At 35.5% G+C, this 72,089-nt stretch overlaps 2 long non-coding RNA genes across 3 annotated transcripts; one reads left to right on the forward strand and one right to left on the reverse strand.

Annotated features, from left to right (window-relative positions):
* Positions 1-15,429: 15,429 nt before the first annotated feature.
* On the reverse strand, positions 15,430-33,452 carry LOC120219780. Its single transcript, XR_005525391.1, has 4 exons — positions 33,380-33,452; positions 30,395-30,497; positions 17,094-17,254; positions 15,430-15,971 (listed from the first exon to the last, which is right to left on the reverse strand). It is a non-coding gene; the product is annotated as an uncharacterized LOC120219780 (long non-coding RNA).
* A 163-nt stretch (positions 33,453-33,615) lies between these two features.
* Positions 33,616-38,612, forward strand: LOC120219779. Of its 2 annotated transcripts, none has more exons than XR_005525389.1 (5): positions 33,616-33,815; positions 33,948-34,036; positions 35,100-35,463; positions 36,764-36,901; positions 38,402-38,612. It is a non-coding gene; the product is annotated as an uncharacterized LOC120219779 (long non-coding RNA). The 2 variants fall into 2 exon arrangements; XR_005525390.1 differs by having other exon boundaries at positions 35,146-35,463.
* Positions 38,613-72,089: the final 33,477 nt, after the last annotated feature.

Below are 72,089 nucleotides of genomic sequence, written 5' to 3' on the forward strand. Positions count from 1 at the left end.
CCTTCCATGCCTCAGCAACTCCTTTTTCCTAGTGTATGCTTAGTCTGTAGAAGAGTCTTTCAAAAAATTCAAGTCAGATGGAGATAGCCCTCTCTTAAAGATCTAGGATGGTGCGCTATGCGTTCAGATCAAGCTCCAACATCTCAACACGGTTAACTGGTTATGTGGTTATTCAAGACATCTCTCAGTTTAGTCTGTCTGGGGTCATCTCTCACCTTATAGATGCTCAACACACCTTCACCTGTCCTTCTTCCATTTGCCTTTGTTAAAAACCGGAATCTCTATATACATCAGCTCATGCAAATAAACACTGTAGTAGGGGGTGTGGAGAGGATAGTTCTGTGTTCAACTAAGTTAAACTGCACTTTGGACTTAGCTAGAACATGCACTGCAAACCCAAAACAAATTAAATGCACAAATACCTTCCTACACACACACACAGACAAGCATACATATTATTAAAGAAAGAAAAGTAAGTATATATGTTGTGTTCACACAGACTGGCTACTGTATGGGCAGAGACCTGTCTCTATTCACTCACCTTAGTAAAATGCCTGATCACAGAGGCCCTCAGTGAAAATTTGTTGAATGAGTGAATATCTAAAATTAATGCCAAAAATTGTAGCTCAGTATATGATTCTATGACTTACATTTAGGTATGTCAACATACTCCTCAATGTATTGTGAAAAGTCCGCCTTACTATTAATTTTCCTTCTCTCAGTTGGGTTGATTTTACACATTTCTGAGCAGCAAAATGTAAACATTAAAAATACAGAAAACTGCCAACTAACAGTTGGTGTACTAGTTATTTTTCTCAATTTCAGAGTATTCTATTCTTGTCAAAAATGTGGTTGAAAATGACAATGAAGAGAGTGCATTTAATACACCAAATATGAAATTATTACTTGCATGGGAATTGATTTGTGAAAAGCATGCTAAATATTTGATATGAAATTGTATCCTACAAATATATACCATTTCAAAGCCACAAAGTATTCTGAACCCCCTTGTCTTACATATTTGCAATCATATGAAATCCACTTTGTACAAGCTCCTTTGTTCGTGATGGGAAAAGGCACCATTTATTTATTAGATTCAAAGTTTTTGCCATTCATTTTAGCCTAGAGAGGAGGTCCAGAAAAATCCAGTAATAAAATATTCTTTTTGATTATGACTTTTGTATGCAGTATGTTAAATCACAATATTTCACATATATTTAAGTGTGCATTTTTCTTGATGTGATTCAACCCTTTCATTGTGAGCATGCTGGCTTTTTTTGGAGGTGTCCCATCACCATGCCCAGTACCTGTATATCCCTGTTAAGTCTATCAGGAGAACTGAATGATCTTACTCAAACCATGAACTTTTAGGAGAACAGTTCACGTATCCAATTCCTAAGGCCCTTGACCAAATATCTCATTTTTTTAAATTAGCAGAACAGATGTTCGACACATATGTGTTAAATATATTTTATGAATGAGGGCAAATGATGATGGTAAAGAGCCTGGGGTGAGATAGATCAGCGGCTGAAAACAAACTTAAAACATTCTAGCTGTGTGCCCTTAAAATTGCTCTCATCTTAAAATGCATAAAACTTACTGAGTCATATGAGCATTGTAAAAGATAATGGGTGGGGCATACAGTTTCGAATGTCCCCTCTTTGTAAAGAGAACTTATCTACTAGCCTTCCTTTCTAACTTTATATTCTAATAAACTTTTGCCTGCTGTTCAAAAAAAAAAAAAAGGGGGGGGCAAAATCCATAGGTTGTCTTATTATTAAAGCACAGAGGCGCTTGAGTGGCTCAGTCCATTAAGCTTCCGACTTCAGCTCAGGTCATGATCTCATGGTTTGTGAGTTCGAGCCCTGTGTCGGGCTCTGTGCTGGCATCTCAGAGCCTGGAGCCTGCTTTAGATTCTGTGTCTCCTTCTCTCTCTGCCCCTCACTTGCTCATTCTCTCTCTCTCTCTCTCTCAAAAACAAACATTTAAAAAATAAAAAAATAAAGGACATAATATATGAAGATGCATTCAGAACATTGGTACATAGTAGGTTTCATAAATGTTTACTATTGTTAATAGGAGTGTTATCCATCTTAATGTATATATTCAAACCAGTTCTTAGGCAACTTTTTCAGTTTTATTTTCCAAGTCATTTACAATGCAAATGATTTGGAAAAGACATGGGATTGTTGAGACCAATAAGACCTTTCAGGTCATAGCACATGAACAGGCATAGACTAGCATTGAACCAAAATGGCTTTGGCTTCAAAGCATTGTTGCGATTTCTGCTTTGTCCGAACTCCTTGATCATGTCCTGAGCTAAGGACCACAGCTTCTGGGCGTCTCACTGAGCTCCATTTCGTATCGTCATTGATCCAAAACCATTTTAGAACCTTTTTGTCCATAGTCTAAGATATTAAGGCTAGGCCTTTCTCATCAATGGTAGACATAGAAATCAGGTGCTCATGGGAAACTTAGACAGGAGTAAACTACAACCTGAGTATGAAGACCAGTTTAGCAGACTAGCTTATCTGACAAATTTAGTAGCCACAAGAAGAAATGGAGTCTTAACTGTGGCCTAGGAAGAAGTACCTGATGTTTTCTGTTAAGTCTTGGAGATACTATGTAACATTTCTTAGCTTCATTTTTTCATCGGAAAGGGTGTGTATTTCCTTAAAGCTCTAAACTATTTTTCCCAATTATAACATTCCATAAAATCAACCCTCAAATCCCACATAGATGATACAAAAGAAATCATGCAGAAATATGAAGGAAACAAACAAAAAGCCTTGTAATGTGCTCATACAATAATGTTCACACTGGATAGGTACAAGATACTTTGAAATGGGAGAAGATTGTGGGAAGAGAAAAGCTGTGGAGAAAAACCTTTTGGCTGGTGAAACAGGAAAGGATCAGATATGAATGTGTCAAAATGCTTTTAACTGTTTCCCTTTAAACAGCACCTCTGGCCTTATTTCTTTGAAATCACCAGAAAGAGAAACTATTCTCTCAAGTTGATCGCAATGCCGGAGGGAAAGTTGGAGACAGATCTAAAATCTTGCCCATGAGCCCCAAGGAATATACATTTTTAATCAAGGGTGAGGTGTTGGTAATGTTACTGCTACTTGAATGCCAAGGTATTTAAGTTTTAAAGCAAAAAGTCCCTGGAGACCCGCTGACAGCATCCAGCCCTGATGCTCATCACCTACATGGTTTGTGACTAAGGCTTTTTATCCATAAACAGAGCCTAGAGTACATCCTGGGGGGAGACACCAGCAATAGTCGCCTGTGATTTATTGGCTACAAAATGTCACTCTCCCCACAGTTTTTAAATATAGGGGAAAAACATTCTTTCAAGAAGGAAAGCTCTCCTAAAGGGAAACATTGCACAGAGGGAGGTTTGCTTGTTTAATTGCCACATCCCTGATGATCTGGTTTCTCTGCTTTAGCTGAAAAATTAAAAGGAGCCACAGGTCTGTTTGTTAAAATATTCTTATGCAACCTTGTTTGAAGCTAAGTAATATGGAAAATTTTGTTTTTCCCTGACAGTGTTCTCTACTTTTGTTTCAGTCAGGAAAGTAGTGAATACTAGGTCAGTAGCACCTGAATTCTTAAGGGGGAAGAATTAACTATATATTTTGGTATATTTTTATTCTCTCTCTCTCTCTCTCACACACACACATATACATATATATATACATATATATATATGTATATATATATATGCACACATACATACACACACACACACACATACATTTTTTGGAGGCATCCAAAAATTACCTACATGACTTAATGATAAGCTTGATATTAAAATTCACTTTACAGATGTATTCAGAGACACTATATTTCTAAGAGGTATACATTTTGAACCTTCTATTTTCAAATGAAGAGTAAGGAAATAAATCCAAGGTAGCATTATGTCTGCCATATAAAATCATCAATAAAATATCATTCTACTCTATTCAGATTCTTTAAGTAAATTTTAGATTTCCTTTTAATTTGATGTATTAATGAAAACATTTTAGAACAAGTTAAGATAACAGTTTATTATTGGTATCACTTGTCTTTGCTCATGAACAGCAGATTTCATAAAAGGCTACCTCCCAGTTTAAGGCTGTTGATGTGGCTGAAGGATCGTTGTTTCTAACAGGATTATTTGGCTTGGGGCACCTCGGTGACTCAGTCGGTTAAGTATCCAACTTTGGCTTTGACTCAGGTCATGATCTCACGGTTTGTGGGTTTGAGTCCCGCATGGGGCTCTGTGCTGACAGCTAGCTCAGAGCCTGGAGACTGCTTCGGATTATGTATTTCCCTCTCTCTCTGACCTTCTCCTGCTTACACTGTGTCTCTCTCTCTCAGAAATAAAACATTTAAAAAAATTTTTTTAAAGGATTATCTGGCTTAAAGTGTTAGATTATTTTCATAGTACTTGTTGTCCTGTTGTGCTTGTGAATTTTATACGTTTATTTTTAAATCTAGATTCTGTCCAACACTCTGCCTAAATAATCAGATAAACTAGTCCTACAAGAAGGTGACATTGGAAATGGAGAAGATAAGTTGAAAAATATTTGTGAAATACTATATAAACAGACGAAGGTTTTTTCCAACTCAGGGAAATACCTTAAATCCTCTAATCCTATTTTCCTCTCTATAACATAGGGATATTAACACCAGTATCACAGGGTTACTATTAGGAAATTCATGAAATTGTGTACCATATTTGAGGTGACAAGCATAATCCCTATCACAAGTAGTCTTTCACATACAAACGGCAGTTGCCATTATCATTATTGAATTAGAATTGTCTTTCTCTCCTCCTTGTCCTTCTCTATTTCCTTTTTTAAAATTAATTAATTAATTTATTTATTTATTTAGTTTTCTCTTCTCCCTTCTCCTCCTCCTGTGGGTTCTCTTCTTCTCAGGAATGTTCTTGATTATGAATATACAAGGACACAGGGGGTAAAAGTGATGTTACTATCAGCAAAATGTTTACTCACACCCTGAAACAGGGCATGTCTATGGTAAAAAACAAAAAACAAAACAAAACAAACAAACAGAAAAAATAGGGCTGGCACATTTGGTGTGAGTAAAACTTACATTTGCAGATATAAAATGTAAGAGAAAGAAATTACATAAACAAAATAGAGAATTGCAAATAATAACCTCACCTACGATGAGATGAAATGAATGGTCTCATGATCCAGAGTTCCCATATGTATAGTTAACTAAGATAGAAATTATAGCTCATTTTCCCATAAATTTACACTTTAAGGATATTAAAAGCGTGGTATGTAAATGGTGTGTCTCTATATCAGATGTTGGACCCCAAATGTGGGGTGATGGGTGGAAGCTGGAAAGAAGAAGTGAAATGATTCACTTCAGGCAGAAGGAAGGAGGTCGAAGTTTATCAAATATGCCTCAGGGGGCCTGTGGGCAAGATGAGGAGAGGCTGTCTGCAACTAAGCAGTGGTTGAGGGCTCCTTTTAAAGGGGGAAGATGAGGAGGTATGGTGACTTAAAGAATTCACTCCTTTTTGGCAACAGTACCTGGTTGTAAGTAGCCCATTGGTCAGTTAGGGCCTGTGGATACTTTGAGTTGAGTTGTCTGATGGGCCAGTGTTCAGCCAGGAGGCTCTATGGGGGCCTGTTTGTCTAAAAGCAGCCTCTCCAAAAATATAACAGTTTTTATGATAATGAAGAGATGTTTTCACAGTCTCCATTTTAGAGACTTAAACAAACAAACATAGGCCCAAAATGGGGTCACTTGAGCCAGGCCAAGTCACCAAACCAAGATTTAATTGCAGTTTCACCCTTCCCCAGAAATGTAGTCTTAAACAGGTCAGCTAGGAACTTTCTGATTTGCGTCAGTAAAGCAATCTGTCCTGTGGGCCTTCTCTATCACACACAGAAAGATGAGATAATCCACATAATATAAGACCCCCTGCCCTTCCTCTGAAGTAAGGTGATTTTGCCTAAATTACAGTCCTTCCTTTCGCTAGTAATATTTTTGCCCCATCCTCCTTCCTATAAAAACTTTGTTTTGTGCAACTCGTCTTCTCTCTGCTTGCTAGATGGGGTGCTGCTGATTCGTGAATTGTTTATTAGATCTTCAACTTCAAAGTTACTCGGTTGAATTGTGTTTTTAACAGACTGAAACACAAAATAATTTTTTTTAAAACTTGCTCTAAATCGTCAATAGCACACTTATTAATCTTAAAAGGTACACATATTTTCAAACTAATTATTTCTCAATATAGTATACCTTTTTAAAATGGATTTTTCATAATTTCCCACTGTTTTATGATAAAATGGTCTAATTCTGTCACTTAAATGTGATTTCTCATAGTTAAATTTGGCTAAATAATTGACTATAAACTAGTTCAGCACCATGTGCTTGAAATTAACCAGACTTGGTATTGCTTCAGGATCTAGAAAACCCTTGCATGTAAATCCATTCTAATCTCTAAGAGAAGTCTTCAGTAAATAAACTGCATGTTTGATCAGTATATGAATGCTTGTGTTTTCTACATAAAAGTAGTTTTATATACATCGGAAATTTTCGTTTTTTGCCGTGATTTTGCTTAATATGTAGTTTTCTTCCTTGGGATTATGCTCCTGAAAAGCAAAGTTTATATTATATCTACATTTAAAACAAATACCTTCATTGTAGACCAAATTAAAAATAACAGTAAAGTGGGGCGCCTGGGTGGCTTAGCCGGTTAAGCGTCCGACTTTCACTTAGGTCATGATCTCGCGGTTCGTGGGTTCGAGCCCCGCGTCGGGCTCTGTGCTGACTGCCAGCTCAGAGCCTGGAGCCTACTTCAGAGTCTGTGTCTCCCTCTCTCTCTCTAACCCTCCCCTGTTCACGCTGTCTCTCTCTCTCCTAGAAATAAATTTAAAAAAAATCTCTCCCTCTCTCTAAAAAAAAAATAACAGTAAAGTAAAATTCTTCAACATGTAGCCTACTCTCTGAAGGGCTGCATACTTTGAGAATGCTTTATACAAAGAGTTAAGTTTTGTTGCTTCTGTACATGCAAAAGTAACCAACTCAGGATTATTGTGAATAATTATGAATCAATTACTCACAGATCAGGCCTTAAATATTTTCAAAGAATAAAAAGGAAGATAGAAAATAAGATTTTATTGTATTCTTTTAGTGATAAATTAGGGTAGTCAGTGATGGATGAATGAGTTTGAATATATTGTTATTATCTCTAGCAAATAGGATGTACCATTTAACCAATGGAGTATCAAATGTAAACAAACCCAGGAATAGGAGAGAACTCCTTTATATATCTTGAATGTAAAAAATTGCTTCAGCTGTAAATGTGAGAAGCAGAAACCTGCACCCACAAATGTATTTGTTATTTTTTTCTGGCCCCAGAATAGATAAATAATAAATACTGTTTTATTTTAATAATAAAAATTATTACCACCATCATGGTATGTACCACATATTGAATATCCATGATGTTTTAGTCACTGGGTGTGAACCTTTACATCCATCTCACTGACTTGATGCTACTCATATGTTGCTGAGAAGGATTTCTGGTGAGAAAATCTGGTATCATTTTAGGTATCATAATAACTATATGACATCATAGAATTCAGAGGCAAAAATGTCTTCGGTACTATTATTTCTTTCAATTTTTCATTTTATTGGTAATGAAACTGAGGCCTGCAGAGATGATAGGTCTTTCCAGAGTAAAATGTCTAGAAAATGAGAGATTCTAGCGAGAGGTCACTTCTTTTGATGCTTGGGTCTGTTTCTTTTTTCAACACACTTTCCTTCACTATATTGAAATATTAGAGACTCGTGGTCTCTAATTGTGATTCATAAAAAGAAATAAATATTTAGTCTTGGTCCCTGTTTCTGACAGAGAACTGCTAAAACTCTTGGAATTTCCTAATTGATGAGAGCTATAAAGGTGTTTGCATTATGTTAATGAGATGACTTTGGGACCTCATCTAAGGATGGCGAGCTGGTTGTAGGGAGAACAAACCAGTGATTAGAAGATTAGAATTTATAGCCCCAACCTCCTACCTCCAGGGAGAGGAGAAGGGCTGGAGGTTGAATCATCAATTTCCAACGGGCACTGATTTAATCAATCATGCCTATGCAATGAAGCCTCTATAAAATCCTAAAATGATGGTATTCAGAGAGCGTCCATGGAGGTACTGGGAGAGTGGCACACCCAGAGAGAGCACGTTCCATGTCCGGACACCCAGAGAGAGCACGTTTCGTGTCCCTTTCCCCATACCTTGCCCTATGCATCTCTTCCATCTGGCTGCTCATCTGTATTCTTTCATCTTTTTGTAATAAACCGGTAAATTTAAGTGTTCCCCTGAGTTCGGTGAGCTGCTCCAGCAAATTAATGAAATCCAGGGAAGGTATTGTGGAAACATCTTGTTTACAGCCAGTTTGTCTGAAGGACAGATAACAACCTGAGCTTGAGACTGGCATCTGAGTACAAAGAGGGGGTCATAGGAACTTGAATCTAACTGGGCAGTCAGAAGCACAGGGAACAGCCTGGGCTTGAGATTGGCATTTGATGAGGAGTTGGGGGCCAGTGTTGTAGGACTGAACCCTTAAACTGTGGAATCTGATGCTATATTCAGGTAGATAGTGGTTAGAATTCAGTTAAATTGTAGGACACCCAGCTGGTATCATAAAAAATCACTTGGTGTGGGGAAAAACCTCCACACGTTTGGTGACCAGAAGTGTCAATAGTCTTTTGTGTGTCAACAGTATTCTGTGGTTGGAGTGTGAAGAGTAAGATAGACAGCTGTTTCCTTTACAGCAGCGTGTGAGTGTGCCTCTGTATCTGTGTGAACAGGAATAAACATTCTCACTCCTCAGTGAGAAGCTCTGTGGTGGATGTTAAGGGGCAGAAACTCTCAAAGATGCTTATGAAGATGCAGAGGGGAAGCACACACCAAGAAGGACTTCTTGTGTTAGCTTCAATGTGGTTTTGCAGTAACTGTGAAGTCCACACAGATCATTCAATGTGGGTGAAGTTTGAGACAGACTCAAAAGTTTAACAATGGATGCTTCTTTAAATTTTCTGATTGGTTAATGGAGGTATTTTATTTTAAGATAAAATATATTCACACTTGTACTTCCACCCAGGACTTCAGAGATTTTATTTAACCTAAATAATCTTATATCTGTATTCCCTTCTTTTCTACACCAAAAACTCCAATTCTCAATGATCTCGGCAATTACTAGCATAAATTAATCATTTACTTTATCCCACAATACACATGTGGCAGAGCCAGTGTGAAAATATCAACATTACCACCACCAAGAGAATTCCTGAAAAGAGCTTAAGATTTTTCGTTTCGTTATTTTATCCTTGGGGTGCATCCCATTAAGGATGCATGATAGAATTACTGCTCTGTCTTAAACTTTTAATCTGACATGAAATAGTTTCTCTCTGTGTGGTTATGCCACTAATTTTATACACAGGATCATTTATTTGATTTTCAATATTTAGGGACTGCTTTTTTATTTCATTGTGCAGTGAAACTATGGAAAGGTTCTGAAGTCAAATCTACAAAATAGAGTATGGATACAGAGTGTTAGTTTCTGTCTCTGTCCCCATGGGCCTGGTTCTTCCTTCCCCCCATAGGTAACCATTGTTTTTAAATTAAATTTTTTATTTATTTTTCTCTTAAAAAAAGCACCAATACATGTATATATTCATATCCTTTTAGATACACAGTTGCGAATTATATACACTTTAACTTTTTTGATTTAATAACATGCAATCATTCAGTGGCACTTTAGAGAGAGAGTCTTTGTTTATTTTAAAGTTTATTTATTTATATTGAGAGAGAAAGAGAGAGAGCAAGCAGGGAAGGGGCGGAGAGAGAGGGAGAGAGAGAATCCCAAGCAGGCTCCAATCTCAGTGAGAAGTCCGACATCGGGCTCCATCTCATCACCATGAGATCATGACCTGCGCTTGTATCAAGAGTCAGGTGCTTAACTGACTGAGCCACCCAGGCACCCCAAGAGATTCCTTATTATTATTTGTTTAAAACAATAGCTTTACTGATATATAGTTCATATTTTATAAAATGTATTCTTTTATGATGTGCACTTCAGTGGCTTTTAGTATTTAACATAGCTATGCAACCATCACCACTATTTAATCTCAGAATATTTTCATCATCCCAAAAGGAAATCCCGTATCCATTAGCAGTCACTCTCCGGATCCCCAAAACCCCAGTACCTGGCAACCACTAATCTGCTTTTTGTCTCTATGAATTTAATTTGCCCATTTTGAACATTTAATATATATTGAATGATGTGTTTTATTGTGACTGGTGGCTTCTTTAATAATCTCTTTGAAGGTCATCTATGTTGTAGCGCATATCAGTACTACATTTCCTTCTTACTTCCAAATAGTATTCCACTGTATTCCGATACCACATTTTGTTTATCCATTCATCACTTGGTGGGCATTTTATGTTTCTAATTTTCAGTGATTCTGAATAATACTGCTGTGACATAGTATGCAAGTTTATGTGTGGACATCCAGTTTCAATTCTCTGGGAAATTAGCTAAGGGAGTAGATTTGCTGGATGTTTGACATTTTGAGGAATTGCTAAATGGTTTTACGAAATGGCTGTGCAGTTTTATAACCTATAACATTTCAATTTCCGTGCATTTCTCACTAACACCTGTTATTTTATCTGCCCCTCTGATTATGCCCATCCTAGTGAAGTGGTACCCCAGTGTGGTTTTAACTTACATTTAGCAAATGATTGATGATGTTAAACATCTTTACATGGGCCTTTTGGCCATTCATTATATGCTTTCAAAACTTTTAATCATTTTATAAAGTGAGTTATATGTCTTTTTATTACTGAGTTGTAATATTTCCCTATACATATTGAATGCAATGCCCTTGTTAGATGTTTTCTTTAAAAATATCTTCTTCCATTCTAGGACTTACCTTATTACTTTCTTGATCAAATTTTATGGCTTTCAGCTCCTACATTTAGCTTTGGTATCCGGTTGGCATTAACTGTATTGTGCTGTGTGAGGTAGGGGTCTAACTTCATTGTTTTGCATGTGTATGCCCATTTGCTCCAGCACCATTTGTTGCAAGACTATTCTTTAACAGTTTCTTAAAAGTTCACTTAGCCTAAGAAGGCAGCCTAAGAAATATCCTGAAATGTCTCCCATGAAATTACAACTAAACCCATTACTGAGCATAGACTGACCTGACAAGTATACTTCTTCCTGATCTATAGTATTAACTAGTTTTTAAAGTTTTTGTTATCATGATAAATATACTCTTTTTTTAATTGAACAAATTTTTAATGTTTATTTTTGGGGGAGAGAGAGAGAGAGAAAGAGAGACAGAGTGTGAATAGGGGAGGAGCAGAGAGAGAGTGAGACATAGAATCGGAAGCAGGCTCCAGGCCCTGAGCTGTCAGTACAGAACCTGAAGCAGGGCTCGAACCCACGAACTGTGAGATCATGACCTGAGCCGAAGTGGGATGCTTAACAGACTGAGCCACCCAGGCGCCCAGTGGTAAGTGTACCCTTTAATCCTTTTGACCTATTTTACCCATGCCCCAGAGTATCCTTAATTTGAGGTTAAATCAGACAATAGGCATATATGAATGAAGGTTTTGCTAAAATATCTCTTGAGCACATTACCACCAAATGAGGCAACTTATTAAATTTGCTTAAAATATCTCTGATTCCAGAGATATAATTACATCCTTTTTTGGAATTTGCAGAGTCACCTTTAAAAACAAGCACACCATGTTTTTCTCTAAACCACCTTGATGAGTGGAATACACATTACACAGAAGATTTTAGCATGAAAATATAAAATAAACATGATATCCATTTGCCATCTGGTGTGTTGTAAATATATTGTTGTTTACCCTTTTTGAAACCCCTAAATGAACTTCATAATTGCCTCATTATCTGCAATATGTCACACCTCCATGGCCATTCTGGTGATGATAACACATAGCGTCCCAAACAACACAAACAGCAGAATAAAGAGATAGGTGAAGTCATCTCATGAACCTATATGCATTTGTATATAAAGGAAGATGGCTCTTGAAATAACACTGCACTGAGGTTCCAGTGCAGCTGTAAGTAATATAACTAATGTCATCTGCTTCAAACCTAAAAGCGCATCACGGAGCATACTTTGCTAAAAATCAAATCAGAGACAGAGCAGAGTTTAGTAATAAAAGATGATTGGTATGTGTCTCCGTGCAATCTTCTTCTATCTGTTGGCCTTAATTCCACTCTCCTGTCTTTTAGAATGGATATATAAGTGCATGATAAAATGTGCATGATTATGGAGAGAACCACTTTAGCAATATATTCTCTATGCTTTATGATAGCTGGTAGCTAAATAATAATCTCTGTAATCACATATGTTTGGCAAGAACTTTATATAGAACATACTAACTCCCTAATGGACATAGATGCTATTTTGGTGCTTTGAGTCACATATATTCTCAATAAAAACTTTTTGATGGACCCTCAGTTTGTTCCTGATTTCATCAAGATTCTTTTCAGTTAGTAAACATTTAACAGCAGATACATGTAATGAGCACAGGAATCTTGAATGAACTCATGAAGAGAACTTTTTTCCACACTTATACAAAGCTCCAGAATAATGAAGTGAGAATTTATAGGCATTTACTCATGCATGGATTTATTGTTTGTTCAATACAATCTGTGTGAGCCCATTAGGGATTTTAGGATAAAGACACTTAGTTTTGATCCAGTTTTCTCCTTTATCCCTCACTGCTTCCATCATATTTTATTGAAATTTTCTCTTCTCTCATAATTTTTTTTTAAAATCCCCTGTCACTGTTGGCCTAGGTGATCACATCATGTCTTTTTTTTTTTTTTTTTTTTTTTTACCAAATCAGTTTCCTTATAGCATTTCATGGCTCTGGTTTCTTCACTGAAGAGCAAAAGGGAAAGAATTATATCTTCAGAAATTTTGTATATTAAAGTAGAATAGAAGAAGTCACTTGAAAGGGAAAGATAAAAGAGCAAGAGAATGAAATATTTTCCAAAGAAAAATATATGTATATATACATGCATATACTCATATATGTATATATCATAAAGTAGACAAATCATAAGTGTCCAGATCAATGGAATTTATAAAATAAATAAATAAAGCCATATCTGTGATACCTGGATCACAGATAATTACTAGTGTGATTTCTGAAGCCATTTCAGTGTGTACGTGTGTGTATGTGTGTGTATATATGTATATATATACGTATGTATATATATATATAGTGCAGAATGTATTGTTTTGTCTGGCTCCTTCTGTTCAACCTTCTCTTTCTGTTCAGCCTTTTATTTGTAAGATTTGTTGATATTACCATGTGAAGTTGTAGTTCATTTATTTTAATTTCTGAATAGTATTTTATTAGACAAATATACCATACTTTATCCAGTCTACTGCTGATGGGCATTTTGTTTTCAGATATTAGTGAAAGTCCTGCTATGAATATTTGTATTTTTTTAGAGGGGAACACATATATACCCACTTCTCCTGGGTGTATATTTACCTAGTGTGAAATGCTTAGATCGTGAGGCACATTCAGTTTTAGAAAAATGCCAATTTTCCAAAGTGGTTTTACCAGCAGTACATCATTTTCATAGATATGAAAATATGATAACATTGGGTATTTTCCACCTTTTAATGTTAGCTGTTCTGGTAGATACGTATTAGTATCTTACTATACCTTGGTATCTCATTGTGTTTTTAATTTTCATTTTCCCTTATGAGTTAATGTATTTGATTCATTTTCCTTATGTTTATTAACCATTTGGATATTTAATTATATGACGTATTTGTTGTGGTAGTTAGCTTTATTCTCTATTGAAGCAGCTTTTATTATTGGCTAATAACAATCACTTACATATAGCAGGATATGTGTTGTATCTCACTGTGTGACAAAGTCATGAAAAAGTGAGAAAACATTTGAATAGGCATTTCTCTAAAGGCATACAAATGGCCAACAAGTGCACGAAAGATTACTCAATATTGCTAATCATTAGAGAAATGGAAATTATAAAATAAAACACCAAAACACATCATAATCACTTGGAATGCTAAAAAAAAAAAAAGCCAATAATAAATGTTGAGGATGTTGAGAAAGTGGAGTATATTGCTGGTGATAATTCAAATAGGCTGCTTTGGGAAACTATTTTGCCTATTCCTCACAATATGAAGCAGAGTTACCAAATGATCCAGCAGTATAAACCCAAGAGAAGTGAGAGCATATATCCCACAAAAACTTGCCCATCAATTTAAAAAAAAAAATAACATTTATTTATTTTTGAGAGATAGAGACAGACAGAGTATGAGTCGGGGAGGGGCAGAGAGAGAGAGGGAGACACAGAATCTGAAGCAGGCTCCAGGCTCTGAGCTGTCAGCCTAGAGCCTGATGTGGGGCTTGAGCCCGTGAACTGCAAGATCATGACTTGAGCCGAAGTCAGCCACTTAACTGACTGAGCCACCCAGGTGCCCCAGTCCATTAATGTTTATAGTAGCATTACTCATAGTTGCTAAAAGGTGGAAACAACCTAAATGTCCATCAAGTGATGAATGATAAACTAAATGTGGCATAGATAGGGACACTTGGGTGGCTCAGTTGGTTAATCATCTGACTCTTGGTTTCAGCTCAGGTCATGATCTCAAGGTTCGTGAAATGAGTCCCTCATTGGGCTCTGCACTGACAGCATGGAGCCTACTTGGGATTCTCTCTCCCTCCCTTTCCCCATTCTCTTTCTCCTCAACCCTTTCAAAATAAATAAACATTAAAAAGCGAATATAGCATAGATATGCAATGGAATATTATTTCGTAATAAAAAAAGAATAAAGTATTGGTACATGGTAAAGTGGGGATGAACCTTGAAAACTATGCTATTTTAAAGAAGCCAGTCAGTAAAGGCCACATTTATATGATTTCATTTATAGGAAATGTCCAGGGTGGGCAAAATTACGGAAACAAAATCTAGATTAGTGGTTGCCAGGTATTTAGCAATGAAAGCAATGGAGGGGCATCTAATGAATATGGAATATCTTCTGGGTGATGAGAACGCTCTAACATCATATAGTTGTGATGGTTTTAAAACTTTGAAAAAAACACTTAAGTTGTACACTTTTAAAAGGAATTTTTAAATACATGTCTTATATCTCAGTAAACCTATCTTAAAAAACAACATCTGGAAATAACTTAAATCACATTAGTGGGGGAATGAATAATTATCATGATATAACTATATGATGCTATACTTAAGCAATGAATATGCTGAACTTATGTATACTAACAATAATGGATTTCAAAAACAAGGTTGAGAGGAGAATGTAAGTAAAAAAACAGATGGGAATGACAAACACTAAATTCAGGCTGATGGATTTTATTTTTAGGATTAAGTGAAAGAGATTGAGATATGGTACCCAGGAATCTTCCCCTGTGTTAGTAACGTTTTTAATTCTTAAAATTATTATGGCTACATGAGATTTTATTGTATTTTGCTTTATGGCTCTTCTTCTACTTAAATATTTTACAATGGAAAAGTATAGTGATATTGGAGGACAGGGGACTTAATGGTAAGAATTAAAATCCAGGGTTGTATGTAAAATTATGTTCTTTGGATTCATTAAGTAGAGCAATTTTCTACACATAAATAATAGAGGTCAATTAACTTTGACAGCATAAAAAATCTGTAGCTTCATTAACATGAGAATTAAATTTGAAGACAGCATCTTGCCTAGTACTTTTAAATGTGTCCAGTTGTCTCAGATTTTTACAGCTGGCGCATCAGCCAAGAAGTCAGAGGCATATAATAGTACCACTTTTTCCATGAAAATGGAAATGGGCATAATTGCCCATGAAAATTCCGTACTTGCTTTAGCTCAGTGATTCTCCACTCTGGCTGCACATTAGAAGCACCTGGGGAAATGTAAAAAAATGAGCTGCCGAAGCCCCACCTGCAGGTATTCTGATTTAATTATGTCTGGAAGGAACCTAGGCATTGGCTGCTTTGGAAAGCACTCCAGGCTGTCCTAGTGTGAGCCTATGTTTGAGAGACATTGCTCTAGACTTTGTGCTCTACACTTATATCCTGTTGTCTCTGATCTGTTTCTCCAAATCCAACTCTTTCTCTCTCTTGGATCATTGGTATTGACAGTCTTTTTGGATTCCCTCTGGCATGCGTCTTTCTCCTGTCTACATGCTTACTTGATTTCAGCATTTCCCCACAGCTGTGAGAGAAAGACTTTCTTACATCCTGTTTCTCCAGCCTAACCCTCACCACTCTAGCCACCAGGGGAGTAGCTTTGCACATTTGCTAACGAATTGCCATGTTTCATGAAAGAAAGAGAAAGAAGGAAGGAAGGAAGGAAGGAAGGAAGGAAGGAAGGAAGGAAGGAAGGAAGGAAGGAAGGAAGGAGGAAGGAAGATCAATTAAGTCATTAAAATTGGCTTAGACATAAAATAAGGATTGAAGTTTTATCGGAAGAATACACAGGGATTAAGGAAGACAATATTATTTGACTACCACACATCCAGGCAGAGGTCAGACAGCATTTCTGATGACTCCAACATTACAAGACATGGTCCTTTTGGCCAGTAATTACTGTACTGTTATTTAATGCTGCCTTCAGGTGTTTCCAAGCTTTTGGATGCTGTTTTCCAGTTCACTGGGTGCCCAGATTGTGAGGCCATGGTTAAAAAATAGATAAATAAGGGGTGCCTGGATGGCTCAATTGGTTAAGCATCCAACTCTTGATTATGACTTAGATCATGATCTCACTGCTTTTGAGATCAACCCCCACATCAGGCTCCATACTGATAGCATGAGGCCTGCTTGGGATTCTCTCTCTCTCTCTCTCTCTCTCTCTCTCTCTCTCTGCCCTCTACGAATACATGCATGCTCTCTCTCTAAATAAACATTTAAAAAAATAGATAAGTGAAATTCAGAGAAAATGATTGAAGGTTTCTGAGAATAGATACTATGCATGTCAGGCTCAAGTGGTACAACATTTACTTATAGCAAGAGGAGAGAAGAAATACCCAGCCACTTTTCAGTGCTTTGGTTGTTCCATCCATGGAAAACAGATCCACTTTGTAGCCAATAGGGGTAATGTAGATGCACACAGCTCAGTGAGTACTGCAGTAGAATGATATTGACTCCTCCTCCATTGTGTCTGAAATCCGGATAGCCTGTGGCATGCCTGAGGGTCACAGATATGCACACGCTTAAGCAGAACAAGTAGTATACACCCTATCTATAACAGCGAGAGATATTCCCTCACAAAGTGACAAGCCCTGCAAGGCTATGAGGGGTCTTTTCTCCCAGGAAGGAAATGTTCCAGGCCTAAGGTCACTCTTACATGACCATGCTTGGAGGCAGGAAGCTGTACACGAGTGCCTTTTCTGATAGACACTCATGTTTAAAACACAGTAACCTGATGACCTAATTTTCTAAGACTGCTATAACAAAGTAAAATAAAATCGGTGGCTTAAAACAACAGAAAAGTATTTTCCTACGGTTCTAGAAGCTGCAAGCCCTAAACCAAAGTGTCAACAGGGCAGGCTCCTTCTAAGGGCTGTGGCCAAGAATCTATTCCATAGTTCTCTCCCAGCTTCTGGTAGCTTCAGGTATTCCATGCTTGGACATGGCATTGTCCCTCTCTTTTCACACTGTCTTCCTCCTGTGTCGGTGTCTGCGTCCAAATTTCTACTTTGTATAAGGGCATACTTAGAAGGTCATACTAGATGAGAACTCACTCTAATGACCTAATTTTTACTTGATTATCTCCATAAAGACATTCTATTCAAATAAGGTAATATTCTGAGGTACTGATGGTTAAGACTGTAATGTATCTGAGATTTTTGAGGGCGGGGGGAAGTGGTGGAACACAATTCACCTCATAAAATGTGGTATTTGGAATTTTTTTGAATGTTTTATTTATTAGAGAGAACAGGCAAGCGGGGTAGGGGCAAAAAGAAAGAGGATACAAAGTGGGCTCTGCACTAGGAGCAGTGAGCTTGATGCGGGGCTGGAACTTACAAGCTGTGAGATCATGACCTAAGTCAAAGTCCAGTGCTCAACCCACTGAACCACCCAGGTTTCCCTCACATTTGGAATTTTGAATGTTTACAATGATCTATCCTACAATTTTCATAAGCCATCTATCCTTAAATAGCAGAGAATTCAGCCTTGTTCTCAGCCTGAATCAATACTGAGATACAACAACAATGGAAACAAGTACAAGGATGCTTTTTTGTTTTGTTTTTGTTTTTCCGTAAACCAGTATTTTCCACTAATCTAAACAACAGATAGATGTCTTAAAAATTGTTATCTACCATACTCACTTATGATCCCAGAAAATGTTTAAAGGCTTAGCAAAAATAAGACTCTCTCTGATACTTAAATATGACTTTTTAATATGTGTTTGAGTTGGCCACTAAATTACTAGAGGCAGCTTTGAATGGTAAACTTATAGGTTCTTCAAAAAGTATTAAACTGGCCCAACTATTTAAACATTTTTGTGCCATTAGTACACTACTACTTGAATGCTCAATTACTTGGTGACTTAGCTGCTCCTTATCTCTGCTTCCATACAAATCCATTGATGGTAACTTTTAGGTCAAAAGTTTGTCAGAGATACAGTCATCTGTGGGTGGGATGTCAAGACCGCATAATACCAAGCATGGCAATTCCTGTGAACAGAACTCCTCACAGAGAAAATGGGGCTGAAAGCTGCCAATGATGGAAGACACTTAGGATTTCCTGGAGAAGACAGCGCCAGTTGATACGGCTTGCTGAGAATATTCAAGATGATGGGCTATCTTAGAAAGGGCTAAATCATATCACAAGAGCCTAGAATTAACTCTATAATCCTGAGTAAATGAAAGAAGGTTATAAAACACAATCAGAGGCGCCTGGTGGCTCAGTCATTTAAGCATCCAACTCTTGATTTCAGCTCACATCACAATCTCACGGTTCATGAGATTGAGCCCCACTTTAGGCTCTGTGCTGATAGCATGGGAGCCTGCTTGGGATTCTTTTTCTCCCTCTCCCTCCCCACTCCCTTGTACATGTTCTCTCTCTCTCAAAATAAATAAACATTAAAAAATAATAAAGTAATAGAACGGTTATATACAAACTGACTTAGTACTAAATATAACTTAATGTAGAGATTAACTTCTCTCTACTTTCTGAAATACTGTCCTTATTGGCAGTTTGCCCTATGTAAAATTTTCAGTAGGGTCTTGAAGGACAAATGTCAATCATTTAGTGAGATTATTTTAATCATTTTCCAGTAATGCCTTTCACAAATACACATAAATTATTTAAGGATCAAATATTACCCATCTTGAAATGTTAACCAAAGCAAAATATAACCTAGGTTTTTTATGCTAGAGTTCCTGGAAGGAGTTCTTAGATAACTGTCATTCAGACAATTTTAAAAAATCATTTTACAAAGGCAAAATATTTTTTGGATAACCTAAATAACTTCTAACTTTAATAAACACCTGTACTTCTACCTCTGGCCTTTCTATGGTTGCTTATGATATCCTCAGGCCCTGGATAAAAGAAATTTCTACTTTGTTTACACTTCCAATTTTCTACATGGTTTCAGCACTTGATTGAGAATGTGAGTGGAAACATGAAATTTAAGCAAAACACACAAATTTTGGCTCTGTCATTTAGCCTGGGGCTGTGGGTATGTTTCTTAGCTTCTTTAACTAGATGCACAATAAGTGGGAGTAATAATGTTTAATTCAAAGATTTTTGGGGGGGATTAAATAATATACTCCTGAAACCAGAAAAGTGCTTAATATAGAATAGGTCTTTAATGAGTATGACCCCTTTGTGATTTACATCTTCTTTCCTTTTATAGCCAGTCTATATTGCCATCTCTATTGATGATCCGCAGAAACTCTCCCACTTAATGTTTCTTTAATCCTTATTTTCATAAATCTTAAAAATAATAGTGTCAGAGTATTAAACTATTCCTACTTATTGATATTTTTCTTTAGCTAAAAATCACAAAAGTCAACAGTCCCTACATTCCATTTCTTTAGAAGCAGGAGAATGGTTTACTAGAACCTCTAAATTGCTAAGTTTTGCCAAGATTAATCTTGGCCATTCTCAGCCTCTGAACATTTCTGTACAAAATGGATAGCCTCAGTGACATCTACAACAAGCCCACCCCATATTTTCTGCTGAACTTATTTTAATAATGTATTATCCTGTGTCATTTCCTCTGTTAATGTTCTTTTTGTTTGCTAAAACTTTTTGTTTATATCAGAGAAAAAGGGTGAATGTTTTAAAAACTCTATAATACCATTCTTGCCAGTAGCAAACCTCTATTTGTTGACAATGGACTAAACACTTTCACAATCATTATGACTGTTTATTCTCATAACAGTCCTCCAACATAGGTATCATTATTTCCATTTTAAATCTCATGAATGTGATTTTCACATAAATTATCACTGATTACACAACTGGCAACTAAAAGAGCTGTCACTGAGTGTAATCCAAGATCATGTCAAAATTTACACTCTCAGCTTCATAACACAGTGTTCATCAATCTGATTCAAATCCCGACAACTGTGCTTTGCAACAGAAATTCTTAGGCTGAATTCAGTGGATTTTATTGGCTCTCTCACCATAATCTTTCATTAGCTGCCAAAGTTGATCAAATCATTTCACAAAACTTACTTGACTAGTATCAGGCCAGGTTCCACTTAAATGTTTCCATTACTCCAACTCCTCGTCTTCTTCCTCCTAACTATAGGCTCTCCAATGCCTCTTTCATAACTCTCTTTAGTACTTTTTTCTGGAGATCTTATTTGCCTGTAGAGTATCATTTCTCAGACCATGTTAACAGCTCTCGAGTCTTTGTCTCAAGTTCCACGTTCCCCAAACACAGGACTCCTTGGCTCTAATAGGCTGAATAATGGCCCCAAGGATGTCCATGTGCTAATCCTCAGAACCCGTGCATAGGTTACTTGATATGGCAGAAGAGACTTTGCAGATGTGATTGATTTAAGGATCTTGAGATGAATAGAGTAGCCTATATTTTTCAAGTTGGCTCATGTAATTATAGAGTTCTTATAAAAAAGAAGCAGAAGGATCAGAGTGAATAGGAGATACCACAACAGAAATAATACGTTGAAATCAACCAGGAAGAGACCATTAGCCAAGGAGTTCTCAAGATGACATCAAGAAGTTGAGAAAGTTACAAAAACATTCTCAGAGTCAGCAGAAGGAAACAACCTTGCCAACACCTTGACTTTAACTCAGTGAGTTTGATTGATTTCTAACTTCCAGAGCTAAAAGATAATAAATGTGTTTTAAGATACTAAGGTTGTAGGAATATGTTACAAAACAATAGGGAACTGACGTAGTACCTAATCCTAAACATAATTTCCATCCAGATGATAATTAATAAATCTAAAGTGAAACTTGTGTCTCAAAAACCAAATGTTATATTCGATTCTCTCTTACCAAAGAGCAAAAAGTACCCCCAAGTCTGGCTGCCTTCTTCTTAATTGTGCCACTTTCTTTCTTTGTCTTGTCTCATGACCATCACTCAGGCACTAATCAGCTTCTGCTGGAACTACTCCTAACAGAGAATTCTTGTCTGATTCCTTTTGACCAAGCTTTTTTCTACTTCAGTCCCACAAGTAAATTTACATTAATTACCTAGGTTGCACACTGATCTCCTGCTCTACCATTTTCAAAGCCTGCTCATTACTTATCAAGTAAATTACAGATTCTTTAAGTGGCTATTCAAGAATCTCTTTATTTTCCAGTACTCATTTACATATTATCCATTCTCTGAAAGGAAAAATCATCCTTATTCTATGTCAAGGAATACAATATTTTTGTATCAAATCTGTGTTACATAATACTTTCTGTAACATATCTGTGTTACATAATACTGTGAACTACTGTTTTAAGTATAGATCGTTACATATATACTAAATTGTAATATTTTGAAAAGAGAAAAGAATTAATAATAATCTTGGATTTCCCATGCTTCATTCAATAGCATGTTGAATGGAATAATATTGAATAATATTGATTGAGCCAAAGAATAATTGAAATTAAGGACAAAGTATGGCTATTTAATAAGTTTGACATAATTAATTAATTTATTTTGTAATTTGTTTTATTTTTTGAGAGTAAATCAAAACATTGGAGCTATCCAAGATAGAAGAGAAGTTTTCATAATACTTTACAATATTAAGAAGTCATGCCAGAAATACAAGCAATTATCAGGGAATACTATGAAAAATTATATGCCAACAAATTGGACAACCTAGAAGAAATGGAAAAATTCCTAAACACACACTCACTACCAAAATTCACACGGGAAGAGATAGAAAATCTGAACAGACCCATAACTAGTGAAGAAATCGAATCAGTTATCAAAAATCTCCCAACAAATAAGAGCCCCAGCTTCCCTGGGGAATTCTACCAGATGTTTAAAACAGAATTAATACCAATTCTCCTCAAGCTATTCCAGAAAACAGAAATCGAAGGAAAACTCCCGGACTCATTTTATGAAGCCAGCATCACTCTGATTCCCAAGCCAGACAGAGATCCAGCAAAAAAAGAGAACTACAGGCCAATATCCTTGATGAATACGGATGCAAAAATCCTCAACAAGATCCATGCAAAATGAATCCAACAGCACATGAAAAGATTTATCCACCAAGATCAAGTGGGATTCATACCTGGGTTACAGGGCTGGTTCAACATTCGCAAATCAATCAGTGTGATACATCACATAAACAAAAGAAAAGATAAAAACCATATGATCCTGTCAATAGATGCAGAAAAAGCATTTGACAAAATACAGCATCCCTTCTTAATAAAGACTCTAGAGAAAGTCGGGATAGAAGGAACCTACTTAAACATCATCAAAGCCATCTATGAGAAGCCTTCAGCTAACATCATCCTCAACGGGGAAAAACTGAGAGCTTTCCCCCTGAGATCAGGAACACGACAGGGATGTCCACTGTCACCACTGTTGTTTAAGATAGTGCTGGAAGTCCTAGCATCAGCCATCAGACAACAAAAGGAAATAAAAGGCATCAGAATTGGCAAAGAGGAAGTCAAACTCTCACTTTTTGCAGACGACATGATACTCTACATCAAAAACCCGACAGACTCCACCAGAAGCCTACTAGAACTGATCCAAGAATTCAGCAAAGTTGCAGGGTACAAAATCAACATACAGAAATAAGTTGCATTATAATACACCAATAATGAAGCAACAGAAAGAGAAATCAAGAAACTGATCCCATTCACAATTGCACAAAAAACCATTAAGTACCTAGGACTAAACCTAACCAAGGATACAAGATATCTGTATGATGAAAACTATAGAAAACTTATGAAAGAAATTGAAGAAGACACAAAGAAATGGAAAAACATTCCATGCTCATGGATCGGAAGAATAAATATAGTTAAAATGTCATTACTACCCAAAGCAATCTACACATTCAATGCAATTCCAATCACAATTGCACCAGCATACTTCTCAAAACTAGAACAAACTGTCCTAAAATTTGTATGGAACCACAAAAGACCCCGAATAGCCAAAGTAATATTGAAGAATAAAACCAAAACGGGAGGTATCACCATCCCAGGCTTTAGCTTCTACTACAAATCTGTCATCATCAAGACAGTATAATATTAGCACAAAAACAGACACATAGACCAATGGAACAGAATTGAGAACTCAGAGCTGGACCCAAAGGTATACAGCCAACTAATCTTTGACAAAGCAGGAAAGAACATCCAATGGAAAAAAGACAGCCTCTTTAACAGATGGTGTTGGGAGAACTGGACAGCAACATGCAGAAGATTGAAACTAGATCAATTTCTCACACCATACACCAAAATAAACTCAAAATGGATAAAGGACCTGAACATAGACAGGAAACCATCAACACCCTAGAGGAGAAACCAGGAAACAACCTCCTTGACCTCCACCACAGCAACTTCTTACTTGACACATCCCCAAAAGCAAGGGAAACAAGAGGAAAAATAAACCATTGGGACCTCATCAAGGTTAAAAGCTTCTGCACGGCAAAGGAAACAATCCACAAAACTAATAGGCAACAAACAGAATGGGAAAAGATAATTGCAAATGACATATCAGACAACGGGTTAATATCCAAAATATATAAGGAACTCACCAAAGTCCACACCCAAAAAACAAACAACCCAGTAAAGAAATGGGCAGAAGATATGAACAGACACTTCTCCAAAGAGGACATCCAGATGGCCAACAGACACATGAAACGATGCTCAGCATCCCTCCTCACCAGGGAAATACAAATCAAAACCACACTGAGATACCACCTCACGCCAGTCAGAGTGGCTAAAATGAGCAAATCAGAGAACTCTAGATGCTGACGAGGATGTGGAGAAACGGGCACCCTCCTACACTGTTGGTGGGAATGTAAACTGGTACAGCCCCTCTGGAAAACAGTGTGGAGGTTCCTCAAAAAATTAATGATAGAACTCCCCTAGGACCCAGCAATAGCACTGCTAGGAATTTACCCTAGGGATACAGAAATGCTGATGCATAGGAGCATATGTACCCCAATGTTCATAGCAGCACTCTCCACAATAGCCAAAACATGGAAAGAGCCTAAGTGTCCATCAACAGACGAATGGATCAAGAAGATATGGTTTATCTATATGATGGAATACTACATGACAATGAGAAAGAATGAAATCTGGCCACGTGTAGCAACATGGATGGACCTTGAGGGTGTAATGCTGAGCGAAATAAGTCAGGCAGAGAAGGACAAATATCATATGTTTGCATGTATAGGAGGATTAGGAGGAACTTAACAGAGGACCAAGGGGGAGAAGAAGAAGGGAAATAGAGAAAGAAAGGGAGAGAGGCAAACCATGAGAGACTCTTGAATGCTGAGAACAAACTGAGGACTGATGGGTGTGGGGGGAAAGGGGGGAGATGGGGCAGGGAGGGGGGCACTTGTGGGGATGAGCACTGGGTGTTATATGGAAACCAACCTGACAATAAACTATTTGTAAAAAAATATAATAATAAAATAAATAAATAAATAAGCTCATCAAAAAAAAAAAAAAGAAGTCATGCCTACTAAACAGGAAGGAACAAGTAGATAAAAAATTTTAATATGTGTTGTACCATGTTTTATCAGTATACACACCCAGACACACACACACACCTACACCATACCAGGCACTGTCCTAAGTACAGTGAAGGATCTTATAGTCTAATAATTGAGATTCTTGGTTTCAATACTTAAAGCCATCTAAACTAAATTTAGCTTTAATTAAAATGATTAATAGTATTTCCCTTTGTTATACCTCACACAAGCATACACACACACACAATCTCACAAACACAAACACATACATACACTTTTTTATTTATAAAAATGTGGCATAATCATCTCATTTTCATGAAATCCAAATTTCCCGAAAATTTTAGTGCTAAAATTGAGATATTTAAAAATGCTTAGTTTGATAGAGTTAAGTTCTAAACTAAATAAAGCCAATAGGACATAAATATAGAATCATAAGATCACTAGTTGATCCAGATGTAACCAGACCTGTCATGCATGAATTCCTTGCATATTTCCACTAAGAATTTGCACAGTCTGTTCTTGATGGCATCATAAGGGAGGACACTCATTCTCCCTGATAATAGTCCATGCCATCCTTAAAAAATACTGAGTTTCCAGATCATACCCTTTGGTAAATTTGGACTTCTTTTATTTAGAGTAAGACTCAAATCAAAAATGTCTGTATCTCTGAAAAATTATGAGCCTGTCTGGTCCAAGCATAGAAACTGAAGACTGATATGTAGTATTTATGCATTCAGTCCCAACCCTGGCATGTGGAAATGCCTGCTGCAGGAAAATTGATTATGTCCTTTCACAAAGAAGGCCTGATAGCCATAGTCTTTCTCTTCTTTAACCAGCTACAAACACAATATTTCATCCCTCTCATTACATAAGACTATTTAAAACAACTTTTAAATTTAAATTTGTAGAGATATTATTCATAGTTATATAACTGGAGGTATTGGAATCATATGATAAAAAAACACCTCCTGAATAGCAGGGTCACAGATTTTCTCATATTAAAGGTTGTAAATAAAGCACATCTTTATGTATTTTTTCTATAAATGATCATTATGTTTCTTGTAAAACCTTTATCTACATATTAGTTGGACAATGCAGCTAACTGTGTTTGTCCAACTTAGTAAACCCATTCCACTATGATAATTTTTGCAGGCTTTTAGGGATGAATCAGTTTCCAAGATTTCTTCTGTATCTTCTTCTCCCTACTCCAGTCCCAAAAGGGAGTAGTCCTAAATGGCCTTATGCCAGGGGATTGAAGTGGTCCCTTGCCCAGCCCTGACATCTGTATTCAAGTTCACAGTGACTGGTATCTGTTCCGGTGGGACTGTATTGGTCCCCCTCCTGGAAATTTCTGTTGGTGTCTAATAATTAAAATCATGACTAGCGTAATGAATATTGTGTTTCCTCTCTGCCAACCCAGGACCATTGCCTTTGTGTATGTGCTTGGCACTCCCTAACCCATGTAAACCTCGGGACATTTGGCTCACAGTATGAAGGTGGAAGGCACATTGGTTCCATCCCCTTCTTCTCCTACCTTATTTTCAAAAGTAATTTTATTTTCACAAATCAATTTTAAAAGGTTCTGATAGGCAGTTATGGAGAAAGACAATGTCCAAAACCTCATTACACACTGATGATGGTAGATAATATTTTGGTCTATTTCCATAGGCTAAAGCTATGCAGAACATCTTTGTAATTAATTAAGTAAATATATGTTGAATGCCAGCCTGGTTGCCAGGCTCTGTTTTATATGATGGGGATTTGGCAGTTGGCTACAATGACAATAGCAACAGTGACAACATCCTCCATCATTTTGGGGAGTCGACATTCTAATAATCATCCTTAATGTTCAAATGTGTACTTCATTTAAGAAATCTATGATAAAAATTCTCATGTTATTGTATAATTTCATAACAGCTATTTTAATACAGACATTGCATTCCATGTAATGGATATGTGTTAGATTTTTAAAAAGCATTTGCTTTTTACCCAATATTGGATGTTAATGCATATCTTTCATAAGAAGTTGCATTATAAATAACTTGCATATTTGTTCATGAAGTTATTTTATTCTAGATTTGTGTTTTATTTAACCCTAAATTATTACCAGAAGTCAAATTCACTGGGACTAAATGAGTATAGATTTTGAAGCTCTGGGGGTATTTTGGTAACTTGCTTCTTCAGATGTCCCTGTTCATGTTTCTAATAGCAGCACATGAGGGTGTCCATCTCTTTTCATTTCTCTGGATAGAGTATTATATAATTTTTTCCACTTACTGTAGTTGCAAACTGCTGTGCCAGTATTTTCTCTCTCTTTTGCATTTCTATTTTCTCTATTGAGATCATCATGTCTCCTCTTATTTTTTTTGTTTCTTCATTTAAAATGGTTTATAATTTTTCTTTGTCTAATCAGCTACCGATGTCTTCTTATTATAAACTTTAAGCTCTAAGTACCTAAAATGTTAATTGTACACATTTTGCAGTTTGTTATTTTTCTTTAATTACAACTACCTCTTGATGTGGGAGATTTAGTCTTATTTTTTGTCATTGAGGTATAGTTGACATAGAATGTTATGTTAGTTTCAGGTGCACAACATGGTGATTTGACAGTTCTATACATTGCTCAGCACACACCATGATGTATGTACTCAACATGTGTCACCTTACAGTCTTATTACAGTATAACATATACATATGCACATGTGGTCAATATATTGACTATATTCCTGTGACTCCCTCTCTCTCTGACCCTCCCCTGCTCACACTGTCTCTCTCTCTCTCTCTGTCCTAGAAATAAATAAAATATTAAAAAAAAAATATATTGACTGTATTCTTACAGCATAACATACACATATGTATGTGTAGTCAGTATATTGACTATATTCCCTATGCTGTACTTTTCATCTCCGTGACTTTTTATACCTGAAAATTTGTAACTCTATCTTAATCTCCATTACCTATTAAGTAAATAGATAAATGGGAGTTTTATTGTTATTTTCATCGTTATCACCAGTACTACTACTAGCACAGGTGGTGTTTTCATGTAGTCAAGTCTGCCATCTCCCAGGGTGCTGATTTCTAAGCTGGGATGTCATATTTTCTGTTTATGTTAGCTGAATAGTCTCAGCTTTGAAGCTTTTAAAAATTACATTTATACTCAATCTGGAATCACCATCACCGTTAATATGAGGTACGAATCTAAGAAGTTTTTTCCCCTTTTCATGCTCTAACAAATTCTCCCAGCACTTTTAATTTACTACTTTCTAACTCATATATTAATACGGTATGGCTCTTCTCGTTACTAAACTGCTATCTAGTGTAAGGATAGCCCTTTAGAAGCAGACACAAGTCATATTTTAATATAGCACATGTTCCCAACTGAATTTTTTTCCTCTGAGTATTTTATTCTCATTGATCCTTCAGTGATAAGTGAGTAAAAAGACACTATGCAACCAGTCATGTGAGTTAATGAGCCATGATAATTAAGAGTGGAGATGCCTCTTTAGTAGCTTTAATAACCTTCACATCTATATCTTAAATATATAAAGAAGACAATTATAAAATATTGAAAGGGTGATATGTAATCAATCACATGTAACCATTGAACTCAATGCCAATTTATTTTATTTGTTCATAAATTTTTTTTTAGTGTTTATTTTGAGAAAGAGAGTGAGAGGAAGAGGAGGAGCAGAGAGGGAGAGAGAATCCCAAGCAGGCTCTGGGGTGACAGCCTAATACAGGACTCCATCTTGAGAACCGTGAGATCATGACCTGAGCCAAAATCAAGAGTCTCTGACTGAGCCACCCAGGTGCCCCATTGTCCATAAATTTCTATAGCTTTTTCCATTCTCAAAGTCTCTTTAGTAATCTTCTTGTCACTTGTAATAAAGATCCCCATTCCTTGTGTGACATTTGACTGCTGACAGATTTCAGGCCCCACTACTCCCCTTTTCTGTCTGGGCCATCTGAAAGAGAGGTGAAGTGTCCTCTCCTGTAGGAGAAGGAATGCTATGCAACCCCAGCCCCATCCCAAACATTAACCCAGCTGTGTCCCTAGTCACTGTAACATGTAACACCCCAAGCCAGTTGCCTTTACCTTGTCTCAAGCCATATTTGGAGGTGCTTGGGTAAAATCATTGTCCCTCCCTTCCTTCCCTCCTTCCTTCCTAGTTTGAGGATGAGAGAGAGAGAGAGAGAGCACACAAGCAAGGGAAAGGGGCAGAGGGAGAGAGAAAGAGAATCTTAAGCAGTCTCCATGGTCAGTATGGATCATGGTCAATCCCATGATCTGGGGATCATGACCTGAGCTCAAATCAAGAGTCTGATACTCAACAGACTGAGCCATTCGGGCACCCTGAAAACATTTTCTTCTACTCTTGGTGCATGTGTGACATTCTCAGTCTTAACATCCAGCCAATTATGGGATCCATCCTGCCTCTGTGCAGGGAGTACAACACACTCAATTTGATTTCTATAATAATAACATAGGTTCAATTCAGACCCATCAGTTGATATTGCTGATTACTAAATATAATTCATCACTTTCCAAGCAATTGGGCTACTTTCCTTTTTTAAAATTTAAAATAATTTTATTTGTCCTTTTCAGAAGGAAAAAAAAAGCGTGACAAATCATTTGGATATTTCTTCTCTTGTACAGGAAGAAAATAGTTTACAAAAATAATAGAAAATAGACATGAATGAGGAGAGAAAATGAAGATTTAAGTGGCCTATACATACATTCATGAATATGCAGAGAAATCAATACATAAGATGAAATCAGATAATTACAAAGAATTATTAGTGGTTTTAAAGAAAGGATATATTGACAGTAATGTGTATTTTATAGAGCCTTTATGCAAAGAAGGGGGCAATAAGAAGAGGGTACAAAAACATTTTACAGGTGAAATTAAAAAGTCTGGGCATATTACCTTAAGCAAAGCTGGAAATAGTCTAAAGGAAAAAAAAAAACCTCACCTTTAATTTTAAATATTGCCACTTTTCTTATTTTTTTCTTCCTTCATCATTTTCATGTGTATGGCACTTATTCTATGAGTGCCCTGAGTCCACTAACTGGAAAATGCAGCAAAATGGTAAGGTATGCTGTTTTGCAAATTCCCTCAAAACTGTGTCCATACTAAGGGATAAAAAATTTCAAAATTTAGAATTGAACCCTAAAACAGCATTTTATTGTTACTTACCATAGCACTCCTAGAAAGATGGATGTCATTTAAGTTCAAATCCCAAGACCAGTATTCAAAAGCAGAGATCTGAACTAACCTGGTTTCACCCATTCTCTCCTCTCTGAAATTCAAGTTTTAAGTATTAGTTCAAGGGTTCTTACCTGCGTAGTTCTAGTCCTCATCTTCCATTCAGCACCAGCCAACATCTTTAACAGTTTATACTACCTTATGGGAACTAATAACGTCCCTTAGAGGAATCATAGATACGACTATATAAATATATGAACAGTTGTTATGTAAGTAAAGAACACCATAACTTAGTCCATTATTTTTCTTGGTGCCACGACTTCACACCAGTCACTTTTTAACTGGGAAAAGAGACAATCTCGTTTTCCTTCTCTTTCTACTTTTCTTAATCTGTTTCCATTAGTTCTAAGGAAGGAAAGTAGTGCTGCCTATGGACACATCACTCATAAAGTTTAGGTGAAACCCCACTTCTGAAAGCTTTGTTTAGTGTTTTTTTTTAAGACTGTAGTTCCTAAGTGTTGAATCACTGTATCGTAACCCTGAAACCAATATTACGCTATATGTTAACTAACTGGAATTTAAATAAAAACTTAAAAAAAGGCTGTGGTTCCTGAAATGTAAACATGGTTGTCTGATTGCCTTATAAAACTACGAGGTTGAAGAGGGGTTGGGGTGGGAGATAAATGTGAGAAACAAGTGACTTTCTTAAAATTAATTTTGTCTTGTTATACAATGGCTTTGCTATTGAGCCAAGCTGAACTTGACTCATTCCCCTCTACTCTAGAGATCAGATAGTTCTTCATTTTGCAAGTTCAAGAAGAGTGGTTTGTTGTGACATTATGACAGGCATTGTCTATATATGTTTGAATCTTCCTATATTGTAAAGATGAGATATCGATATATATGGATATAGATATATATTCTAAAAATATTGTATATTTACTTTTAGAAGCATGTTCTCTTACTTTCAAATATTTTATGAAATAAAGTTGTGAAGTTGTCTAGTGGTTTCCATGATAAAAGATAGTTTTAACGTTTTGCTTTCTTCTTTAGACCAAAGGTAAGATCTGAGGAGAGGATTGTGTTTTCAAACTGACACTTAGATATTAGTTTGGGAATTGCTGATTTTGTAAGATAAAACATGTGGAAAGTTCAGTAAAAACAGTTTGACTAAATAGTCACATGCTCTTCTTTAGAACAAGTTGGAGCCTTAACCTAGGGATTTGAAAAATAATTTTTCTAAGGGAAACAAAAGCAAAAATGAGCTATTGGGACTTCATCAAGATAAAAACTTCTGCACAGCAAAGGAAACAACTAACTAAACTAAAAGGCAACCTACGGAATTGGAGAAGATATTTACAAATGACATATCAGATAAACAGTTAGTATCTACAAATCAAAAGCACGATGAGATACCACCTCACACCTGACAGAATGGCTAAAATTAACAACTTCAGAATACAGCGTATGTTGGCAAGTATGTGGAGAAAGGAAAACCCTCTTACACTGTTGGTGAGAATGCAAACTGGTGTAGCCACTCTAGAAAACAGTATGGATGTCCCTTAAAAAGTTAAAAATAGAACTACCCTCTGATCCAACAATTGCATTACTCAGTGTTTATGCAAAGGATACAAAAATACTGATCCAAAGAGGCACATGCACCCTGATGTTTATAGCAGCACTATCGACAATAGCCAAATTATAGAAAGAGCCAGAATGTTCACTGACTGATGAATGGATAAAGAAGATGTGGTATGTATTTAATGGAATGTTATCCAGCCATCAAAAAGAATGAAATCTTGTCAATTGCGATGATGTGGATGGAGCGAGCTAGAGAGTATTAGGCTAAGTGAAATAAGTCAGTGAGAGAAAGACAAATACCATATTTCACTCATGTGGCAATTAAAATATAAAACAGATGAATGTAGGGGATGAGAAAAAAAATGTGAGGCAAGTGAACCATCAGAGTCTCTTAACTATAGAGAACAAACTGAGGGTTGATGGAGGGGAAGTGGGTGGGGGATGGACTAAATGGATGATGGGCATTAAGGAGGGGATTTGTTGTGAAGAGTACTGGGTGTTGTATGTAAGTGATAAATCACTAAGTTCTACTCCTGAAACCAATTATTACCCTATGTGCTAACTCACTAGAATTTGAATAAAAATTTGAAACAAAAAATTAAAATTAAAATTAAATTTTATTACTAGTTAAAAAATAAGAAAAATAATTTTACCATTTTTACCTTGGGAACCCTCATTAATTTTCCTTCTCACTGCACTACACAATGGGAATTGTTATACATATACTCTATATCTTTTTTAGAGAAAGAGAGAGAGGGAAGAGAGGAAGGGAGAAAGAGAACCTTAAGCAGCCTCCATGCTCAGTGCTGAGCCTGACACGGGGCTTGATTTCATGAGCTATGAGAGCTGCAATAAATGTTTAGAGTTGTGGGTGAGATGTTTTGGGGTTATTAAAATATTCAAACTCTCATGATGTAGTTTCTGAGGACTGAGCTGAAGAATATAGTGAAGAAAAGAAAACTAACATGGAATATAAACATCATAATGTTTCTCATATTGAAAAATACTTTTCACTCAAATCATTGAAACTTGGAATATTGTCATGACATGAAGGTGTAACATAAAGAAATGAAGGCTTTAAAATTTCACATATGCTACTTAAAATATACACAAATATCTCCTTTTTAGGATAAAAATGGGAAGAGATAAAAAATAATGAGAGTGGCTTGTGAATATGATGGGATTTTAATAAAATCTTTTTTCAATATAGTACTGTTGGTGCAATAGTATAGTAGTGTTTACAAAAATAAGTTCTTCTCTTACTATAATCATATAAATGAAAAACAGTTGTGTCACTCATTTCATTTTGGTGACTGGAAAAGTTATGTTATTTAGTGAGGGGTTGTTCCCTTAAGTGACATGCAGGAAGATAGAAAGGTTTAGGGTATTTCTTACCAAGAGGATAGTTTTTCCTTAAGCTTAAAAATTCATGCATGTGCAAATACAGATATAGTTAAGCATGTGATTAAGAGTGAGCATTTCCTTTAAGAAAATATCTTTCAGAGGCAGTTGGTTGGTTTATGTAAACTTAATCTGGGATGGCAGAATCCTGAGGAGTAACTGATGAGGTAAAGAAAGCTCCTGGACCCTTGGCAATATTCCAACTGCCCCAACTGCCATCTAGAGTAAAGGATGACTGGAAATTGGGGCACCCATGGTGTCTTAGAGGATTGGAAAAAGAACTGTGGTCAGCCACCTATCTGAGCACTGTTAACAGATTAGATAAAGGATCAGTGTACCCTGCCTTAAAAAGCCAGCTGCAATGAAATGCTTTTGAATGGAGAAGCATCTGAAAGTTGAGGATATCAGAGAAGCTTCCTGCTGTCTGGAAGTAAGTTTTGGGGCATCCTTTCTTGGGCAGAGATGGGGACAGATTGAGATATGCTTTCAATGAGGAGAAAGAGAGTATAGAAGACCAAGTCACTTAAGTGGAGAAAGGCTAACGTTATCATTTTCCTTTCAGAGGAGATCAGTTATGTCTAGGGAAACAGAACTGACAAATAACCAAGGTACTCCTTGGTAGGAGCCCCACGCCCACCACAATTTTATGAGGTAATTTTGCCATGTATTCACTATTACCTGAGTGAAGGATGCTGTCTTCTATGTTGGTTTATTTTCTTTTTCACCTTTACTCATCTGTGATGATGTGGAAAGTGGAAAGTAGCATGAGAAATCATCTAATCTTAAGAGGAAAATGCAACCCAGAAAATTATTGCCTAAAGTGAGATTAGAATATCTTGACTTTTAAAAGAATGGTCAGGAGCAAACCTAGATATCAAGAAATATTATCTTCAATAAGAGCCAATATGGTAAAACCTGAAATTATGTATCACTGGGGTAAACTGTAGCTAGGTAGGTAGATATAAGATATATATTTTATTCTGGTTTTGGGTCATATCAATGTCATGAGGCTATTTTCTCAGAGGGAAAGAAATGTCCTACCTGATGAGTCTATTAGATGGGGAATGTGATGGAATAGGGGGAATGGCAAAAGAAAGACATTGATTTGGGGGGGGGGTGTGGGTGAAGCTAGAGAACTTGCTGGAAGCAGAGAGGACTGAGTATTCAACTGTCATAGGCAAAGATAACTGTCATGCTGGGAGTTGAAAGTATGGGGAGGGGGTAGAATGGAGCATACATCAGAGTTCCATGGGCTTTCATAAGAAACCATATTGTCTCTGACCCAGTCTAAAGGAGTGGTCTGGCCAACAAGGCTCTCTGTGTTTTTGATTCCTACCAGTGATGGTGGGAATAAAGATGGTAGTTATAATAAAAGAAGAAAATATTTATCTTCCCTGCCAATTCCAGGCTTTCACCAAAGCTGAAGTCTGAATATACAAGTCTCTAGCATGGTACCTAATAATTTCTAACTATTCAATACTTGTGTGTGTGTGTGTGTGTGTGTGTGTGTGTGTGTGTGTGAGAGAGAGAGAGAGAGAGAGAGAACACAAAATTTGTTCTCCATTTTTTTCTTAGTTAACTTGGGTACGAGATGATTCCCATGCTATAGCTCCTAGAGGTAGCCTGATCAAAAAACACCATAATTGTGGAGATGATTGATTCTTCTTTTTATGTCCTATAATACCCATATCTTCCCTCCATCTAACCATTAAAGGGAGGAGTTGTCTACAAAATGTATAATACACAGATCCCATGCAGAGGAGTTACAGGGAGGATTTAATACACAAGAAGAGAGATTCCTGGTGTCCTGAGGGGCAGTTCCCTCCCTGCTGGCTACTTGAGTGAGCTATACATCTTCAGTCCCCAGATGAGGCCTATATGGAAAAGGACGACATCGAGCAAAGGGCATAGGTGGAAACGCCCTCCCTACAACACATCATCTGCTACTCTCAGCTCAAAGGTTTGAAGAGAGCAAGATTTACTTCAGATAGTTCGTGTCCCTGTCACCATCCCCATCTCCATTTCTGAGAGGAGCGTACAGGAAGGAGAAAAGAAGGTGGCTATCATTAGGAAATAAGGTAAGGGCTTGAGGATTCAGAAACAGCTCTGAACTGGGTTCAGCAAACCCACTGCTTCCAATAGAGATCCTGCCCTGCTTTCAGTGGCCAAGTAAAACTCTCAGCTTGCTGTTCTCTGGTTTCCTAGGATACTGGAGATACCTTGCAAATTACTGAGGACAGTGCAGTTTAACCTAAGGAAGAAACATTTTCAGGAACTTATCAAGGTTATCTTGAAACAGGGTTTTACTATTTCCTGTTCTTCACTAGGACCATGAGTACAAAACAGGCATGCTATTAAGCAGAAGATATTTAAAAAATGAGGTGGAGAGAGAAGGAGACTAGAAAGATTGACGAAGGGAATCAGAAGGGCTATAGATGCCATGAGGGACGGGATAAGAAACTATGGCTCTGATTTCAAATGGGACTCTGGATAGGTAATTCCTCAGATAAAATCTGGGTATCATAAAGCATGCCTGGATAAACACAGAGTGAAATGTCCCTCAAGATTTGAATGTAGAGCACCCCCCCACCTTGCATCCCAAACCATCTTTCGGCATAAACACTTCTTATACATATAATGGCTGTGAGACTTGGGGTAAGTCACTCCAGTTGCTGGTTAAGTTAAATACTGAAACATATTCCACTAAAAAAAAAAAGTGTAGCATGAAGATCAAACTTAAAGAGTAAAATAAAATAGAAGAACTTGATATATTGTATATATACTCTCACCACTTTTGTAGTCATTATAGTTTAGACACTGAGGGTGATCTGAAATTTAACCTAAGAATTTCTTTTAAGTGTGTATCAGCTGAAGCTTTTCCCCATTTGTTCTATGGGTCCTGTCTTGAGAGAGCACTTTCTACTCTCACTATTCCAGGGGCACCAGGACATCAGTAAATAATAAGGGAAAAGATACTAATTTAACAAGGAAATAGAATAGTGATGTTTGGGTACAGATACCCAGGAATCACTCTGTCTTAAATGAACAGCAAGAAAAACTGAAACCGCTGAGATAACTAATGATCGAACAGAGGAGAAAGAAGGTTCAGAGCACAAAGAAAAGAGAAAGGAAGGAATGGGAGTTCTGGGAGAGAGGGGCACAGATCCCTTTAGAGGAGAGGTAGGGTTGTAAGGACAGAGCTGAGATGCAACAGACTGAAACACAGTGACGGATGGAAAGCTACTGGGTCTGGTATGCTGACCTGAGCCAGGTTGGCCTCTGCTAACATCTTGATTGGAGAAAACAGAGAGCACTCTGTCCAAATGGCATTCCTGTAGATGAAAAAGCAAGTAAAAGACATGTTTTATTTCTCCTCAGATAATACATACATAGAAAATTAAATGGTAGTGAATGAATATTAAAAGCCTTTAGGCTAGAAAAAGTTGTAAAGAAGCAAAGAGAGGCCTGAGAGTGGAGGCTACCGCAGAGGAGCTGCCTGCCGTTGCTGGATAATCTGTAAGTCCCCCCTAAGTGGGAAATCAAAGCCTATCTAGAAATCTGATTTCAACCCAGGTGGTGGCTCCTGCCACTGATTAGAATGCTTATCAAAGCTCAGGGATGTTCCTGGAAAAGTACTGAGGCACTGGCTTCCATATAGATTTTTATCCAGGGAAAAAATAAAATTAGTGGTCTATAGAAATGTATAGCTACTCAAGGCAATTATTTCTGAGAATATTTAGTCTAAATATTTCTTAAGATTTCAAAATTAAAGCAGGTTTCCTGGAAATTTCAACTGTCATTGAGTGGGAAGTTATCTTCTTTTAAAAGCTGCTACCTAGGGTGCCTGGGTGGCTCAGTCAGTTAAAACAGCTGACTTTAGCTCAGGTCATGATCTCACGGTTTGTGGGTCTGAGCCCTGCATCTGTGCTGACAGCTCAGAGCCTGGAGCCTGCTTTGGATTCTGTGTCTTCCTCTCTTTCTTTCCTTCTTCCTGATCACCATCTGTCTCCCTTTCAAAATAAAGACACACACAAGAAACTTTTTTTTTTTAAATAAAGGCTCCTACCCATGTGAAACTCAGGTGTACATGAAAACACACGTAATTGATTGCTTAATGTTAACATTTTTTGTACCAGCTCTCATAGTTCACGTGTTGTGAGAAACTGTTACTGATTGTAGAAGCCAAAGGGCTGGATAGTGTCTTCTCTTTCTATGAGTGCTTGACTCTGCAGCGATCTTGAACCCCCTTGAAAGACAAGAACTCAATTTTCTTGTGCCTCTCGCCAAGAGTCTCTGAGGATTTCTGAGACTGATTTGAAAGACAAGAACTCAATTTTCTTGTGCCTCTCGCCAAGAGTCTCTGAGGATTTCTGAGACTGATCTCTTAGATGTTTGCCGGCTTTACATGTGCTTTCCATATTTATATCCTTAAAGTAATTGAGGCTTAAAGACCAGAATGTAGCTAGACCTCAAGAGTGCAGAAGAGGCAGCCTTGAGTTACAGACTTGCAGAGACAGGCAAAGAGTTAAAGTCTCCCCTATCTTGTGGTGCCCCACTGCACTTGCCCCCAGAGATGAGAGAGCTTTTGCTATCAAAAGAAGAAGGGGCTTAGATTTGCTATTTCCAAGTCATATCTTTGGTTTCCTAGAGCCAGGGAGAAAGATATGTATTGCCTTCCTTGGGAACAAGGCCATTGTGTCCCCAAATGGGAAGAGGGCCACCAAGATGCCTAGGGGCAAGAAGGCCATAGAATATCTCCTGGCCTAATTAGGCTCCAGACTTGAGGCTGTGAACAGGACATCTTTGAAACAGGTAACTCTGAGACAGTTGGAAAAAGGGGAAATTTACCTCTAACAGTAAGATTCTCTGTTACTGGCTTCTGCAGGAACCAATTTTCTTACATGTTAGAGATACCTAAGTACTGGTCACAGATTAAGAAAGGATCTTGTTAGAGTTCTGCCATTAACCAACCTGCTCTAAAATTGGTTTTCTTAGTAACATGTTTTATCTTTGCAGATTTTGCAAACAGGGCTAAGAATGGCAATCTGATTATCTGGCAAAAAATCTTAATGTATAAAGAGGCTATGTTACCTTAGCCCAACAGAAGACTATATCCTGAAATCCTAAAGGTTCAGAATACCAGAATATGAGCCCAGTGTTCAAGTCAAGAGACCAAGAGCCTTGGAATCAGACACACTTGAATAAAAATTGAAATTCTTTCACTTATTGTTAGATCTCATATGATTTTCTTGCTTTCCTATATCTCCTTGTTCTCATTTGTATAACAGGAATAATGTGGGATTCCTAGGTGGCTCAGTCGGTTAAGTGTCTGACTTCTGCTTGGGTCATGATTTCGCCATTTATGAGTTTGAGCCCTTCATCAGACTCCATGCTGACAGCTCAGAGCCTGGATCCTGCTTTGGGTTCTGTGTCTCCTTCTCTCTCTGATCTTCCCTTGCCTGCATTCTGCTGCTCTCTCTCTCTCTCAAAAATAAACATTAAAAAAATAAAACAGGGATAATTATAGATACAAGTACTTGTACTTGTAAAATGTATCACATATGTACCTAAAATACTTCATGTAGTGTACTGAATACAGTACATTTTATAAATTGTAGTTAATATTTTATTATTAGTCCTAATATGATCTTCTGAGTATTATTTCCATAAATGGTTATTATATGTCATAATTCTTTGATAATGTAAGATGAGATTTTTAGGTGGCAAAAAGGGATGGTGAGAGATAAGGAAACAATGTCAAATGAAACCTGACTGAAGAATCTGGTAATGATGGACTTGAGGAAATAGACTAAAGTCTGAAGGCTCGTGTATGATTGCAGGATGCTATTGTTTTGGAGGATACATAAAGGAACAGAGGAACTTACAAGTAGTCAAATTTTAGTATCCTGTAAAGGAATTCAACAGAATTTGTGATGTGGATAAGTATAATCATTAACCTTTTAATTTTACAAATTATAAATAAAATCAACATGCACATATTTTATGCACATACTTTTAATTCACTGAATATAACATAGACAATATTCAGGGAATTCAACATTACTCATATAATGACTTTCATACCTGTATATTATATAAACTCATTGAATCATGAAATGACTATTTAGTGCCTTCTAAATACAGGCAGCCTCCTAGAACAGCACAAGCATGGGCCTCTTCTCAAAGAGCTTACATTCCGTTGTAGAAGACAGACTATACAATTAGTTAAGAAATAGTCTTTGTTTATTAAGGAAATTTTAAAAAAGTGAGATACCAGCTCATACTCAAGTGGCTATAAGCCAAAGACAATATCAAATATGTAGAGAAATACTTTTTAAATTCCCTCCTTTGTCATTAGCAGCCCCTTTCTTACTCAGGTGTATGCTGGCTTCCCATCCTCCCTTTTTCCCATTATTTCCTTCATAATCTACTCTCAGACAAAAAATTGACACATTACTCTTTTTTTAGTAACTTCTAAATATCCTAAGAAAAAGGTTGATCATGTATGTGTATGTATATATATGCATATATATTAAATATTGCATATATGCCTATATGAACTAGATAAGTATATTTGTATATATAGTTATACATACATTAAACATATATATGAAACTATATACAACTCACTTGCTGTGTGGGTGGGTGTGCCTAGATGGTTGAAGAAATAAAGAGATTTTCCTTAGACTTTACTTTCCACTTTAAGAGCTTAACTTTTATTCATAGAAATACTTTTTTAATGTTGAATGAAAGCTTCACTATTCGTTATAAATGGTCAAATAAAATACAATAATGTTCTGATGTGATAATATGTTTTACCTGTCTTTACACTTTTAAAATATTTTGTAAAGCAAAGCCAACTAAAAAAATGGTAGAAAAAATATATTTCCTAGGAACTCCGTAGTGAGTCCTCAGAATGCTGTACCCGTTGTCCAAGGACTTCCTCAAATTTGTCATCTACCTATAAGGTCACACAAAACCAGTTTTAAAAAATCCTGATCTGACGTATGCTTATAAAGAAGAAGGGATGACAGTCCTCAGCAGTCACAACAATAACTTAATTTACTTAAGAGAGAGATAAATGACAGGTGGAGAAAATTTCTGTCAAGCCATGGAGACCTTGAGATGAAAGTGAAACTTTTTTTTTTTAACTTTTTGGAACCAAAGGTCAGATCCTTAGTACTTTTAAGAAGGCTTCCTTGATGGTTTCTTTTCATTTCTAGGTGTCAAAATGTAATTGGGTGACTCTGGAATTTTCGCTCCGTTTTAATGAAATCAGAATCTCAGAGGAGGCAAAAAGACCAAGCAATTTGAAAACTGCAAAGCATTATGTTCAAATTATGGATTATTTCAAAATGACAAGTTAAATACCTTTGTCTTTGATGACCTATTTTCATTATTGGGAAATTTCTACAGTCTTTGAAGGTATACTAGATTTGGTTAAACTGTTGTGAAATTATTACAGCATATCCACTTTAAACTTGTTATTGGCTATTAGGAGTCATTGTGTACCATTTGGGGTCTTAATATTTTAGTGGAATTCAGTCATCATTCAAATCTCAAAAATAATTATGCACTGTGATCAATCTTATGAAGGTTAAATACAGAACACTGTGGGCAACAGAATGACAATAGATGTGTTATTGATTTCAGGAAAATTATTTTGAAAAAAATGGGCCTCAACAATAATAGATAATACAGCTGGAGCATAGGCAAGAGGGAAACAGGAAAAGAGAATATTAGGGGCCGGCTTGGCGTGTGCTTATTGGCCATGAAAAGCATTTTATTTTTTATCTCATAAGAAGTCATGCAGAGTTTTAAGCAGTGCTTTGACTTTTTGACCGTGTTTTAATGAAATCTTTATGCATAAAAAATGAAGACAAACAGGTTATAGTCTCCTTTGAAGCTCAATAATTTTATAAAGGAAAATGACACCTTAAGCAAAATGAATAATCTGTATGTTAGTTACCTCTAATTTAAAAAAAAAAAAAAAGGCTTTGGGGGCTTCTGAATATGTCCATTTCTGGCTATTGAATTTAAGGCTCTATAATGAATAGTAAGAGAAAGGTAAAAGTAAAGATGCACGAATCATCCCAGAAAATAAACATTACAGGGAATAGGAGAGCATAGCAGATCTCCAGGAGTTATAATCCTGAAATATTAATTATCCAGGTAAAGTAGACATTCTTTTTTTTCAGTTACTGGTGTTTTATTATAGTGTTATTGGTAAGAAAAAAAGACTTATAAACCTATGTTCCTCAACAGAAATAGTAGGTGACTCTCAGTCCTATAGCCCCCTCCCAAGTGGGCCACCCAGTATAACTTTCAGGCTTCATGCACTCAAGAAACATTTAAAAATATTTGGTTATGGGGGTGCCTGCGTGGCTCAGTCAGTTGAGCATCCGACTGCGGCTCAGGTCATGATCTCCTGATTTGTGACTTCGAGAGACCCGCATGGGGCTCCCTGGGGGCTCCCTGCTGACAGATCAGAGCCTGGATCTGCTTCAGATTCTATGTCTCCCTCTCAGCCCCTACCACTGCTCATGCTCTGTCTCTTTCTGTCTCTCTCTCTCAAAAATAAACATTAAAACATTTTTTAAAATATTTTTATTTATTTCTAGGAGAGAGAGAGACAGCGTGAGCAGGGGAGAGTCAGAGGGAGTCACAGACTGAAACAGGCTCCAGGCTCTGAGCTGGCAGTCAGCACAGAGCCCGATGCGGGGCTCGAACCCACGAACCGCGAGATCATGACCTAAGCGAAAGTCGGACGCTTAACCGACTAAGCCACCCAGGCGCCCCAAACATTAAAACATTTTTAAAACTAGTTGGTCACAGTACTTGGCCATAAAGGAAACTTCAACAAAACCAAAGGATTGGTATCATCAAAACACAACAAAATTTGGGAGTGACAACTAAAAACATATCCAAAATGTATTATATAAATATTTTTAAAATTAAGTACTTCTAAATGATTCTTAAGTCAAAGATAGTATAAAGGGGAATTTAAATATTTTTGAACTGAATTGCAATACAAACACTACTAACAATTGTGAGATATAGGAAAAACAAATTAATAGGGAAATTTTTTACTTTCAATGTATAAAAATAAGTTTAATAATCAGGGAGATGAGTTTCAACTTCAGGAAAAGAGCAATAGAGCAAATTCAAAAATAATGTAAAATAGACATTCTTGAAAGCCTTAATCTGTGTCCATATGATATTGTCATTCCTATTATTTTCTTTTTTTTCTTAGTTTATTGTCAAGTTGGTTTCCATATAACACCCAGTGCTCATCCCAACAAGTGCCCTCCCCCATGCCCATCACCCCCTTTCCCCTCTCCCCCACCCCCAGCAGCCCTCAGTTTGTTCTCAGCATTCAAGAGTCTCTCATGGTTTGCCTCCCTCCCTCTCCCCAACTAGTTTTCTCCTTCTTTTCCCCCATGGTCCTCCATTAAGTTCCTCCTAATCAACCTATATGTGCAAACGTATGGTATCTTTCCTTTTCTGCCTGACTTATTTTGCTCAGCATAACATCCTTAAGTTCCATCCATGTTGCTACAAATGGCCAGATTTCATTCTCCTATTATATTCTTGCTCTTGAATTTCCATATCATATAATCATAACGTGTCTGTACACTTCTAATTGAATACCATTACTAAAACCCTGAAAGTTTGTTATTAGGAAATGTGAGAGCAGACAGGATTGAAAATATCTTAGGCTTTTAACAAAATCACATTTAACTATATTTGTGCTTTGTCACTGTATTTCCCTTCTATTACACACCTAATTTCAGTAGCCAGAAAAGAGTGCCATGTTTCCAGAACTTGGAGACCCTCTTATCTTCCTTCCCCTTTTGCTCTTACTTTTCCCCATGAATATTCTGCTCTAGTCCCAGATTCATTGCCAGTTATAGGGATATATTTCCATAGACCAGCCACATTTTCGCAAACAGTTCTGTTAAAAGTTCAAATATATGTAAGATTATAAACTTCTTTTAGGTATGTAGTTATATTTTTAAGAATATAGAGAAGTCAGAAAATAATCATTATGGGGCACGTGGGTGGCTTAGTTGGTTAAGTGTTCAGTTCTTGATTTCGGCCTAGATCATGATCTTACAGTGAGTTTGAGCCCTGCCTGGACCTGTCAGCATAGAGCCTGCTTGGAATTCTCTCTCTCCTTCTCTCTCTGCCCTTCCTACACTCTCCCTCTCTCAAAATAAATAAACATTAAAAATAAAAATAAATAAAAGTATTGTCTCATGTCTGAAAAATAATCATTGTCTTTTAAAAAAAATATTTTGAGAGAGAGAGAGAGAGAGAGAAATGAATGAGTTGGGGAGGGAGAGAAAGAAGATCAGAAGTGGGCTATGTGCTAACAGCAGAGAGACAGATGCTGGATACCTGAGCTGAAGTCAGACCCTTAACCAGCTAAGCCATGCAGGTGACCAGTAATCATTGACTTTTAATACTATACCTTAATACCTATGATAACAATTTTTTTTGTTGACCATCTGCCATATGTCAAGTTATGGCTTTATGATTGTAATTAATCTTTGTGATATAATACCATTTTATGCACATGGAATGGAGGTCAGGGACTTTATTTTACTTGTAAAACTAGTTATAAAGCCTAGATTCTAACCTAGGTTTGTCTGCTTTCATTGTACTTTCATCATACCTTTAACTGTCAATTTGGAATACATAATTCCTTTGGGTTCCATTTATTTTCCATCAAGCTTATGTCTTTAATTGCATGCCTTTTCTTATTCTCTAATTCACTTTCATCATTGACTATTTTCTGTTTCTGGACCTAGGCATGAGAAAGTCTCCTATACTCAAGTAGCTGCAGTGGGCATGATTTTCATTGTACCATATGAAACGCTTGCTCTGATTCTTTGCACATCCATAACTAGACACAGTCATAAAACTATGTATGCCATTGAATAAATATATCCCCAAAATGTGTTACATAGAACACTACTATTCCAGTAAAATGTTCCTTAAAAATGAGATGCCAAAATCAAATAAGTTTTAAAAATTTGATTTCATATATGCCTTTCTTCCTATCAGTTTACCTCCAATAAACACTGGCATTTTAGATTGTTATAGACATCATATATCTTAAAGAAAACTTTGAGCATAGAGAAATGTTGCTTATTTGAAAAAGAATTGTTTCCTAGGTTTCTCTCTCTGCTCTCCTTACTGGCACTCCCTGGCAGTATGCTCAGAGTTTATTGAGCTCACATTAGTACATGGGTTGGAGAAGCTTAAAAATAATTATCTGAAGGACTTATGTCTTTTTTTTGTGTGTGTGTCTGTGATTATATATTCTCCATGCATTGCCATGACTTGTAAAAGTTCTATATAACCGTGGGAAATTAAACATTTAATAGTCATTAGATATCTATGCATTCACATCCTCTTCACCTAGTTAATACAAGTATTTTAGATGTCACAAATGATCTCCAAGTTGCTTTCTCATTTAACCTTTTTTTTGAAGTTTATTTTGAGAGACAGAGAGAGAGGTGGATGGAGGGGCAGAGAGAGAGAGAGAGTGAGAGAGTGAATCTCAAGGAGACTCCATGCTATGAGCGCAGAACCCCATGTGGGGCTTGATCTCACAAACCGTGAGATCATGACCTGAGCTGAAGCCAAAAGTTGGATGAGCCACCCAGGTGCCCCTTACATTATCCCAAATGTGTGTTTTCCAAAGGGGTGGAAAATTGAATGTTATTTTTGAAATATGTATGACATGCTCAGTTGCTACATGGGAAACATGAAAAATTACAAAATGAACACGGGGCAGCTATATCTCTCAAACATATTTGATTTCTACAAAGCATTGACACAAGAGTAAATCTGTCCTGGGAGCATTATCAGAATAATTATAACCTTTTTATATTTTTCTTTTGACAACAGGAAAAAAATGACTCAAAAATCAATAAGCAACGAGACCAGCAATCTAGGTGTTGATTGATTCAGAAACTGTTTATCTCTTTGCATAATTCTACTATGCAAACAATTATTGCCTAAATAGATGCAAACTCAAATCCAAGATTCCACCAAGAGATTTATTGATTTTGATGAAAAAAGAGAATATGTGCGGCAAGGCATGACCAACTAGATGTACTTCTGAGCGATTGATAGGTCATGGCCCTTCTCCATGGAGATTTGTACAAAGCATTTATGTAAATTCTATTGAATTTGTGACCAGTCCCCCATAGAAAATAATTATATATATCTGAATGTGAAGTGACCTGATCATCCTATTAAACATGGCTTTAGTTAGAATAAACCATAAGTATAGTGGAGTTTACTGTACAGTAAGATGAACAGAAATACACCCGACGACTTTTTCACAGTGTTTGAGAGAGAAATATAAATAATTGAATCTTGCATGAGAATTACATTCACCCATTCTACAGAAAGGTTCAAAACAAGATCTGCTTAGACAGTAATATTGTTTAAGTACTTAATGTTTGCAAATAATAGTCAAAAAGAAATACACTTTTTCTAAGAGAAAGGAAAAAGTTTCTCTTGATGGGTTGAAGTGGGCCTATAGTTGCTTTCAGTCATATATGTTTATTCCAAGGAAAATGTTCACAGGGTCTAGAGTAGAGAGACACTGGAGGTAGGGAGGCAGTCTAAGATGCCAGTAAGGACCGTAGCAGTTTTTACTATTGTTGTGATAAAAATAACTTGTGTAATCTCATCCTTGATTTGTACTAAATGTTCTACTGTTAATTGTATACCATTCATGGGTAAAAAACAAAATGGTTAGTGATTTATTTGATCTGGGGAAGCCCGTCTCCACATATTTGGATTCATAAGTCTTCATAATTCATGCATCTATTCATATGGATTCATATGTATATAATTTCCTTATGTGATATTGATAGTTTTATATATACTGAGTAATTATTTCAAATAATAGCAAAATTGTCTAATATAAACATATGGTTTTAAGTCTATTATTTGATCATCCTTATAAAAAGATCTTAAAACTGATCATACATTTTCTTTTAAAATTAGGCAATGCCAAAAAAAATAAAATAAAATTAGGCAATGCCCTGTGCAGTTTTCTCACTACATAAATATCATTTCTATTTATTTATCACTCATTTATCATCCATATAGTATTTTTCCCTTCTTTTCATATATTCATTAATTTTTTTTGCTACTTGTACACAAGATAGCATCTGGTGCTGAGAATTTCCCTTAATCAACTGCCTAATAGGAGAAATAAAAATGTTCATAAATATTTATTTTACAGCACGATAAGTGACATGAAAAAGTAATGCACATAGTGCTACTGAAGCAAATTAGATGAATGTCTAAATAAGGAAGGGTTAAATTTTCTAGAAAGAAAACCTTAAACTATAGCTTGAAGAGTAGATAGGAGGTAATGTTATGGAGAAAGAAAACGAGCAAAAGGGTCTGAGGCAGCACAGAGAACTTGGGGAAGAAAGGAAGTCTCAGAGTTGCAAGTTTGAGAACTGGAAGATACCTCAGACCAAAGTTCGGAGGGGTCAACGATGAGAGAGCATTATCATAAGCTCCATAGCACTATGAAAGTCCCAGGTTGAAATCTGTGAAGTAAAAATATAGAAAGCATTTTGTTTGGGTTCATTTCAGCCAAATATTTTTCCAAATTTCGTCTATAACTGCAGTTTTTTGTCCCCGGTAATACACAAGATCAGTCAGTCCGCAAGCCTTAACCGGATCTATGTACTCGCTTTCCACCGCAGCACTTTCTACCTGTGTTCACATTTTCGTAATCAAATAAATACGTACAGAGCTGGGATGGACAAATAAGGCCCATTGGCTCATTCCACTCTACAGTGCTCACTGATTTTTCCCTTTTGTTCTGTAATGAACTTAGGGCTGAAAATCAGGAAACCGTATCTCTAATTCCAGCCAATAACCTGGCTGGAAACCAAGTGTCTTCTTTTTGACGCTATATAAATATGAACAGATGGTTATCCAAGTTGTTTGCATTGCAGTCCTGTGTTAAAAATAACACACTGCAATCTAATATGTAAAACAGATGAAGCTTAACATCTCTGGTCCAAGCAGCATGGGAAGGTCACAAGCTTTGGATATCACTTCTGCACTGATGCCCGCGTTTACTCTGTGTCACTTTCTCAGGATAAGTAAAACTCAGTTATACACAGATGGAAAACCCTTCGAGCCAACTGCTTCCCAGATTGTTTCTCCACCTCCAGTCTGAAAGCTCCAGTTAATGTATAATTCTATATTCTCCACGTCCACAAACTCTTCTCTATTGACTGTGGTCTAGAGCACAGGTTCTCTCTAGAAAGGACCTCAGTCAGCTACCACTGTTTCACCTCTGTTTTGCAATGATAGGAAGTTACATGACCAAGGTTATAAAAATTATATATATATATATACACACACACATATATATATATATATACACACACACACACATATATATATATATATATATATATACTTTTGCACATAAGTCTCCACATAGTACCACATAGTAGAAGGGGATCAGCATCAAGGGTTTCTGGTGGAGGAGTAGCCACTCCTGTAATGTTTCTCTGGGTTTTTTCTTTTTTTTTCTCCATCAAGCTCTCACCTGTTATTCCCCTGATTCTTTGATGTCTGGTATCCATCAGGCACATCTCAAATGGCACTCCCCATGGATAAGTTTCCATAGTTTCTCCACTTGAAACAGATCATTCCCAAATTTGTTAATTATCAAAATCATTACCCAAGTGAATGAAAAGTCTTATCTTCCACATCTTTAACTGCATTAGATATTGTAAAGATATTTAATATTGATTAATCTTATGTGTGTAATATTATTTCAGTGCTCTTTTCATTTGCTTTCATGTATGCCTACTAAAAATGAAAAAATTTTCTTATATTTATTGACTACTGAGCCTTTCTCTTTTGTAATTTACTATTCATATCCTTGGGCTGATTCATCAATACCTTTTTCTTTTTTAAATAGATATTTTGAATAATTGATATTTGTTATCATTTGCATCGTGGTATTATTTTTTGTTCATGTTTATGTCTATGCTATAAGAAGGAAAATTAGTAATTTTAACATAATTAGATTATGTTCTTGTAATGTCTTTTAAAGCTATATTTGCTTTTCCCATTTTGGTATGGAATAGTCTATTTACCATCTGTTTAGTGAGATAATTTCTGTTATATATATCAAATTATATGTTATCACATCTGTTTATGTTTTTGTTATATTCTTTTGTCTATTAGTCTAACTGCAATATTGAAAAGTGTTTATTCCTAAAATTTTATTATAAATCTTAATATCTAATAAGGAATTCTCATCCGTTTTAAATTTCATGAAAAATCATGATGAGATTTTAACTGAAATTTTGTTGATTTTTAACTAGATTAATTTTTAAAACAATTATCTTTTAGATACGCTATCTTCTCAATCAGCATGTAACTTCTACTTATGGATAGGCCTTCTTTTACATTATTTTTTATTTTTATTTAAAAAAATAAAATAATTTTCCAGAAGTTTCCTTCACATTATCAGTAAACCTCAGAGGCACCTACTATAACTAAATACTAATATTTATCATCATATATTAGCTTTGCTATTGTTGAATTTAAATAAAAGTATAAATAATCTATGTGGTTTGTTTTTCTTCTTTTGTTCAACAGGATACTTTGGGGATTCATCCATATTATAATATCCATCCAGAGACTTTTTAAAATTCCAATATAATTAACATACAGTGTCATATCAGTTTCAGGTGTACAATATAGTGATTCAACAATTCTATATATTATTCAGTGCTCATCATGCTAAGTGTACTCTTAATTTCCTTCACCTATTTCTTCCATTCCCAGTACTCATCTCCCCCCCAGTAACCACCAGTTTGTTCCCTATATTTAAGAGTCTGTTTTTTCACTTGTGTCTTTTTTTTTTCTTTGCTTGATTTGATTATTAAGTTCCATCTATGAATGAAATTGTACAGTATTTGTTTTTCATTGCACTTAGCATGATACTCTGTAGATCCATCCATATTGTTCCAAATGGCAAGATTTCATTCTAGTAGCACTAGTTTCTCATCAATACATCATATAGTCAGTTTCTTATATTTAGTCATTCTGATGGGTGTGTTCTGTAATCTCATTGTAATTTTAATATTTTTTCCTACTGATAGGGATATTAACTCTTTTCATATGCTATTGATAACTTAGATACATTTATTTGTAAAGTGGTTTTATAAAATTTTGCCCCATTTTTAAATTGTATTTTCTACCTCTTTTCTTGATTTCTAATGTTCTTCATATATTCTGGATACAAGTCATTTTCAGATGTATTTATCAGAATATCTTCACAAATTTTGTGGAATATCATAATTTTATTATTTTCATCCCAAAATATTTTCTAATATCCATTGGAATGTTACTTTGTCATATGGATTATTTAGTAGTAGTTGCTTAGTTAACAAATATTTGGGTATTTTCTTATTACCTATCATTACTGAGTGTTAATTTATTTCTACAAAGCTTACAAAATATATACTTTATTATTCCTGAACTGGAAATTGTGGAAAGTTGCTTTGTGACATAGAATATACTTTATTTTGTTAAGTGTGTTGCGACTACACTAAAAGATTGTGTATTTTACAGTTATGTTTGTGGTATTCTATACATGTCAAATATATCAATTTGCTTAACAATGTTTCTGAATGTTTTAAATTTATACTTTTCTTTCCTACCAATAGAAGCATGTTAAATCTCCCTCATCATGATTTTTATTTTGTCTTTATTTATTTATGTTAATTTTTACTTTACATAATTTAAAACTATACTATGTGCCTCTAAAACATGCTACGTATCATATTGTTCTGTTAACTATTTTAGTATTATAAAATACTATGCTTTATCATTCATAGTATTTCTTGCCTTAAAGTCTCCCTCACCTGACATTAAGAAAGACACTCTGATCTTTTGGTATATATTTTTTCATCATTTACTTTTCTTTATTATTTTGGTTTTGCATTTAAAATGTGTTTGTGAGGACTGTTCATATTTTGGCCATTAAAATCTACTTAATTCAGTGTTAACATAGTTATATTACCTTCTCTTGGGTTATTTTTTTCATGGTGTGTTTTAAAAAATTATTTAACTTTCAACCTATCTTTTTGAAGTTATTTCTTATAAACAGGATGTTAGGTTTTTCTTCTCTCTCCCTTTCTCTTTATCCTATCCTATCTCTGTCTTTTAGTTGGTCGTTTAACTCATTCATGTTTAATGTTATTATTCATATAGTTGGGTTTAAGTCTATCATCTTGCTATTTTTTTCTGTCTGTCACATCTGTCCTTCATTCCTTGATTCCTTCTTTCCTACACACACACACACGTGCGCGTGTGCACACACACACACGCACACACTAGTTTCAAGTTTTTATTTAAATTCCAGTTAGTTAACAATATTGGTTTCAGGAGTAGAATTTAGTGATTCATCACTTTCAAATAACACCCAGTGCTCATTACAAGTGCCCTCCTTAATGTCCATCACCAATTTAGCCCATGCCCCAGCCACTTCTCCTCCAACAACCCTCAGTTCTCTATTTAAAAGTTTGTTTTATGGTTTCCCTTTCTTCATTTTTTCCCCTGTGTTAAGCTCTTTCATTTCTTAAATTCCATATATGAGTTAAATCATATGATATCTGTCTTAACCTTGTGATCCAGTAATTACAGGACAGGATATTCAAAGGATTAGAAAGGATACATGCACCATGATGTCTATAGCAGCATTAGGAACAATAATCACATTATGGAAAGAGCCCAAATGTCCATCTTCTGATGAATGGATAAAGACATGGTGTATATATATACATATACGTAGAGAGAGAAAGAGGGTATCATACTTTACAAAATAATTCAGAGAAAGACAAATACCATATGTATTTTTTAATAATAATCAAGTTGATTTTAGTATTCTATTTGACCATCTCTATTAGCATTTTAGTAATATCTTCTTCATTCATTAGTGGTTTCTCATATTATTTCAAAATTTGTTAAATTATTGCTAACATCCTAAACTACTGCTTTTATCTCATCCCAAACAACAAAAGAAGTTTGCAACAATTTAAATTCATTTATCCTTTTAAAAATCTCCACTGAATGTGTTAGAAACATTCAAAGATATTGCCATTATGGTTGCTTTATGTTTTCTATATTTATTCACTTATTTACCATTTCTTAAAGTGTGGGTTCTAATACTTTCTTATTGCATAGCTATGGATTCTAATCCAGAATTTGCATTTCTCAACCTAATGAACTGCATTCAATGTTCTTGTAATTCAATTTACTGACTGAAAGTTTTCTTGACCTTGTTTTCTTATTTTTATTTATTTTGAGAGAGAGAGCATGCATATACGAACGGGGGAGGGCCGGAGAGAGAGAGGGAGAGAAAGAACCCCAAGCAGGCTCCATACTGACATTGGACTCAAATTTAGGAACCATGAAATATGACCAGAGATGACATCAGGAGTCTGAACACATAATTGACTGAACCACGCAGGTGCCTGTTGACTTTGTTTTCTTGAGAATGTATTTGTTCACCTTCATGTTTAAAGGAAATATTTCCATCAAGTATGTGTATTACATTGGCAAGATATGTCCCTTAATCTTGGTATTATTAATGTGTTATTATGGTATATATAGTACTCAAGAAATTGTGTTTTTTTAAATATTGTATCCCCATTTTCCAATGTATTTTATATATGTAGTATAAATTCTTAAATTCAATTAGAATGATTGGCAGTGATATGAAGAAATATAAACATGAAAAACTGAAGGAAAGAGTTGATATATAAAATATATATTAAAAATATGAAACATTTCTTAAAATAAATTCGTATAAAACATCAGTTAACAATCTTTGTGGAAAAATATTTTCTTTGTGGAAACTAGGATTAAATCATAAGCAAGCTATAGAATAAGTAGACAATTGAAATCATTTTGGGAATTTACTCTGTAATTATCCTAGAGAAATTTAAACCAGCCCCTGTTCATTTCTTTTTTAAACATGTAATTTAATAATTTTATAAATTATAGCATGTCACCATAAAAATAAATACATTATCTGAATATTATGAGTGAACAAAATTTGAAGTAGGATAACAATTAAGGAGCAGACGTAAATTCCTTTTCAGACACATTAACATGTAATGATTTATTTTCATCTTTACTGACTATATTTATATTCTCTGGTTAAAATTTTCTCTTTAGCGATGGAAAAATGTCAGATATTGCTACAGAAATTTATGGCAAAGATAGGAAGCTTTAACTAAATGTCATTTGTAATCAAGGCAACAGTTTATGTTTAGTGAAATTGGACCATTAAACTCACCCATACAGAAATAATTTGGTGGGGGGGGGCGGTTAGTGTAGAGTGTTATGTAACATTTCTAAAATATTTCTTAGTAGACTGTAAATGGTAACACTATTTATTATATGTACTTTGAATTATTCATCGGAATTCTTCATTCTGAATTTTTGTTGGAGTTGGAAAAAATGGGGACAGGGAGCAACATTAAGAAAAATCACCATTAACTAAAAGTCACTGAAAGAAAGCATAAATCTAAAGCCAGGATTTCAAAGCAGTAGGTTTTAGTTCTAGGTCTTCTCCTATCTCTAGTGCTGCTTCCTATCATTTTGTTGTTGTTGTTATTGGCTTGCTGGGTTTTGTTTTAACCAGTTATCATGCTTCAAGAGATTTTTTAAAGTTTATTTATTTATTTTGGGGGGGTAAAGGGTAGAGATAGAGGGAGAGAGAGAATCCCAAGCAGGCTCCAACCTCAGCTAAGAGCCCAATATGGGGCTCAATCCTAGGAAACATGACATCATGAGCTGAGCTGATACCAAGAGTCAGACATTTAACCTACAGAGCCACCCAGGTGCCCCATCAAGGGATATTTTTTTAATGAGCATTTAATGTTTAAGTAATCCCCCTTTCATCCAGATTTCTCATTAAATTTTCTTAATTCTCAGGATAAAGTTCTATCACCTTTATGATCCTCTCTACAAAATTGTTCATTTCTCATTCTTCTATCATGATTCTACCCCTCTGCTTCTTTTTTTTTCATCAGCTGAGAACAACTCATCCTCCAAGACTCAATCCAAAAACCATCTCTTAGTGTCCCTGCCACTCTTACTGGCTAATACTTGTTGTGTCTATGCAGCCTGTTAACAGCTCTGTCACAGCTCTGTGCAACTGTCTGAATAGTTCCAATACCTGTTTGTCTTTCAATTAGTAAATGAATGATTTTAGTGTAGGAATTGTGACTACTTAGTATACAAATTTTGAGATGTGTATCAATATCTCCAGCTTTTAGGGCATTATTAGTGGATTCCTTAATTTTTTTTCTTGAATTGACAGCTTTGTTAAGATATAATTCACATGCCATAAAATTCAAATATATATAAAGAGAATCTCAGTGGTTTTTAGTATATTTACAGGCTTATAAAAAGTATTATAACAATCTAATTACAGAACATTACCATCCCCCCAAAAAGAAACCTCATACCCATCAGCATTTATTATCCATTTCTCCTTGCTTCTGGGTCCAGGTAATGGATAATCCACTTTCTGTTTCTATGTAGAGTAGTCCCCCCACTTCTTATCCATGATTTTGCTTTCCACAGACTCAGTTACCCTCAGTCTACTGTGCTCCGGAAGCAGATAACGATCCTCCTGACACTGTTAGAAGGTTAGTAGAAGCTTAACCCTTGTCATAATGTCTATGTTATTCACCTCACTTCATCTCATCACATGGGCATTTTATCACCTAACATCATCACAAGGAAAGGAAGGGTGAGTACAGTACAATAAGATATTTTAAGAGAGACCACGTTTATTAACTTTTATCATATTATAGTATATTTACATATTATATATAGAGTACATATATTACAATTGTTCTATTTTATTATTAGTTATTGTTGTTAATCTCATATTATTCCTAATTTGTAAATTACCATAGGTGTGTGCATATAGGAAAAGACTTTGAACTGTCTTGACGGTATTTTTTGAGATGTAAAAGTTTTTAAATTTTATGAATTATAATTTATCTATTTGTTTTCTTTTATCATTTGTGCTTTTGGTGTCATAAGACATTTCTTAATGGGGGGGTCTCTGGGTGGCTCAGTTGATTGAGCTTGTGACTCTTGATTTTGGCTCAGGTCATGATCGTAGGGTTGGGGGATAGAGGCCCATGTCATTCTCTGTGCTGAGTGTGGAGCCTACCTGAGACCCCTTTTCTCTCTCTCTATCCTCTCCCTCACTCACCCTCTCTCTCTCTCTGAAATAAATAAAATGATAAAAAGTAAGACATTTCTTAATGAAAGATCACAAATATTTATTCATGTTTTTTCTAAAAATTTTTAGAATTTGCATTTAGGTATTTGATACATTTTGCATTAATTTTTTTTTGTATGGTATGAGATAGGAGTTTGAATTTCACACTTTTTCATGTAAATACCCAACTATCGAGCATTATTTTTGAAAAGACTATTCTTCCACCATACCTTTCTCATGGATAGTCAATTGACAATACATTTGGTGGTTCAATTAGGACTCTTGATTCTACATATCTATCACTATACTAGGATCACACAATCTTCATTATTATAAATAGTAAGTTATTATTATATTTAAGTAAGCAAATTTTAAAATAAGAAAGTATGAGTCATCCAAATTTAAAAAAATTATGTTTATTTATTTTTGAGAGAGAGAGAGCATGAGTTGGGGAAGGGCAGAGAGAGATGGAGACACAGGTCCAAAGCAGGCTCCAGGCTCTGAGCTGTCAGCACAGAGACAAACAGGAGGCTTGAACCCACGAACCACGAGATCATGACCTTAATCGAAGTTGGACACCTAACCGACTGAGCCACCCACATGCCCCCACAATGTTTTTCTTATTCAAAATTGTTTTGACTGTTCAGGCTCCCTTGCATTTCCAGATGAATTTCAGGATCAGCTTGTCAATTATTACAAAATGAAAGCTGGGATTTTGATAGGGATTGCATGGATTCTGTGGATCAATTTTGGAGGGATTGCCATCTTAACAATATTAAATTTTCCAGTCCATAAACATGGAATGTTTTATTATTTATTTAGAACTCCATTGATATTTTAAAACAGTGTCTTATAGTTTCATAGTGAAAATCTAGCACTTCTTTTGTTAAATTTATTCCTAAGTATTTTATCATTTTAGGTATTATTTTAAATGAAATTGTTTTACCTTAATTTTTAGATTATTATATGTGAATATGTATAAATATCATTGATTTTCTTATTTTATTTTTTAAAATTTTAATTTTTTTAATGTTTATTTTTTTAATTTAAATTAAACAATTTTAATGTTTAATGTTTATTTTTGAAAGGGAGAGAGACAAGAGTATGAGTGGGGGAGGGGCAGAGAAAGAGGGAGACACAGAATCTGAAACAAACACAAGTCTCTGAGCTGTCAGCACAGAGCCCTGCATGGGGCTTGAATTCATGAACTGTGAGATTATGAATCGAGCCAAAGTTGGACGCTTAACTAACTGAGACACCAAGGCACCCCTGATTTTTCTTTATTGACCTTGTATCTTTGAACTTTTTAGCACTTTATTAGTATTAGTAAAAATTTTTAGTAGGTTTTTTTTTCTTTTTGGATTTTCTATATACAAGGTGAAATCCTTGATGGAAAGAAATAGTTTTAATCTTTTCTTTTATCTGGATGCTTTTCATTACATGGTTTTGCTTCATTCTTTTGCTACATCCTCTGGTACAGTATTGAATAGAAAAGGCAAGAAGACATGCATCTTTTTCTTCTTCCTGCTCTTGTACATGATTAAGTATCATGTTAGCTGTGGGTCAGTTAGTCTGTTACTGTGGATGCTCATTATCAGACTGAGAGAGCTCTTTCCTATTTCTGATTTTTTTAGTGTGTTTATCTTGAAAGTGTGTTACATTTTATCTAGGGATTTTTCTTCATTTCTTGAGATGATCATGTGGGGGGATTTTTGTGCTTATTCTATTTATATAGTATATCATATTGACTGATTTGGGGGTGTCTAAACCAATCTCTCATTTTGGAGATAAATCACACTGTGTAATGTTGTATAATGTTTTTCATATTGTATGGGGTTTGGTTTCCTAGTTCATGGTTTTATTTGTTTTTTGAGAATTTGTAATCTATATTTATAAAGAATATTGGTCTACAGAGTAATTTTGTGATGTCTCATCTTGTTTAGATATCAGAATAATAATGGACTCACATAATGAATTGGGAAATATTTCTACTTTATTTGAATAGTTTCTGAAGAATTGATTTTAATTCTTTTTAAAGTTTGGTAGAATTCACCAGTTAAGCCATTTCTAATAAATACAGATCATTTTTAAAAAGTTAATAATCTGTGAAGCATGCCACAGCCCTACCTGTTATATCACTATGTTCAGTATCTTCAACTATGAATGAAGTGACAGATTTGCTGTCAGATTATCTTCAGTATGTTTCCCAGCAAATGAGTGCCAGAAAAATTAGTTGGGTGTGAATGGGTCAGAAGAGTCTCAGGCCCTTGTGTTATTAACATGAGGCACTGTGCCCTTAAACATACTGGGACCTTAGGACATAATTGGAGGCTTATGGTTGCTAAAGCTGAGAGAATATTTTAGTGTGGATATTGGAGACTGATCATGTTGTAAAGATGACCCACCAGGAATGTGGACAGCCACATAAATTACAGTGTGCCAAAAACCACATTACATCTACTCTGTCTATGACTACAATACACCTATGGATGTAAGACTTGTGAGAACTGTATCAAAAATAAAATAGTTTCTTGTTTATTAAGAAGTAGATGTATTGTTCAGGGATGGAACATATTAGGGGGCTTTAATTAATGAAGTTGAGAATCAAAAGAATAACTTGGCTGGAAAGGACATTGTAAATATAAGGTAAAGGAGGTCAGTAACATCATGGGCAGAAATGTACTGAGGTACAGATGGATAGCAGTATGACTAGGAAATTATATATATTGTCAGAGAAAGGAAGTCTGCTTGCAGTCACAGAGGATTACTGAATACATGGATTAAGACATTCTCTATTTGCGTTAAGGAGGAAAGTTCAAGACATTCCCTATTTGAATTAAGGAGGATGGACTCTCAAAAATTCATTCTTATATTTGCTATACAAATCAGGCAGTGGTCTTGGTCATTTAAGAGACAATGAGAGACAATTTTGTGTCATTTGAAAATGAAAGACTGTACAAGCCAAGGTCTTCAGGACATGAAGAAATCTGAAAACAGTATTTCTATATAATAGAAAATTGAATTTCAAAACATACAAATCTGTAGTCAGAATATGAGCTCCTCAGAAACTTCTTTGTTTGTGGTTTAACTGTCAGTTCGGATTTGTAGAGCATTCTTCTTTGATGACATGCTTTTTGCTGAGAAATTTTCTATTCATTCAAACCCTTTTGGTTGTAGAATTGAAATAAGCCTCTATTATGAAAATGAAGTGTCATAATTTTTAATCAGTATGGATCACCTCTGGGGCACATCTAATGAAAGACTATGAAAGGGACAGGAAGGATAACAAAAGAGCAATCATAAAAATCCAGATAATGTTTTTAGGGCTGCAGTTTAAGCTTTGAATACTCATAATAACATTTTGATACCTGTCATTTCATATTCCACAAGAATTTGCCTTTGCAAGAGAAGTCAAATTTGCAGCCTTGGCAGTTGAGATAATGGCACATCAGTCACCAGTTAGTTCTACTTATTAATCCTCGTTAGGCAACCACAATCTATTGAATGTAGCAGGAGTAGTGTTGGTGGTAGCAGCAGTAATAGTGGTAGAAGTAGTAGTAGTAATAGAAGATAATCAAGAAACTTTCATATGATCTCTGAAGGAAACACAAAGATAACAGTATGTTATCAGTTACTTAGCACCATATTTCCTTCATACTAAATGGAGAAACACTATTATTTTTATTAAAATAGGAACAAAGAACAGTGACCTGGATTAGTATTGTAAAGCATGGACTTTAGAGTCACATGGACACAGGATAAAATTTTAGTATTGTAGCTTCAAAATTTAAAATTTCTTCAGTGGAATCAAATTGATTCCTAATAGACTTCATTTTAAAATGCCTCCTTCATGATTGATTGTGAGGATTAAGTGACAGATTCATAGAAAGTGCTTAGAAAACTGAATGATATGATTTATGGGCTAAATAGGAACTTTAATGCCATTATTACTGGCCAGATAACTTTAATGAAAAAGTCAAACTTACTATCAAATATTACTTAAAATAACAAATGGTAATATTTTATATTAAATAAGTAATGATAAGATAAAAAGTATTAACTTGTAAACTTAGAAATGTATTGACGCAGAGCATTTAACACATGGTAGACACTTTATAAACAAAAGCCAGACATAATTCCTATTAGATGTTTGGCTGCTTAATTTTTTCCTTAAACACACATCCACAAAATATTTCAAATAATTTAAGTCATTTATGCACTTTTAAATTTTTCATTCATATCTGTAATGTAAGAATTTTGCCATATCATTAAATTCTCCTTCTAAGTAGGTTCTGTAAGGTTTATATAATATTTTATTTTATATATGTAGTATGATATACTTAATATTTTTAAATACATTTGGCTAATTTTTTTAAGTTTATTTATTTTGAAAGAGAGAGCATGAGTGGGGGAAGTCTGAGAGAGAGAGGGAGAGAAAGAATTCCAAGCAGGCTCCATGCTGTCAGCACAAAGCCTGACATGGAGCTTGGACTCATGAACCTTGAGATCATGATCATGGCTGACTGAGATCAAGAGTCTCAGGATTAACTGACTAAGCCACCCATGCCCCCCAGAATGGTTTCAATGAGTGTTTGGACAAAGCAGGTACTCAAGACTTAGCAAAAATATATGGGGAAAAAGATATATGTATGTATATATATAAAGATTTTTTAAAGTTTATTTATTTTGAGAGAGAGAGAGAGAGAGAGCACCCTCATGAGCAGGGAAGAGAGAGAAAGAAGGAAAGAGGGAATTCCAAACAGCCTCCATGCTGTTAGCACGGAGAACAATGCGGGGCTTGAACTCATGAGCTATGATCATGATCCACACCAAACTCAAGAATCAGATGCTTAACAGACTGAGCCACCCTGGTACCCCTAGAATATCTTAAATGAGTATCAGGAAAAAAACCAAGTATGGCAATTAGAGCATGAAACTCTTCAGTTTCCTGCTGATCTTCTTTAGGATCAAGTAGATAAAAAAAGAAACTAATATTTTTTTCATGAGTGATGAAAAAGCTACTTTAAAAAAATCTATGGGGCGCCTGGGTGGCTTAGTCGGTTAAGCGTCCGACTTTCGCTTGGGTCATGATCTCGCGGTTCGTGGGTTCGAGCCCCGCGTCGGGCCCTGTGCTGACTGCCAGCTCGGAGCCTGGAGCCTGTTTCAGTCTGTGATTCCCTCTCTCTCTGACCCTCCCCTGCTCACGCTGTCTCTCTCTCTCTCCTAGAAATAAATAAAACATTAAAAAAATTAAAAAAAAAAAAATCTGTGACTACTGAATTTTCAAAAATAGGGCAAATCACAGTATACAAATGCACCATTATAGTCCAATATTTTATGTTAATATCAACAATCAAACCTTACAGGAATAATTAGCAAAATCAATATAGCAACATAAGAGAAATAGTATATTATAGTCATATAGACTATGTAGCTATGATTCAACAATTGTTAAACATTTAGCATCTGCATATATTTTTTATTATTTTTTGTCAAAAGTTAAAAAAATCCAATAGATGAAAAAAATTTGCAAAAATTTAATATTTTTCATGAAATCCTTACTAAAATAAAAATACATGTATGTATAACAATTTCTACAATATTTGTCATGCTGCAACATCTGCTATGCTCATTTTTTGATTACTTGCAAGCGGCATAGTAGTTGACACACATGCAAACACCTTGCAGGTCTCTTGAGCAGCAAATAATTATTACTGCGTATCATTGTTCTGGATCGTATAACCAACATACAAGGAAATGGATAACATAAAAATCTGAAACTAATCAAATAAGGCAATATTTATCAGTGAGAATAGTAGAATAACTGGAACATTCATGTGAACTAACAGAACATTATTATAAATAATATGAAAAAATCATTAGTATAATATTAGAAATTTATAATTTTCTTATATAAAAGAAATAACATCATATTTATAATGGTAATTTGTTAAATATCTGTGTTATAAAAATTTTCAATTCCCCTAAATGTGAATCGTGTAAATATGGTTGACTGTTCCTTGATTTTCAATGGAAAGATTCATTTAAAATATTCACTATTTGGAACGCCTGAGTGACTCAGTAGGTTGAGCTTCTGACTTCAGCTCAGGTCATGATCTCACAGTTTGAGTTCGAGCCCTGCATCTGGCTCTGTGCTAAACGCTCAGAGCCTGGAGCCCACTTCAGATTCTGTTTCTCCCTCTGTCTGCCTCTCCCCAGCTTGTACTCAGTATCTCTCTCTGTCTCAAAACTAAATAAACATTTTAAAATTTAAATTTTTCACTACTTTAAGAGGTAAATTTACTCTTATTGTGGTTGCCTTTGGCTGATAACCTGATTATAAAGTCCAGCATGGTTCTGAAAAAGAAGAATATTAAGAGAAATGTGGTTATATAAAAGGGAAGAGAGCAACCTGCTATAGTGGTCCATGATATAATTTAAAAATATAAACTATATGGGTATAGATGCATGGTAAAAAAGGACAATTAATGAAAGAGCATAGAAAGTCTAGTTTGACAAACATATTGAATTTTAATTTGAAATAGTCCTAGCATTTCAATTTAGAAAGAGATATTTGACCAGCTATGTTGGATCAATATTAGTATAAAAGTATTTTCCAAAGAAGTGAAAGATTTATATTAATTAAATTATTAATATACAGAAATTAAATTAGATAAATACTTATTATTACATTGAGATGATAAAGCACTTTCTCAGAAAGAATACTAGAAGCACTATACAGATAGATTGGTATATTGAGTACATACAAATAAAATCAAGTATGAAGACTCCATTTCTGGGATATAGACATAAATTTCCTTATTCCTACTCAGATATAAAACAAAACAAACACAAGGACAGAGATCTACTCCCAGAATCAGAACATGAAGGGCTCTACAGACCACTTCCCTATGAAACTGGTGATGAAAATTGATTTATACATAGATCATGTCATATATAAAAATATATATAAAACAACAATTATATGCATAACAATATAAAATTACATGTAAATATATACAAAGTTATCTATACAAACATGTGTAATTTTATATAGTCATATATTTTTATAACATAAACGATATATACTTATAGTACATATATTATATATAACATGTATGTAACTAATAAAGTATAGCTATATAATTCATATATAAATATATAAAAGCATATGTAATAATTATATATATAGCAAGTTTTGGAGTGTATATGTATGTACATATATATTATACGCACACACACACATATATACATATATAATCCATTTGTACCATCTGAAAATGCTCCGAAGAGTATACATCAAGTAAATAAACATCTATTGAGGAATATATATGAAAATTTAGCAAGAAAAGCAAGTCTTTTTAGTATCTAGGCTAAGCTCAGCAAGATATAATTCTATTCCAGACTGTTATAGCCAAGATCAGGAACACAGTCTCTCTCCCCCTATTCCCTGTCAGGGACATCTTCCTATGAGGATATCTCTCATTCAGCATTTTTCATCCTGTCCCCAGCTGCCTGTTGCCTTGGCTACAATAAATAAGTGCAGGTGAGAGGTAAGGGGTTACATTCTACTCAGGACCATCCGTGTAACAGAGGCTCTATATTGAACTTGAAACCGCTGAGAATATAATCTGGCCCTGGCTGGTTAGTTAGTGGTCCCACACCAGGCGAAGCAGTCCAACAAGAATTCAGGCTACTGCCCCTTTCCTCCCAGTGTTCATTTCTAGATTAAACGTGTCAGTCAGAGAGAGGCCTACCATTTTGCCCCTCGTCAGAACCTTGACCTAGAAATTTTGCATGGAGAGAGAAGCGAACAGTAAAATACATAGCTCCTCATCTCTTTGCAAAGGAACTCAGTTCATTAATGAAAGAGCATGGGAAAGCTAATGTCTAATGGTGTTCTCAAAAACAGTAGACATTGTGGTAGGAGGTGGCAACTGAGAAATCTGTGAATTGCTAAACTACATTTGAAATACATGTTAAATTATAGGGCTACTTTATTGAAGAGAGTAGGAGAGGCGACAGCATAAAAAATATGTTAGACACATAAAGCAAAATTTTAAATGGCAGATATAAATCCAACTATATTAATAACATTAAATATGAATGAATTAAACAATTCAACAAAAGGCAGAGATTGTCAGATTGGGGTGAAAAAACAAGATCTTAATATATGCTGTCATAGGAGACATGCTTTTATTCAAAGATACAAAAAAAACTGAACATAAAAGGGTGAAAAAGATATATTGTGCAAACAGCAATCATAAGAAAGCTGGAATGGTGATACTGATATTAAACAAAATAAACTTTAAAACTTATTAAAAGATAGAGGCTTATTTTATAAAGAACATAGGAAGATAAAACAGTTATAAACACATTTGTTCTTAACACTAAGCACCAAAATACATGAAACCAAGCTGAAAGAAATGATGAAATAGAAAATTCAATAACAGCAATAGGAAATGTAAGTAACCCACTTTCAATAGTGTATACACCCTGGATTGAAGATTCAACAAGGAAATAGGAGTCTGGAGCAATACAATCAACCAACTATGACCAGAACATGGAACCTTCTCCATAATAGATGACATGCTGAGCTACAAAACAAACTTCAATAAATCAAAAAGGATAGAAACAGTAATAGTCTATTTTCTTACCACAGTGATATAAAATTAGAAATAAATAACCAAGAAAAACTTAGAAACTCCCAAGTATGTGGGAAATTAAATACAGTCTGAAGTCACAAGTGAGACAAAGAGGATATCAAGAGGGAAATCAGGGGTGCCTGAGTGGCTCAGTTGGTTAAGCATCCAGTTCTTGATTTTGGCTCAGGATATGATCTCACAATTCATGAGATCGAGCTCCACATCGGGATCTGTGCTAACAGTGTGGAGCCTACTTGAGATTCTCCTTCTCCCTCTCTCTCTCTCAAAACAAATAAATAAACTTTAATTTTAAAAAAGAGAGAAATTATAGAAATGAAATTTTGAACACTGAAACTCAAGAAAAAACTTACAAAATGTATGGGATAAAGCTACATGAGTACTTATGAACTTTATAGCTGCAAATGCCTATATTAAAAAGAAAAAATAAATACTTAATATTTCAAATCAGTACTAAAGCTACTTCCTTAAGAGAAGAGTAACAGAAAAGCAGAATAAACCAAAATCAGGAAGAAGGAAAAAAGAGTAAATATTAGAGTGGTTAATGAAATAAATAATAGGAAAAATAAAAACAAAAAATCAGTGACTATAGCCCAATTACCATGGAAATGGAGAGAAGGCTTAAATATCGAGTATCAAATACAGAAGAGACATTTATATGAGAAATAAAAAGGGTTATATAGGCATACTATGAATAATTATATGCCAACAAATTACTTAGATGACATGGACAAATTCCTAGAAAGACAAATTTCCCTAAGTATCTCATAAGCTTTTTTTAAATGTTTATTTTTGAGACAAAAAGAGACAGAGCTTGAGGCAGGGAGGGGTAGAGAGAGAGGGAAACACAGAATCCAAAGCAGGCTCCAGAATGTGAGCTGTCAACACAGAGCCCGATGTGGGGCCTGAACCCACAAAACGTGAGATCATGATCTGAGCCTGAGTTGGATGCTTAACCAACTGAGACACCAGGTGTCTCTCAATAATAAGAATTAAGACAATAAGAAATAAATAATGTGAGTAGACTTATAACATGTAAAGAGACTAAAGTAATAGTAAAAATAGTTTTTTTTATGATATGCTATTTAGTTATTAATAATAATAGAATAATTTTTAAAACTACTGCTGAATTCCATTAAACTTTTAAATAAGAATGAATACAAGTTTCACAAACTCTTTAAAAGAGGAAGAAATACTTTCCAAATCACTTTATAAAGCCAATTTTACTCTGACACCAAAACCATCAAAGAGCTCATGAGAAAACTACAAATATTTCTTATAAATACAGACGCAAATATCCTCAACAAAATATTAGCAAACTAAATCCAGCAAAAAAAGTATATACCATGGCTAAGTAAAATTTATTCCACAAATGATAATCATTTAATGTAATATGTCATATCAATAGAATAAAAACAAAAATTACATGATCATATCAATAGATACAGAAGAAGCATTTGACCAAAGTCTAACACATTTTGATGATTAAATAGTCAACAGACTAGATGGAAAATTCCTCGATCTGCTAAAGATAATCTATGAATTACTCAGAATTATACCATTAGGCCTAATTATAAAAGAATGGATACTCTCCCCCTAAGACCAGGAGCAAGACAAGAATGTCAGCTCTTATCTCTTCTATTCAACATTGTGCTTGAATTTCTAGCTAGAGCAACTGGCAAGAAAAAGAAAAGAGAAGGGGTGCCTGGGTGGCTCAGTTGGGTAAACATCTGACTTCAGCTTGTTGTGCCCGAATCGCGGGTCCCCAGAGACCTCCAAGGAGCCGGCACCGATGCAAATACAAAAGGGTCTTTATTACAAGCTCGAGCAGGGGCTCACCCACCTATGGGTGTCATGGCAGCAAGGTAAAGCCAAGAACAATAGCGAACAGGGTTTTTAAGGAGTAAGGGATGGGGGTGTTACAGTACACATAGCATCATCACATAAGCACCAGTTACAATTGTATAGCACCCCTGGTAACAGCTTTGACCATTCAGTATCTGTGAGGTGTTCATTACTTTCAGTGGGACCCAATCATGGCTTTTGAGAATCCTTTGGAAATGACCAATTATGAGGTGAGTTCAAAGGGCCCAAGAGGAGTTCAGGCAAGCGGTGAGAAATTGGCTAGTTTGTATCTGCAGTTCCCAGACTTGACTCAGACCATAGGAGTGTTTCTTTTTTCTTTTTGATTAGCTGAACTGAGGGCGGTCCGAGGATGGCTTTAGCCTTGAACAGTCTGAGGCTTTTCCTGGAACTGGGACTGGCGCTACGTGCAGCCTGAGGTTTCTCTTAGCGGAGGACTTAATTTTTGGCTCTTCAAGCTCAGGTCATGATCTCACTACTCATGGGTTCGGGCCCCACATGAGGCTCTGTACTGACAACTCAGAGCCTGGAGCCTGCTTCAGATTCTATGTCTCCCTCTCTCTCTGTCCCTCCCACTCTCTCAAAATTAAATAAATGTTAAAAAAAAAAGAAAAGAAAAGAAAAGAAAGAAATCCAGTTAATGTTATACTTAATAGTGAAAGGTTGAATGTTTCCTCCTATAATTGGGAACAGGGCTAGAATGGCTGTTTTTTTATTCACCAAAGTGCTATAAGTTCTATCCAGTGCAAAAAGCCAATAAAGAGGAATTAAAAGACATACAAATTAAAAAGAATAACATTGTCCCTATTTGCAGATAACATGAGTGGGTATGAGGAAATCCCAAGAAATCTGCAGAAATATTCTTAAAACTAGTCAGTTCATTAAGTTTTTAGGATATAAGATAAACATATAAAATCAATTTTCTAAGATGAATGGACATAAGGACACTAAATTTAAAAATATAATACCATTTAGAGTTACTCAAAAAATGAAATTAATAGGTATAGCTAACAAAATTTGTACAAGATTTATATGTTGAAAACTAAAAATGCAAATTAAAGAAACTGAGGAAGGAACACATAACACAGAGTCAGGATTTTATTACTATAACCTCTATTACATACGTGAACAGATAAAGTTTACTTGTCCAGTTTGTGGATTTTTTTTTTCACTACATATTTTAAATAAAAGCACAATATGAAGACAAGCAAATCTAATAGTTCAGTGTTCCTTCCAGGTAGAATTCTTCACTCAGTTTCATACACTACTACTAAGCAACCTCATGGAGGATCATTGGGTTGGTTCTGTATCAATTTGCTTGCCTCCCTTTGTGGCAAGGATGAGACTCCAGCAGTGTGGGCACACAGGCTACCAGGTGGCATTTGTTGGTCCTATAGCAGCCCAGTAGGAAAAAAATCCACCAGGAGGCTGGGATTCCAGAACAAATCTTAGTAAAACTGGAAAACTGGTAAACCAATGTGCCATCTTGGAGTCCATTCTATTTGTTATTAAGGCCAAGATGGTGTATTGATTTTCTCCTAAATCCTCTTCCATTATGGCAAATGAACATTAAAAACCCATGGGATTCTCATAAAACATCTGGGTTACATTAAGACTCTTATTTACCCAACACCAGTAGTGATGAATACTGTGGTCTCAAACATTACACATATTAACATCAAATGCTAAAAACAAAGAATTGAGAGAAGATCAAAATACAGAGATATAACCTGCTCATGTATTAAAGACTTGATATAGAAAAGATGATAATTAGCCCCAAAATAATAATAAAAAGCTTTGACAAAATTGTTTTCACAAACCCAGCAATATTAATTTTAGTCACATAACTTTTCTAAATTATCCCCACAACAGGAAATATTTTTAAAACATGAAATGTGCCAGCACCATATTTGAGTACTCTAAAATTTGTCACGTGAGAAGAATTTCCCACTCTCACCTTTCATTCTTCCTATACTTTTCTGTCTGAGGTAGAACTAAGTTAAAACTCCCCATGCATTGTAATGGAGTCCATTTGATATGAACATATCAAGCATTTCAATTAGAAAATCATGATACAGGTAAGGCATGAACACTAGATGACAATATTAAGAAGCAAATTTTAGCCCAAATTGGGAAGCTTTGCCAAAATTACATATGTATATTTTCAAAATATAACAAACGTCTAATATATACACAAACCCACATATAAATTATAGCAAATAGCATAAAAACTGAATGTTGTTGTTTTAAAAGCCAGGCTAAAACTGTTAGAAATCATATTTAGGTACCAGGGGCAATATAAAACATATACTATTGTTTAAAACTTCAAGATTTAGTTGAATATGATATATACTCTGCTTTGACATACCCATAGCAAAGAGGCAGTTACTCTCAAAACTTTCATGGTTTTTCCACCAATAAAATCATAATTTATTGTTTTCTACAGTTACTATCTAAGACAGACAAACAAAATATTTAAAGGGTCATCTACATTTATTGACATTCTTTACATTTGTTAAGTCCTACCTGATTGATTTGAATTTATGAAAAAATATTATACTAACCTCACAGACCATGTAAAATGTTATGTTGTATTCTAATTTATAAAATTGAAATTATTCCTTTAAAAATATTATTAAAATAAGATGAAAAAATCATTGATATAAAATTTAAAATATTTAAACAATATTTAAAATAAAATAAAAATATGCTACAGCAGAATTTGGTGTAATATAAAGATGTGAGTGCATGCTGTGTTCTTTATTAAGTTATTTTTATACTCCCCATCATGTATTTGAAACATCTCATTATCTAAATGGGAAACTGTTCAAAGAATGCTAAATGGCAATAATTGTTGGTCAAAATCAGTCAGTTCACCAAAGAGACTCAAATAAAAGAAATTGTCAAACTTACTCTGCTTATAAAATCATGACAATGACCATTATAGCAAAATTTGTAATGAAGGAATATTTTTGTGCCGGGAGCCGCACTGGCTTTGCTGGATGACAGTCACAGCCAGGAAATGGTAGTGTTTGCACAGCTCCTGCCATGAGAAACAAAAACTGGTATCTCCTTCTGCTATTATGGGCTCATGTTGGAAATGAGGCTGCTGGTACTGACCAGGTCTCACAATGTTCCATATCAGACCGATATTCCCCACACAGATTGCTCATAAGGAAAAGCGTATTCCTGCCTTTTCAGAAGAGACTTCAGATAAAAACATTGTGGGTGATTGTTAAACGGCTCTTCCTAAGGGCCTTGCAGATCCAAGACTTATATAATAAAGGGGGCTAAGAACATAGAGTTACAATTGAGTCTGGTCCTGAGACAAAGAGCCTAATTTAGAGTTAAGGACACATATCCACCCCCACCCAATTGTTTCTGCTTGGAGCATTTTCTGGCCTTGTATATGCTGATTACTCCCTGTGAAGGAACCTATTGAAGAACTATAAACAAGCTATTGACCCCTGCCCACAAAGAAGTAACTTCACCCTTTTTATGCTAAAAACATTGTCTGGTATGCTAACGATACCTTCTTCCCCATAGGATAAGCATCTCAATCACTATTGATAAAGGTTATGCAGAAGTCTTCTACAAACCTATGTTCCGGGAAATTCTTACATATCAAAGGAGTCTGTTATCAGAAATCATTGTCTAAGGCAAATGCCACTTCTGTGCTGTCCCCCAAACACTTAATGATAAAATAAAGTTGAGCCCCAGTCAGAGCTGAGAGGCCTGCCTGGGGACCGGAAAGACCCTCGGGCCTCTCTCATCCCTCCCTCGCAGACACTGTCCATCCTTCAGGGACCCCTGGACCCTGGCCGGAGCCAATCTCCGACATTTTTGTATGTTAAATTTCATTTATATTATTTGTTACATTTTTATCTATGCAATATTATTTGCCTAGTAAGATATGTATATATATATATATATATATATATTCATAAAGTATATTTGTTGTATATGAAAAATATAAGAATATTTGAACTTTTACTAGTCATCTTATAGTTTTTAGTCTCAGATTTTGTTGCATAAATGAAAACTACTTGATGTTTGCCCTCAAGCATATTTATAGTGGTTATATTTTTATTTGATTGTTTGTTTCTTTGTTTATTAAATTAGGCTCCACACCAAACATGGGGCTAGAACTCAAGACCCTAAGATCAAGAGTCACATGCTTAACTGTTTGAGCCAGCCAGGTGTCCTTATTTATATGTCTTAAAAACATATTCAGTGATTTTTAAAATGACACTAACATTATGAAGTGATGCAAAACAATATTTTTAGAGGGTAGGATTGTAATTTAGAATTGTTAGGCTCACAATCAGGGAAGACTTGGGTTCCAAACTGTGTCACAAAGAATACTAAGCTCTGGTTCCACTTTTCTAAAATGAAGCTATTAATACCGATTTCACAGGGATACTTAAAAATTAAATTTATATTTAGACCATTTACCAGAATCATAGTAATTAGTAAAAAACATTAGCTCTCTTAGGTATTGTTTAAATTTTAATTGAGAGGAACCACCACAAGCATGAATCCTACAAAGAACACAATGACTCTAAACCCATACTTTTCAATAATAACACTGAATGTAAATGGACTAAATGCTCCAATCAAAATACATAGGGTAGGGACGCCTGGGTGGCTCAGTCGGTTAAGCGTCCAGCTTCAGCTCAGGTCATGATCTCGCGGTTCATGGGTTCATCCCTGCTTTGGGCTCTGTGCTGAGAGCCAGCTCAGAGCCTGGAGCCTGTTAAGAATTTTGTGTCTACCTCTCTCTCTGACCCCCCCTGCTCATGCTGTCTCTCTCTCTCAGAAAAAAAAAAAAAAAAAAAAAAAAAAACAAAGAAAAACATTTAAAAAAAAAAGACATAGGGTAGCAGAATGGATAAAAAAAATAAAATCCATCTATTTGCTATCTACAAGAAACTCATTTTAGACCTGAGGTCACCTTCAGATTGAAAGTAAGGGGAGGGAGAATATCTATCATGCTACTAGAAGTCAAAAGAAAGCTGGAGTAGCTGTCCTTATATAAGACAAACTGGACTTAACAGTAAAGGCAGTCACAAGGATTGAAGAAGGAAATTCTATAATAATTCTATCCATTAGGAAGAGCTAACAATCATAAGTGTCTAAGCACTGAATATGGGAGCACCCAAATACATAAAACAATCAATCAGAAATAGAAACAATATTATGGACAAGAATGTGCTAATAGCAGGGGACTTACAGCAATGGATAGATCAACTAGAAAGAAAATCACTAAAGAAACAATGGACTTGAATGACACATTGGACCAGATGGATTTGACAGATATATTTAGAACTCTACATCCTGAGGCTATGGAATTCACTTTCTTCTCAAGTGCGCATGGCACATTCTCCAAGACAGATCACATACTGGGTCATAAAGCAGCCTTCAATAAATATAAAAGAACTGAGATCATACCATGCACACTTTCAGATCACAATATTATGAAACTTGAAATCAATCAGTGAAAAAGTCTGGAAAACCTCCAAAAACACGCAGGTTAAAGAACACCCTACTAAAGAACGAATGGGCCAATCAGGCAATTAGAGAAGAAATTAGAAAATATATGGAAACAAATGAAAACGAAAATAGAAAAATCCAAACTCTATGGGATGCGGTGAAGGCAGTACTAAGAGGAAAGTACATTGCACTTCAGGTCTATTTCAAGAAATTAGAAAAAGCGCAAGTATAAAATCTAACAGCACACCTAAAGGAACTAGAGGGAGAGCAGCAAGAGCACCCCAAACCCAGTAGGAGAAGAGAAATAATAAAAATCAGGGCAGAAATAAACGATATAGAATCCAAGAAAACAGTTGAACAGATCAATGAGACCAAGAGTTGCTTTTTTGAAAAAAATAAACAAAACTGACAAATCTCTAGCCAGGCTTCTCAAAAAGAAAAGAGAAAGCACTCAAATAGACATAATCATGAATGAAAATGGACTTATTACAAACAATCCCTCAGAAATACAAACAATTATGAGGGAATACTATGAAAAATTATATGCCAACAAACTGGACAACTTAGAAGAAGTGGACAGATTCCTAAACACACACTCATTACCAAAATTCACACAGGAAGAGATAGAAAATCTGAACAGACCCATAACTAGAGAAGAAATTGAATCAATTATCAAAAGCCTCCCGACAAATAAGAGCCCTGGGCCAGATGGCTTCCCTGGGGAAGTCTACCAGACATTTAAAACAAAATTAAAACCATTCTCCTCAAACTATTCCAAAAAATAGAAATCAAAGGAAAACTTCCGGACTCATTCTATAAAGCCAGCATCACTTTGATTCCCAAGCCAGACAGAGACCCAGCAAAAAAAGGGAACTAACAGCCAATATCCCTGATGAATACGGATGCAAAAATCCTCAACAAGATACTTGCAAATCGAATGCAACAGCACATAAAAAGAATATCCACCATGATCCAGTGGGATTCATTCGTGGGTTTCAGGGCTGGTTCAATATTTGCAAATTAATGTGACACATCACATTAATAAAAGAAAAGATAAAAATCATATGATCCTGTCGATAGATGCAGAAAAAAGCATTTGACAAGATACAGCATCCCTTCTTAATAAAGACCCTCAAGAAAATCAGGATAGAAGGAACTTACTTAAACATCAAAAAGCCATCTATGAGAAGCCCTCAGCTAATATCATCCTCAATGGGGAAAAACTGAGAGCTTTCCCCCAGAGACACGACAGGGATGTCCACTCTCACCACTGTTGTTTAACATAGTGCTGGAGTCCTAGCATCAGCAATCAGACAACGAAAGGAAATAAAAAGTGTGTCCTCAGAATTGGCAAAGA

This window comes from Hyaena hyaena, unplaced genomic scaffold (genome assembly GCF_003009895.1).
Source record: "Hyaena hyaena isolate Hyena2069 unplaced genomic scaffold, ASM300989v1 scaffold_649, whole genome shotgun sequence".
In the NCBI taxonomy this organism is placed as follows: domain Eukaryota; kingdom Metazoa; phylum Chordata; class Mammalia; order Carnivora; family Hyaenidae; genus Hyaena; species Hyaena hyaena.